Source organism: Amblyomma maculatum, chromosome 6 (assembly GCF_055883805.1).
Source record: "Amblyomma maculatum isolate TAMU_Amacu chromosome 6, ASM5588380v1, whole genome shotgun sequence".
NCBI lineage: Eukaryota > Metazoa > Arthropoda > Arachnida > Ixodida > Ixodidae > Amblyomma > Amblyomma maculatum.
The window spans coordinates 66125039-66197127 of NC_139349.1; the positions used below are offsets into that span (position 1 = coordinate 66125039).

The 72089-nt window shown below is 46.0% G+C and overlaps 1 protein-coding gene and 2 long non-coding RNA genes across 3 annotated transcripts; all 3 read right to left on the bottom strand.

The window, feature by feature from the left end:
* Positions 1-21616: 21616 nt before the first annotated feature.
* Positions 21617-37686, bottom strand: LOC146185906 (uncharacterized). The gene is made up of 4 exons (XM_084605598.1): positions 37544-37686; positions 34982-35135; positions 29292-29396; positions 21617-21749 (listed from the first exon to the last, which is right to left on the bottom strand). Exons 1-3 carry the CDS (start codon positions 37668-37670, stop codon positions 29303-29305), a joined length of 375 nt encoding a protein of 124 aa, XP_084461724.1. The 5' UTR covers positions 37671-37686; the 3' UTR covers positions 21617-21749; positions 29292-29302.
* A 1631-nt stretch (positions 37687-39317) lies between these two features.
* On the bottom strand, positions 39318-48057 carry LOC146185907 (uncharacterized). Its single transcript, XR_014707827.1, has 4 exons — positions 47910-48057; positions 45094-45163; positions 42666-42769; positions 39318-39449 (listed from the first exon to the last, which is right to left on the bottom strand). It is a non-coding gene; the product is annotated as an uncharacterized LOC146185907 (long non-coding RNA).
* A 7273-nt stretch (positions 48058-55330) lies between these two features.
* On the bottom strand, positions 55331-57972 carry LOC146185908 (uncharacterized). The gene is made up of 3 exons (XR_014707828.1): positions 57921-57972; positions 56567-56680; positions 55331-55464 (listed from the first exon to the last, which is right to left on the bottom strand). It is a non-coding gene; the product is annotated as an uncharacterized LOC146185908 (long non-coding RNA).
* Positions 57973-72089: the final 14117 nt, after the last annotated feature.

A 72089-nucleotide genomic window follows, 5' to 3' on the forward strand; every position in this document is an offset into this window, starting at 1 on the left:
GTTGCCAGTTCGGTCCTGTGATAAGGACGAAGTGTTTACGAGGGCGCGCGGGATAGAGAACGAAGAACAAAATACACAGGGTGGCTAGAGGAAAGTCGACTGCTTCTTTTGCAGCGACGCGCAGAAGTTTTCTTTCACTGGGCCACTGGCAACTGTGTCATTACACCTAATGAGAGGGCAAATTTGTTTATCAAAGTCTGCCCTTGGTGGAACTATTGTCCCATTCGTCCCAAAACACTGTATGCTGAACTATAGCATGCTTGAACGCTTCCAACATCTCCTCTACATGAGCCATAAGCCCCTCCTTACTGCAGTGGATTACCAACGCCTGAAAGTTTCTTGAAGTGTGCGGATGTGTAGTTTTAGGAAATATGAGGTGTCTATGAATCTCTTGCGCTGCCGAGTACTGCGACTAAATCTTTATTTATGCAGTTCGGGGCTATCAATGGCCAGCCTTTCTTAGTCTTGTGTGCAAAACTGATTCAATAGAACACTTTTTTCCTCTCCTGATGGCGGTTCCCTTATCTCCATAGAAAGAGATAGAGAGAGAGAAAACAAAACTTTATTTTGCTTTGCTAAATGGGCAGCAGGTCCAGCCTGCTAGCGACCTCATAGGTACCCTTGAGGATCTGGTCTTGTATATCCGGGTCCGAGCTGCGCAGCAAGGTCTTCCAGACTTCTGAAAGCAGGATTTTTCCTAATCATGGAGGCGGGGGGTTCTCGTTGCATCCCCAGAGTATGTGGTTGATGCTAGCTCTCTCATCACACACTGTGCAATTGGGAGAAAATTGGCTTGGGAACGTATGGGAGATACCTACCAGGCTACGGAAGGAGAATTTATTTGGATATCTCCCTCTCCAGTCTAGGGCTTTCATTATCGATTCCGATTCCCCTTTCTTTGGGGACAAGCGCCACGGGACGCGCTCTGAATCCTGTGTCCGACTCCATTCACGGCTATATAATCGTATCAGTTAGGTTCCTCGGCTAAAATTAGAATTGCTTTATCTTCTCCTTTTTTTGTTTAAATTCTAGTTTAAGACAAAATTGTCAAAATTCTCCACTCCTTGTCCGCGAGTCTTGTATCTGCGATGTATCATGGCCAATATCCCCGCCATGGGTATGTGCCATTACGACCAAGGAGATATTATCAGCAGTCGATTACTCCGTTTCTGTCAAGTACTACTTGTTTCAAAACATATTTAGGCGACGAGGCATTAGCTTAAACCAGCACCTCGACATGGACTCCTGTCCGCCCTCCACGAGCTTTTCGGGTCTTCAGCCATCAGCTGTCCATCCTACCGATTCCTGATCGTCCTGCCCTTCCAGCGGGAGCTCTTCTCGCAACTACATGCTGGCGTCTTTTGCCGCCACACTGCCTTCGAACCGGCGAAAGGCCATCGTGCTAACATATTTGGCACTTTAAGGTCAGCGAATTTTCTACACATCATCTCCGTCGTCCCGTCGAGCGCCTATCACAACTGCACCACACTCCGCTGACGAGATTCCTCGCCATAAAGAATTCGACCAGGCGTTGTACGGGCGGCACACTACAAAGCTTCCGCGAATGTGACCGCCGCACGCGACCGTTTTCGCCACAGAGTACAAGCAGCCGGAGAAACAGCTGATGAGTGCGCCACGGCTCCTCGTATCCTTCACGATGACAGTGGTTTTTGGAGCCTCGAAAACGACATGATCAGGGACCAGCTAGTGAAGAATACCACTATAGTCACCATTTGCGCGAACGCCATCTCATGAAAGGCTCTTTTTTCTCTGTTGCGCGCCGTGGTTTTTGCTAGACAGTGAAAGGAAGCTTCTCGAAAAGCCAGGGAGCTATAAGAAGATGTCGCTCCAGGACAGCGAGTTGGATGCGAGCGCATATCAGGACGGCACCTCATACTTCTTGCTGGAAATGCCGTTTGCCATTCGCGATCTATTTCTGTGGAACTACAGAACATCAAAGCTCAAGACATTATTGACCTGGCGCTTCTAGTGGATTTCTCCTATAGTTGTTGCTTTCGAAAAGGGTATTTTATCCGATGTTCGTGAATTTGCGTGAGCCGAATAAGGCTGTTGTGGTTGGCAGTTTCCCCTAGCTCCAAAAAGGAGCGCTTCTGCATAGCTTGGCCGGGTCGCAGCGTCTTGCGAGGTTAGACCTCGCTTCGCAATACCAATAAACACCGCTCATCCCGCCCAGAAAGCCGGCAACTGACAACATTCATTACCCATGATAGCCTCTTCCACTTCAAGCGCGTCTGCTTCTGTCTTGCTTCGGTTCCTTCAGAAGAAAACACACTTAATCTGAAAGAATTAAAGTAGGGCATCTTCTACATCGACATCAATGTTCATGGCACCACGCGTGAACAGAACCTGGTCAACCTTTGTGCCTTTCTTGAGCGCCTATCCCATGCGGGACTCAAGCTTAATGGGAAATGTATCATGTCCAAAAGGTCTCTCGTGGAACACGTTGTCAGATATGGTCTTTTTCCGCCTTCTGCCATCTAGACGTTTACGAAGCCTCCGGCTCCGTCTATGTCACACCTTTCGCTTTCCGCTTTCACTACCACCTTCCCCACTTCTCTTATGGCGCGGTTCAGGTGTCCATAGAAACCGTGAAATACAGCACCTTTCCTTTCTTGGCAAGCAATTATTAAATCAGAAACTTTAACTTTCAGTTCGCATACCATCCCAGTCATTGTAAATCGACATTAGTATGGCTAATGTCAATGTATGTCGTATAGACGTACTTTTTGCAACATCCTCAGATCATGCTTTCTCGATCATTACCATTCGTTTGATCCTAACCCTTCTGAGAACGACACAACGGCTGTGGACATGTTTTGAGGACACGACCTTGCTTGCTTGTGAAAAATTTTATTTCTTGCAATCAAAGAGGACGTGAGCCAGCGAAGATGAACGCCGGCTTCAGTTGGTCAGAAGCCCCAGTCCGGGCCACCGCAAGTGCTAGCCGCCTAGAGAGCACGGCGGGTCAGGGCCTTTTGGGCCCAGACCGAGGAGCACCCGAGGACGAAGGCCTCCCAAGCCTATTGAGTGGGGGGTGAGATGAGGAGAAAAGTGGGGACTATATTGGCATGTCCACACTATGTGGAATAAACCTTAAGAAAGTTGCCATGACAGCTAACGGCACTTGGTAACCCGAATCCTAAATTCAGCGTGTATGCAGATGACATTAATTTGTGGATAGATAAGGGCAGTGATGGAGAGATTGAGCAAACTCTCAAGCCGGCGGTCGACTGTATTGTAGCGTATACGTGGCGGAAAGGGACCTGGAGTGCTCTCCGGAAAAGTCGGAATTACTCGTATACAAAGACAGGGCGCTTGGAAATAAACTGCCTTCAAAAATTCAAATTCTACTAGGTGGGTTGCAGGTTCCGGAGGTTGAGACTACTAGGATCATGGGTTCACACTTACAGGCGAATGGCTAGTTGTTAATGGAATACCATCAAAACGCTGGAGGTTATGCCAGGCAGACTTTGGGTCTCTTTAGGAGAATATCAAGTAAGAAAGTAAAGTGGTAGAGAGAGAAATTTGATTAAATTGGTTCAGGCGTTTATTACGGGTAGAGTAAGATATGCAACGCCTTACTTGCAATTAAAGGCGGCAGAAAGAGGGAACATTGATGCGCATTTGAGAAAGTGTATCAAGAGGGCTTTGGGGCTACCTATGACGGCGTCCACAGAAAGATTGGTGGCAATGGGAATGCATAAATATTTCGCGGAACTAATTGATGCAGTAAATAGGTCTACTCGATTTGGCTGCACTTTCTGCACCAGTTTTGGCAGGATCCAAGGAGGTGCCGAGAGTGTGCAGCGCTTGTTCAGCCAGTTCAGGTTTAGTTCAGGTTCAGCGCGACACTAGCGCCGCTGGCGTTGCACGCTTGCTTCACTCGCTGCCTAGCGGCTAGTTCAGAGATTCGCTGAACTTGTGCTGAACTAGGCCTGCATCTTTGCAAAAGAAATAGAAATGCGCAGGGGCCACGCGCTGCACTGGAAAAATGATTATGAAGGTACTGCACTCAATGAACTAGTGCAGCTAGTTCCGCCAAATCCAGTAAACCTAATGTTTCGCAGCTAGAAAGGCTCAGCCCCACAAGGGTGGCGAGGGTAATTTTTGAAAAAAAGCGGAACTGATTCGGGTTAGTTGAATGGGCTTGCAGGCCACCATAGAATGGAAGGCACGAGAGTGTATTCGATTCCCCCCATTGCAAAGAAACAAGCATCCGACATACAATAGATCCTTCATTTCTTAACAGCGTGGTACATGTGTCCATGGAGAATAGCGACAGATGCTGTGCCTTTTCTATCCTGTAAATCAATTTCAAACGCCGCTGTTCCTGATGTACTAACTCCTCCTAGACATCTGGGTCTGCTTCCGGGAACTCCCCTGATGGGGCTGGGACAGGTAGGTCACCGCCACTTGCAGCGGGGCCTATCCTGCCACCGTATTTTTGTCTGTTGTAGGCTGTCATTGCACTCGGTGGTGGACGACGGCTGTTGTTGAGGGCGCGCGTCTTTTTCTCCCGCTTCCTTTTCTTTCTTCTCAATTTTAACGCGATAGCGTTAAGGGCCCTGTATCGCAGGAAAGTCTGTGTCATCGTCCGCGGCCGCCGTCCCGCTTCGTCTGGCGTTGGCCGTGGGCGAAAAATTCCTGAAGCATTAATAAATCTAACGTGGGCCTTCGGGGTGCGAAACGAGCACGCTAACCACTCCACTACGCCAGCTCGATGGTTTGAAATGGACAAAGGCGCGTCTATTGAATGCGGTGTTGTCTCAGAAATGTCCCTTAGAGAAGTGTATTGTGGCGTATAATAATAATTATGATCATGTGAATTACAGAACACGCAGTCAAGCGAGTGGCAAATTACTTTTCCGCTGTACATCCTCTTCGCTTGGCGTGCACGTAGCACCATCATGCGTGTGGCGCACGGAATAAGATAGGGCATGACCTCCGAGATCATCGCACCGGCTCGGATCGGCAACGATGTTGCCGACGAACTATGACTGCAACTTGAGGCCTGCGCGTTTCGGCAAGGTGGCTGGCAACTCAGGCTATGAGAGACGCCGTAGTGGAAGACTCCAGAAATTTCGACCACCTGGGGTTCTTTAATGTACACTGACATCGCACAGCACACGGGCGCCTTGCTTTTCGCCTCCATCTGAAAGCTGCCGCTGAGGCCGGGATTCTATCCCGCGTGTTTAGGTACAACAGTAGAGCGTCGTAACCACTGCGCCACCCCGGCGGGGCAAAACGTATTAGCAAGGTGCTGAAAAATGAGTATAGAAAGTTGTTCTATGTAGGATTTCGAAACAAAGCCTCCCTTCTATGTACACGCCTCAGCCGCATTGTAAGCGAAGGAACGCTTAGAATCACGTTTCAGAAAAAGTAATTACCAAACAGTCATGCTTTGGACAAGTTAACGAGTGTTGTATCATGTGAACTACGTCTTTGTGTCAGCGCAACAAGCAAATGAGTACACTGTGCGAACCGGGCGCGATAACGCTATCGCGTTCCATTCTTAAAGGCGAAGCTTAAGCGTCCTCCAATTTTCTCTTCAGTGTGCACGAGGCAGCGGAGGTGGCTCAGCTACAGAGCCAGTAGCAGGCCTGTGCATTTTCGTTTCCTTCTTCCTACAGCCACAACAACAACAAGAAGAACTGCTTCTGTTCGCTGTGTGGTGTGGTGTTCGAGGAAGCGGCAAATGAAAGGCGCCGCACGGGCGCCTGGATCGGACGCCCGGCGGGGTCAGCTTGGATGGATGGATGGATAACTTATTGTCCACCTTAAATGGAGGCCCCTTACTCCCCACCCCCGGCAAGTAGGCCTAGGGGATGGGGGTCGGAGCCTCCGCGACTAAAGGCTAAGAAAGATTTTGTCTCTTCGCGGCCTCGGCTCCCAGGCGGACGGCTTGTTGCTGCCGAGCGGGGTCTTCGCTCCGCAGCAGGGCTTCCCAGCTCTCTGCTATTTCCATCTTCCCCGTCTCCAGGGGAGTCGACGCATTCTCATTATGATGTGGTCGAGAGGACCCCTCTCCCCACATGCTTTAAAAAGATCATTTTCTTGTTCCCCTGGTAGTACGTGAAAGGCAAATACTGGGTGAACGAAATTTCCAGCTTGCAGTCGCCGCCATGCGGTGTCGCCTCTCTATTCATCATCAAAATGTTTTATTTCCACCGAAACTAGACTCCTTTTTGGACCCCCCGGCACGCAGGCTTAAAGGAGCCCTACTCAGGATACTCACAAACTAAGGTCTGGTGAAGACATTGTTGTTTCACGGCCTCAGCCGTTAAGCGGATGGCTTGTTTCTGTTGAGCGCGGTTCTCGCTCCACAGCAAGGTCTCCCAGGCTTCTCTATATTTTGCTCGGCGCCCGGGCTGCAAAAACATTCCCAAATTACATGGTCCAGAGATCGGCTGGTGACGTCATGACCTGTCGTGATGGTACATCACACGCACGCCCCTTGTCGAACACAACTAGCATTTTATTGAAGGCATCAAAGTGCACCGGCGTTCTATAATTCGTTTACATGAACGAAAAGGCACAGCATCTGTCACTCGCGGAATCCCGCTATTATCCTCACGGTAAGGAAGGGGAATAGAGCTCTTCACGATCCGGTGCGTAGCGCAGTTGGTAAACATCTGGGCTGGGGCTACAATTGATGGAGGTTGGCTTCGAATTGGTTTACAGGAAAGAAAAAGTGCAGTATCTGTCACAATTCTTCGCGGGCACTTTAACGGAGCTGTAAAGAAAAAGGGGGAAGGTGGGAGAAAAAAAAAAAGCGATCCGCAGTGGAGGGTTTCGGACCACCGCCGCAATTTTTTAAACAGCTACGACAACCAAGGCTACGTCTCCCTCAGTTGCCAGAGCACGGCACCGTCCAGTCCTAGCGCAATGAAGGAATTAGTTTTTCTAGTTTTCATCAGGATGGCGCAGCTTTTCAGGCTTTCGCAAGCATTACCGCAAAAATGGTGTCACTGCTTTCTACTTGGACAATCATTGATCTAGCTAGATCGAATACTATGCTTTATGGCATCTTCGTATCTTTAGTGCAAAGGTATCACACCACAAGATGCCAAGCTTGCCGGTGCAGAAAACCAAGATGACACCAAGTGAGGAGAAAAAAAAATAAGGGCGAATTTAATGTCACATACGGAATGCTAATGAAGGTTGAGTGACGTTGCAGACAACAGGCTGAAAATGTACACAAGACAAAGTCTTCAAGCTTATCAGTTCAGGCCAGTAGACGCATTCCATCGGGCTGCCGGTGACTAGCCGGATTCATATGGGCCGTGGCTGTGTCGAGCGCACTGTTGGCGTGCCGCCATGCTTTCGCAGCCACCGCTGGATATCTTGGCCTCTCCGGCAAAATGATTGCATTGTGTTGTTTGGGATTTTCTGGTGCATAAGCAAATAAGGAGATTGCTGAAACTGAAGTCTCTCTTCGACGGACGGGGCACACCTGCAAATGAAAAGAACACACAACAGAGCATAAAGATTGCGCCTACTACACTTGTAACCGATTGCATAAATCTGGGTAATCACCGCAATATATAGTCATCAGACGTCAATTATTTGCAAGGGTGGGTACAGGTTCGTTCTCTAAATCTGAACAAGAATTAGTGGGCCGAGTAAACAAACTGCAAATTATTTCGATGATCTGACTGTACTGTCGCTGTTTCATGTGCGAGCTGCTTCAGTGGCGTTGTGGTATTTTCCAGTGTAACAGTGCCTTCGCGCTTTCAATGCCTATACAATGAACGCGCTTGGTCATTCTACAAGCGCATTCATTACGGAAGCACGCAGCAATGACCAAGCTGCTGAAACAGCAACGTTAAAAGGATGCTTTGAGGGCTGGGAAGATTTTATTTACGCGACTGGCTTTGTTTCTCGCGTGTAAAGTATCGCTGTCACCCACGTTGAGCCCTGTGCAACATGAAGTCAGACTTTCGTCCGACTAAAGGGCTCCAACGACACCAGAAAGGTGAGAGACCAAAATATATTAAATGGAAAGCGCCGTCGCCCTTCCTGTTTTCATGCGGAAGCCCAGTCGAGTGGCTATTTTTGACCTGCAGAGGTTACGGCCGTAGAAAAGGTTGGCAAAAACGGCAGGACATGCTTTAACTACGCACGATAAAACGTTTGCCAAGTATAAAATTAACTGAAGACGAACTGAAAGTGGCCTTTGTCGAAAAATTACTTCCCGGTGAGCCCCGTGATAGCTGTAATAACCACCGTGTGCAGGTTGCTAGGGTGCAGGTCGGTATGGCAACGGCTAAAGATGACATTCGCAATGATGACATCAAAAAATAGCAGAAAAAAAAACATTGTTAGGCAACATTGGCTCTTAGCAAATCCGGACCTACAACGAGATGGCTAGTTGGTTGGTTTGGTTGGTTTGTGGGGTTTAACATCCCAAAGCAACTCAGGCTATGAGAGACGCCGTAGTGGAGGACTCCGGAAATTTCGACCATCTGGGGTTCTTTAACGTGCACTGACATCGCACAGCACACGGACGCCTTGCTTTTCGCCTCCACCGAAAAGCTGCCGCCGAGGCCGGGATTCGATCCCGCGCCCTTGGGAACAGTAGTCGAGCGTCGTAACCACTGCGCAACCCCGGCGGGGTGTATTAGAATACTGCATGAACGTCCGTAAATCCTGTATGATAAGAATCGTATTTTACTGAGTATATCCTTAGCCCGCAGAAATGACCTCGGAGTTATTTATGTCACTGATCTCTTGACACACGTGTCATTGGTCGCTTGGTGCCAGAAAGACAATGTTGTCTTTCTGGCACCAAGAAACCAGCACATTTCTAAGAGTCAGAAATACTGAGTGTCTCACAGTTCTCGCATGTCTCCCATTAGACAGCAACCTCCTGACCTGAAATTTAACAAAGCAAATCACGCTCGTGTAGCCAACCATTAGCTGAACCTGTATCCCGTGTAACCAAATATTAGTAGAACCCTTATCTTCATGTATGTCTAAAAGGCCTGCATCTGAAAACATTCGCTCTCTCTCAAGGCGCCTCAGCCAAGCTATACGAGACTTGTGTAAAACTTGACAATTGAACGCTGCATGTGTTCCGACACAAAAACACCATTACGCAAGAGCGTACACAGCTCGTTCGGTCCAAGAGCTGTCGGGGCGCCTTACTTTCGGCTCGCGTGTGGTGTCAAAAACATTCGGGGTAGTTGGCGTTGCTTCTATTACGGCGTAGGTCAGGTGTCCAAGAAATGTGACACTGCGACTTCCTCTCCTCGAAAACCTACTCAGACAAAAACGTACGAAAATATTGGAATCAGGGAGCGTTGTTAAAAGCGCTATCACGTCTACTCTTAAGCCGAGGCTTCAGCTTCCTCATAATATTTATTATGGCTATTATTAACATGTTTTTTTATATAAAAGAAGCGTACTTTTTTGTCAGCAGGAGGTGTTTGTACTTCCTTCGCTCGAAAGTTATGGAGACTGAATACTGATCCCGAAGAGGCAGGTGTGATCCAGGCAGGGGTGAACACGTTTCCAAGTACATTAAACAAATCTTTAGTGTAGTGATTTGGTTGTTTATGGGGTTTAACGTCCCAAAGCGATTCAGGCTACCAGTGACGCCGTAGTGAAGGGCTCCGGAAATTTCTACCATCTGGGTGTTCTTTAACATGCACCGAGATCGAACATCAAACGAAGCCTAGCTTTTCGCCTCGATCTAAAAAGCGACCGCAGTGGCTGGGATTCGATCACGCAAGCAGTAGGTCTTACCGGACCGTTTAACCGAAAGGAGTCGTTATGCCGTTCATTGCGTCGACTGCTTCCACGCACTGGCTTCACGGTGCTGGATGTGACTTGGCTTTCCTCGTAGTGATCATGGTCCCGCAGCAGGAGCAAGTGGAAACGCAGATCCCTTTTCGAGATGGTATGAGAGGCTGCAATGAGAGGACGTGTCACACATCAGGCAGGCAACAAATGGCCAAAAGTGTAGCGCCAGCTCTGTCCAGGACGCATGGGAGCTGGAAATGTACCCAACGCGAAGAGGGGCTCGGAATTAAGGACCGAGACGACAAGATAACAAAATTGGAATTCGGTTTTTTTTTTTTTTTCTTTAGTGCCTCGTCGTTCAACTGATGCGAAAAACACCACGTGGAAGATTTTGGAGCCCTGGTTTCCACCGCGTTGCATCGCAATGGCTGCCAGCTGCTATGTTCTGTTTGCTAGTAATTTCAGTTCATAGGGCCGGCGCCGTAGAGCGGCTAGCGGGAGAGACTGTTATAGGTACACTAGAGGGCAATGTATGTTCATAGGTGAAGCTAGCGCTAGCTTGAGCAGCTCAGTTTGGATTTCGATCGAGTGTAGCCTGTACTTTTTTCACCCTGTAGAAGCAATGAGAATGGTACTTTCGCAAATTTAAAAAGTTACATGATTATTATAAAGGTCGAATACATAGGTGTATATTATTTGTTGAACAGTCTGCCAATACTCTGCTACGTCAGTGGTCGCAAAAATGCGATTTTGAGGTGTTCTCTTTTACGTACGCACCACATATATTGTTTTTTTGTTACGGGTAGTGAGGACGGCGATACTAATTTTTACAGCGAATTTTATAGGATTGCTTCAGCCAAATGACCCTGCATTCTCCACGTGACGTACACGGTCATCTGTATTTTGTTGGAACATGGACAACAGTAGGACAGGTGGTAAATTAAACCAGATTTCACTGCTACGGTGGGCTGGCAAGGGAAAGGTTTATTGAGGCTCCTGCAAGACTGCCACGGCAGTATTTATGGGGCAGCCGAAGGAGAGCTTGGCGTCGGCATCGTCCTACCGAGTCAAGGGTACCGAGCGTTACGAGGATGTCGTGCTGGCGACGCCAGATACAACAGGACTTTGCGTTCTTGTTGAGTATCTTCAGTGTTCAAAAGCGCAAGTTGGCGACACTGGGCCATACGAGTGGTAAACTCTTCGCCCAGAGATTCAGACGTAGAGGAAGCAGAGAAGAAAGTAGTGTCGAATACTGTCGATGGTTGACGGCCATAAACTAAAAAGAAAGGGCTATAACCAGTAGTGCGCTGAACAGCGGAATTGTAGGCGTAGGTAACGAAAGGTAAAACGTTGTCCCAGTTCCGGTGATCAGGAGCGATATACATGGATATCATGTCGGACAAAGTGCAATGAAACCGCTCGATGAGTCCGTTGGTCTGAGGGTGGTAGCTAGAAGAATTCTTGTGGACGGTGTTGGCTGCGCGCAGTACTTCCTCAAGGACTTGAGAAAGAAATGTCTTTCCACGGTCGCTAATGAGAATACGAGGAGCACCATGACACAAAACTATCGTACGCAGGAAACAATCGGCGACTTCAGAGGCGGCACCGGATCGAAGAGGCGCGGTTTCAGCGTACCGCGTTAGATGGTCGATGGCAGTGACAACAAAACGGTTGCCGTCTGACGTCAAAGGGAGAGGACCAAACAAGTCGACGGCGACCGTGTCAAAAGGCACAGATGGGCAAGGTAGAGGTTGCAGTAGACCAGCAGGAGGGGATGTTGTACGCTTGCGATGCTGGCAAGACGGACATGATGAAATAATACGTATTTGGCGACGCTGGCAGAAAGCCCAGGCCAGAAGTAGCGGCTCTTGATACGGTCGTAAGTTTTAAAGTGGCCTAAATGTCCAGCAGTGGGGTCGTCGTGGTAAGCCTCCATAATTTTAAAACGAAGGGAGCGAGGGGCAACGGGTACCCAGCGTTGACCCGTAGGGTGATAAACGTCGCGGTAAAGTGTTCCATGGTGAAATCGGAACCGACGAAGCTGGCGGCGCAAGCGATTGTTTGGGACAACTGATTCTCCACGGAGGCGAGCGATGATTGTGCGGCAGTAAGGGTCAGTCAGCTACAGGGACGAGAAATCAGCATTGTTCTCGAGTGGAGCTATAGTGATGGGTGCAACATTCAGGTGGCCAGCAGAAGGCTGACTCGGATGGCAGGAGGGAGAGGAGACCGTATGTGGGGCCGCGTCAGTAGGTAGCAATGGGCAGCGAGAGAGGGCGTCAGCGTCGAGGTGTTTTCGGCCAGATTTATAAGTGATGGTGAAGGTGTATTCTTGAAGACGTAGTACCCAGCGACCCAGTCGACCCGATAAGTTCTTCAGCGATGACAGCCAACAGATTGCGTGATGGTCTGTGACAATGGTGAATTGGCGGCCATACAAATAAGGTCGAAATTTTTGAACCGCCCAAACAACGGCGAGGCACTCTTGCTCGGTAATAGTATAGTTACGCTCAGCTGCAGTAAGCGTACGACTGGCGTATGCGACGACTTGCTCTTCAGACACTGCGTTGCGTTGCAAGAGAACCGCGCCAATACCGTGGCCACTGGCGTCTGTGTGAAGTATGGTGGGCGCATCAGCGTCAAAATGGCGAAGCACAGGGGTGGAAGTGAGTGCCTGCTTGAGAGCTTTGAAGGCGTCTTCACGTTCAGTAGACCAGGTGTTAAAAAACTTGGGAAGACACGAGCTTGTGTAACGGGGCCGCAATTATTGCAAAGTTCCGAATAAAACGGCGGAAGTAGAAGGCTAAGCCAAGGAAGCTGCGAAGATCTTTCTGACGTTGGGGCCGAGGAAAATTACGACAGCCGTAATTTTTTCGGGATCAGGCTGCATTCCTGCCTTACTGACGACATGGCCGAGTACTTTGATGGTCTTACTGGCAACGTGGCATTTCTTGGTATTCAGCTGAAGCCCCGCCTGGGCAAGGGACGTGAGGACTTCAGTGAGACGCTGTAAGTGCTGAGCGAAGTTTGACGAGAAGACAATGATGTCGTCGAGATAACATAGGCATGTTTTCCATTTCATGCCCCGAAGCACGGTATCAATCATGCGCTCAAAGGTGGCCGGCGCATTGCAGAGTCCGAAAGGCATCACGTCAAATTCGTATAGACCATCGGGGTAGAAAAGGCAGTCTTGTCCTTGTCTGCATCGTGCATAGGAATTTGCCAGTATCCCGAGCGGAGGTTGAGACTGGAGAAATACTCAGCGCCTTGGAGACAGTCTAATGCGTCATCAATACGAGGCAAAGGGTAAATATTCTTGCGCATGATCTTGTTAAGTGCCCGGTAATCCACGCAGAAGCGGACTGAGCCATCTTTTTTTCGAACGAGGACCACAGGTGAGGACCAAGGGCTCGTAGATGGCCGGATGACATTTCGAGCATGCATGTCAGCAACTTGCTCCTCAATGACTTTGCGTTCTGCTGCTGAAACGCGATACGGCCTTCGTCGAACAATAGCAGAGCCGTCCGTCTCTATGCGATGAGACGTGACGGAGGTCTTCCCCAACGCTGAGGCGCACACATCAAAAGACTCTCGGTGCCGCAAGAGGACGTCTAGCAGAGCTGTGGACTGCTCGGATGTAAGGTCAGGGCTGATGGCGGCTGCGAGCGCAGATGATGTCGGAAATGGAGGCTTGGCAGCAGGCGGTGGTGCGCTGGAAAGTGTGTTGAGGGGAACGGGATCGCAGTCAAAAATAAACCCAACTACGGCTCCTCTGGGCAGTAAGAACGGCTGGAGAGTTGTATTGAGGGCCGCAACCACCGCGCAACCTCGGGTGAAGGAGGTGAGGCACGAGGCAAGAGCTAGGCCGTCGGAGGTCCACCGAGGAGCGGCATAACGAAGGCCTCGCCATCGAGAGGGTAGTCCAATGCCACGATGATCAGCTGCTCGCGTCCTGGCGGCAAAACGAAATCAACTGCTGCGAACACGTGTGGTGAGGAACAATCAGAAGTCGGTAATATATCGGGGTCCGCAAGATGAATAAGGCGCTCACGGCAAGAGATGAAGGGCGGACGCCGACGATAAGAAATCCCACCCCAAGATCATGAGATGAACACACATGGGGAGCACAATAAATTCAATATGATGCCGCTGGTTATCGATGAGGACATGTGCTGTGCATTGGCCGGTGGGTTTCATAAGAGTTCTATTAGCTCCACGAAGTGGCGGACCGATGTATGGCGTTAGAACTTTGCGCAGATGAGAACACAGAGCGAAATGCATGACTGAATAAGCGGCGCCGGTGTCAATGAGGGCCTCAACGTACAATCCTTCAACAATCACTACTAACATATTCGACGGTCGCCCAGGAGGAATTGTAGATTTCGAACTCGAAGCAGCTTTCCGTCCAAAAACTGCTTCGGTTAGTTTTCCGTTATCGGTTGGAAAGGTTGCGAGGCGGGACGAAGCGGTGACGTGCGGCGAAAAGGCGAAGGGGATCGGCGTCGGGAAGGACGCGAGGGCCGTAAAACATTGGTGGAATTCGGAGGAGAGGAGGAACGCCGGTAAAATATAAGTTGGACAGTGCAGAATCATCAGGCTGGCGCACGCGGGCACGTTCAAAGGGAGCATAATCCCGTAGCTCGTCTTGCTGGCGGCGGCGACAGACACGGGCAATGTGGCCACGTATCCCACAATAGTGGCACACAGGGCGGGAGGGGCGCCAGGCTGTAACAGGACGGTGCACTGTAGGATATGGTGCCATGGCAGCGACGTGACCGCACACGGGTGCCGAACAAGTCGGGGAAGGCGGGTGGGTTGACGTGAAGTGATCTTGGCATAGGTTGGCAAGGGAAGTTGGGAGGCAATGGGAGGTGGGGCAGGTGCCACAGTGCAGTTGAAATTCGTCAGTTCATCTTTGATGATGCTGCGCAAATTCACCGTTGCTGGCGGAAGAGTTGGAGAGACTGCAGAGGGGTTGGTGAGGCCGTAGAGCTCCTCTCGGATCATGGTGCGGACCGCAAATTTCCACCTATGAGGGAGCCACCATCACTGGGGTCTTGCACGAGGCGGCACGACTGTAGCTGGTCCAGACGTTGGCATGTGGATGTCATGTCAGACACGGACGACGAATTTTTAACTGAAAGCAGCAGTGTTGATGCCCTTAATTAAGTGGCGAACGCGCTCAGATTCAGGCATAGCAGCGTCGACACGGCGACAAAGGGCCAGAACGTCCTCGATATATGATGTATAGGACTCGCCGGGTTGCTGGAGACGAGCTTCAATTTTTTTTCTTTGCCTGCTCTGAGCGGCCAGCCGGAGTGCCGAAAATTTTCTTGAGCTGGTCCGTGAATGTAGGCCAGTCAGCGATGTCATCCTCGTGCTCGAGGAACCAGGTTTTGGCGACGTCAGCCAAGTAGAAGACGACGTTGAGCAGTTTATGAGCGTCATCCCAGCGGTTAAATGTACTGACCCTGTTGTAGTTGTCGAGCGTGTCGTCGACATCTTCACCGCGAAGGCCAGCAAGCAAAGATTTGGGGATCGCGCTGGTGGCTGGTGACAGTCCAGGCAGGGCAGCGGCATTAGGAGCAGGAGACGCCAGGGTTGAGCGAGCACCGTTGCCCTCATCCATAGCACAGGGCCGTTGACGCAAGCGAAGGCCTGAACGGAGCTCCAGGGAGAACGGTAGGTGGGTCTAAAGCGAGAGGTGGGGAATACGAATCGCACCTCCGCCACTTGTGGGACAGCACTTGCACAAAACGTCTGTTCTATTCCAGAACCAACTGGCACACAGCGCGCGACGCTCCGAGCAGCAGTCAGCGATGATGATGATGGATCTATACAGATGAAAGAGATTATATATATATATATATATATATATATATATATCCGCCCTTTCAAAGCTCGTAAAAAGAGCCATGTAAAAAAGACGTGAGCAGAGACTCGAGTTTACTTTAATAACCAAGTAAGTTGCCTCCCACATGCAGGCTAGTCTGCCGAGCGTAATTTCGTTTCCTCAGCGGTAGGGAACCGCAACTTTTCTCTTTACTGGTTGCCTCTCAGCGTGTTAAACGGCGATTGTTACCAAAAGGTGTCTCTGGACGCAACCTAAAGGTAACCCACTCATTGAAGGCAGGAAATGATTATGGTTAAAGTAATTGAATAGTGTTACCATTGTCATGCCGTTATCTGGTAGCTCTGCTCACGGCTGGTTTTGCGGCTACTAAGAATTAAAAACATTACAAGTTCTTCAACGTGCACTGACATCGCACAGCACACGAAAAGCAAGGCGCCCGTGCGTTGTGCGATGTCAGTGCACGTAAAGAACCCCAGGTTTTGGAGTCCTCCACTACGGCCTCTCTCATAGCCCGAGTCGCTTTGGGACGTTAAACCCCACAAACCAAACCAATAATGCAGCATAAAGGGGAACAAACACCCCCCCAGGAAAGAAGACCTTCGTAGCTTATTTTAACGTTGCGATCTGAAAGCTAACACTTACAGGATACGAACAGTCGTCTTATCCGCTCTGTGTTCAGGTAAGTATCAATTCATTATGCCACTGAGGCAATGAGTGCGTCCGGCTTTAATTGCGCTCTTATCCATTTTACAATATTTCCGCTATCTGTCGCCAGGTCGCCAGGTGACGCTGATCAGGGGACCCTACCGTTGACAGAATATAATCAAGCCTCTTGCGACATTCTGACCTCTGTGCAGAAAAAGTACAGAAGAGGGTTAATCCGAGATGAAATGCGAGAAAACAACAATGAAAAAGAGCAGAAAGTTTGCTGTTGTGCCATATTAGCATCACATATCCCATAACCTGAGAAGAATTGGCAATCATGCCGGAGTCGGCGTTGTCTTTTCGGCTCCGAAGCGACTGTCCAAACTGATCAGGAAAGTTAATTCGGAAAAAACGATGAACCGCGCGACTTCAAAAACAAAGGCACGCCAAAAAATGTGCAAAGTGCCAGAAAGAGGTGATCTATTCTTGCCGATATCATATTGGAAACACTCCGCTGGCCGATGTCTTAAAAAAAGAAAAAAGGAGCATGATTATAATGTCACGCATTTCCCTATCACCGGTCATGTAGCCAAGAACTGCAGCAGCTGCAAGAAAGGTGAAGATAATAGGAGTGCCTACCAACCTCTGTACAATGAATGTGTAGTTTTGGATTGGGCCCAAATGATAGCCAGGCTCTCGGAATTGTATAGGCGCACCACCTGTAGCCTTGTCTAAATATGAGTATATCTTATCTCGAATACGAGTGTTGACTCGTCCCTGTAAGAGTGTCAAACTCATGTTTACACATGTTATGTGTGCCTTGATTTCCAGCTCCGCCATGAAGTGGGGTAATATACCGGCTGGACGGGCAATAAAAATCAGTTGCCAGTCGGTGCTGTGTGTGTCGTTATGTTTCTTCTCTTGTCCTGTTCATTGCGATGTAGATATGGAAAGAAAGTGCAATACTTCGGCCAGGAGCGACGTAGTAAACTGAGAGGGTACACTGTTCCAAAGAAACGCGCTGGAAGTTTGCGATAGCCGGGCAGGCGCAGATAAGGATGGGCAGGAACAACGCGCGGCACAGAAAAGTATCGTACTGAAACGACTCATTCGCCACGCCAATCGTGGTTTCCTGTGAAAAAAAAAAGATTGCAGGGAAATAAAGCATACGAAATACCTGGAATCACTGCAACCCTTTAGGTGGCATTTCAGATGAGGCAGCACATGCACCGGAAGTCAGTGGTGGTGGTGGTGGTAGTTCCGAGAAAGGCAAGGTAGTTAATTTGTGAGAGAACTATGAATTAAAGTTTTCCTTGGGTCATGGTTAAAATATCGCATGCTCTAGATCTGTGTTCGCGAGATGTGTTCTCCTTGTCTAGCGTTTCTGCCATCTGCAATTCCACACTTGAACGCGCGCCAGGGAACGCCACGCGATTGAAGCGACGGTGTACCGTCCAAACACACTTGCTGGAGAAAAAGTGACAGATACTGCGACTTTACTTTCCTATAAACCAATTATAATTATATATGGCACTGCAACGAACGCGCGCCATTGAAAGTAAATTTCAACTGTGCAGTACGAGCCCCGACCTTGCTATCAAGAGCTCTACAATGGGCGCGCGATATACTGTGTGCAGCAGCAACACCGGTTTTCGCATTTCTCCAGTGCAGATTCTGCAATGCTCCCTTAACTTCTTAGTTCGCAAAGCACTACACAAATTGGCAACGACCGCAGGAATGAGCATCCTCGACGGCAGCTTAAAGAAAAAAAAGCACCGGCGCTCGCAGCCGCGCGCAATGCAAAACTGAAAAAGGGTCACTGACGTAAGAAGTCAAAAGGAACTATGGCCGTTTGGATTAATGTAGAAACACTTGAGCATGAACGCAATGATTTGAGGTAAAGTTGAAGGAATTTCGCTTCAGAGACGAAGGGATAAAGCCGGGCGCTTTCCTCATCGTGTGTATGCACGCAGACAGACAGTTTCTGAATCGTCAGAAAGCTATTGACAAATGGATTGGTGCAAGGACACAACCACAGGAAAAGAAGAGGTATAGAAAGAGTGCAATAAACTCAGTTGGTAGTAGGAGCTCTTTCGATCCCTCTTCTTTTCCAGTCATCGTGTCCTTGTGCCATTCCATTTGTCAGTAGGAACAATATGAACCAACTTGCCTTACAGTAAGTACTTCTGGAAAGCTATTGAACCCACGTTGCGAGATCAAGGACGCGAAACAAGTGAGGCTGCCCAGAACCGCCCAAGATTCACTCTTAAAAATTTGCAGCACTTTAGCCGGCAGCCGAATAAATAAGTTAGCGCAAATTTTTCATTTGGTGTAATGTGTACAAGTCGCTTTAATGGTACTGTATAGCTGTACTTTGCGGACCAGGTTTCTTTGGGCCTGCAGCCAGTATTATTGCACCTTCATGAAAAAAAAAATTAGAGTCCCTTAGATGTCTTTTAAGAGGAGAATGGCGTAAACCTACCCTTTCCTATCATTTGCCTCTCATCGTTTGCCTCTTACAGGTGTTCAATGCGGTCCTACGTATCATTATTGGCTTACAGGAAAGGAAAGGCGTAGTATCTGTCACACTTTCTCCGGGAAGGGTGGTGGTGTTATTGTGATGTCCTGTAGGAAGAAGCAAAAGAAAATAAATGCACGGGCCTGCTACTGGCTCTGTAGCTGAGCCACCTCCGCTGCCTCGTGCCGACAGAAGAGAAAATATAGAAGAAAGAAAAAGAAGAGGGAGAGAAAGACGCGCGCCGCAACGACAGCTGTCGTCCACAACCGAAACAGTGGCGGGTGCAATGACTGCCTAGAACAGAAACTTCAGTGGCAGGCTAGCCCCCGCCGCAAGCGGCGGTGTCTCTGCCTAATCAGGGCCAGGATCAGCCACCCAGGGTGTTTGGACGGTATACCATCCCTCCTGTCGCGTGGCGTTCCTTGGCGCGCATTCAAGTGTGGGATTGCAGATGGTAGGAACGCTAGACATGGGCGCATCTCGCGAAATCTCGCAGAAGGTGACACATCCCGCACACAAACTTCGCGCACAGCTCTCATGCACGGGATTTCGATCCATGAGCCTGGAAAGGTTTTCGTCTTAATAACTCTGATGCTTACCAGACCAAGGAGAGGCAGTGACCACCTGTTTCCGTGCTGCGGCCGACCATTAAAGCCCTTCGTTCTCCTGTAAAAAGGAAAGTGACGGATTACTCAGTTACCCACACATTTTAGATCCGTGTAGCGAGACAAGGTACAACGCCGAAAGCGAGCATTTAACACATGCGCTTGCTCGTTCCGCGACTATAGTTGTCATTTCAACGGCAAAATGCTGTCCATCCTCTGTGATGCGGGCGAGCTTATAGGCTTTAAAGTAACCGTTTTGTTTTAAGCAACAAAAACATTATGCCCATTTATGAGTCGACTGCTGGCACAATTTAAATAAAGGATGGTGTCAGATACTCTTACAGTGCTGCGGGCGTTGCCCTCATTCCGAGTTAGAATTACATGTTCCTGGAATAAGGCACCGGCTTCATTCACAACCCATCTCCTATGTGCGATGCACTGCGTGGTTTAAATTCACGTCTTCATATGCCCGAAACATTTCCAACAGAACACTATCTTTTTAACAGGGTTCTCTAGCCTCGGCCTTCTCCAGCGTACTGGGTCCGTGCTTTTGGTTTACTGAATTTCACGATTCAGCACCTACTTGTTTCCCCATTTCTTATACCTCCTCTGTTTTGGTTACGGGGCTTTGGTAATGCCAATCATTCGAAAAGGGAAGGTGCTAGTGCTGCTTTCGCCTACAACAATTTTCTGTTTTAAATAACATGTTATCTAAAAAGCATGGAAGCGCGCTTGAAGGTGGAGCTTGCAACTATGCCAGTATACTTAAGAAGCGAACGAGCGGATGCGAGGGTCGGCTTCAGCAGTGCCCACCTGCTTCCACGTTAGAGCCCCTAGATCGTAATATTTGCTGGGCCCCGCATATCATTTTCCTGGAGGCGAGAAGAAAACACAAGTCCGGTGAGAGAGGCTGTAAGGAGAGGTTACAAAGTTTGAAAGATAGCTTGCAAGATGAGCTGACCATGCGCAAGGTGGAAACGTCCCCAAGTTTTCTCGCTCAATTTGACAAGATACTGCGAGCGAACCATATGTCCGTTTTATGCGCGCAAGAATGAAAATATTTTTGTACAATAACTCTGCAATTTTAATAAAAATATGCGCTTTAGACAGCAACACAGGAAGTGAATCACTGAGCAACTCTACTATAATTTCAGAACTTTTTTCTTTCTTCGAAAGGCTTGCTTAGAAATGCATCTTGTATTGTAGGATACCCCGTACTGCTTGTTGATACGCACTGCGAAGATACCAGCGACACAAAAGCAAAATTACAAGCAAGGCCAAGGTGCTGCCAGGAAGTGTGTATATACCTTTTTTTTTTTTCTGTTGTCGACTGTCTCCGTGGTTGCTTTTTCTTGTTTTGTGCTGTTTAATGCTGTTTAAGGCTTGTGGCATCTCGCATCACGCAAAGAACGACCAAGCCCCGTGCTTTCACCACCGAGCTTCAGGCAACACAATACTTCGCAACACAATCATGTACTCAATGCATTTCACAAAATTCAGGAGCACTACTAACTTGCTGAAATGCAGCTTTGGCAGTTCCGGGTGTCCTTGCGTATTTCGGACCGCTAATCTTACACAGACCATGCCGGTGATTTCACACCGCGAAGCAGGAGGCAGCTGAACGTTTCACCAGCTACCTCAATCCTTTACTTTTTAGTCGAAAAATTCCGCCTTGCTTTTACTAGACCAAGGAGACATGGCGGCCCCACAGGTGCATTGCCGTACCGATGCCACCTCTTTATGTGCTATGTCACCTCTTTCTGTCCTACCGCCACTGTCTTCGGCACTCCTGGACATCAATGACGAGTACCAGGATGCCTCGAATGCCTACTGTATGATATCGCACCCCACCAAAAGTGAACAGTGAACAGATGTGTTTGCTGACTGTACATATGGTGAAAGCTCCAGCGGCATTGCCGAGTGGCTTCAATAACGTGTTCTCAACGGCTTAAAAAGGGGGATTAAGAACGTGTGTAAACAATGCTTTTCTGTCACATTACAACTAACGCTCAACTAATGCAGCATTCGTGCTCTGAAATACGAAAGGCCAATGGTACCGTCAGCCATTAGTTTGTAATTTTTGATCTGTGTTTCCAGCCAAAGCTTGTGCCCGAGTAAGCCGCTAGATCTAACAAAAAGATTTGGCATACAGTGGATTCCCCCGCAATGCAATAAATTAGACGCATCAGATGCGCAGAACACCGGACTGGGGCCTACTCGGATGAATCCATGTATATAGATGCTGCGTCGTCGTCGGGAGCGCCACCTGCTTTCAAGCTGCGGCGTCGGCGATTCTGGGAATATCTGCGTGGCTTGCCCCAAGCAGCTCGGGGTAGACGCCGTGCCGTGTCCATGAAACAGCCTGGGGAGAAAATGTTGAGGAAATCACGTTTTTCGACAAGTGTGATGCCTTCTCAGGGCAGCTTGGAAACGGCGTAGTGTAGTTGCTATTTAGAGAGTGAGCGGCAGAAGCCGTCCACAGCTTATCGCGTTGACGTGCTTTTGTGAAATGCTGCAGCGTTCATTTTTGCTGCGCTCGAAGCTGTTTACTCATAGCCTAGGCGGAAATTCATTGCAAAGTTGCTGTTACTTTCTTTGAATGTTGCGCACTCTAGGAGCCGACGTAAACGCGCTCGGCGACAACGACAGTGGCCGTTACACTGGCGTTTAGGTAGTTCGTTACATGCAGCTTCATAGCGCATAAGCAACTATAGCTACCATTAGCCAGACACAGGTTTAGATGGTCAGTTAACTACCTAGATCATACGATGCTTATACTTGATCTGAAACTTTGGCGTTCTTCAAAAACATGGAAACAAGAGAAACTCTAGTTGCTTTTCACCTAAAAAGCACTTCTGGATGAAATTGGATGTTTTCATTGTAAAATTGAGTACAACATTTTTTTTTTCCTGAGTCCGAGATGCGGGCATGAAATTAAATGTGATTAACCGAGACCTCTTCACCGCACATTTCACACACAGGTTTGTATTTTTTTGTTAGCAAGAAACTATGGGTGAAATGTGTCTCCTATTCGTAGACATAAAGTAACTTCGAAAAAACTTTCCTGATGGGGGGTCCACTTACTAAAATGGGTTCTACAGAATCGTTTGTTATTTCTTTTTCCAAAGTATCTAAGCCAATGTCAATAAAGATTTTTATCATCATCATCATCATCATCATCAAAAGTAGTCTGCCACTTGCCTCTTAGTTTGCAGTACATTAACTTATTGCAATCTCAGTGTAGCATGACTACAAATTTTGTGTCCATAGTTCTGACAGTGCAGCGCATGCATCTTCCCTTTCAATAACGTTTATACCAACGTGACTGAGGACCCATAACTTTATAGTAGGCCTCTGTGTCGTCACTTTTGTTATATTGTTTATGATGGCTCCTATTAACGGGCTGACAGCATGTTTGAAGCGTAATACGTACAGTACACTCAGGGGTTCTGCATAAATGACTTTCAGCTGCAACACAGATGGTATAACTCTCGAAGATAAAAAATTATAACTCTCGAAGATAAAAAATTGCAGCACGTTGAGGCAGTCATATTGCCTTATCAGTTTGGTCTTGTATTAAACTACTTTCGACATTGGCTTGACTTTTGGGCCGTAAGTATAGAAGGTGTAAAGGGTCAAGCGAATTCTATATTGCAGTGCGAGATATATGTGCTCATGTGGTGTAGATTTTTCAGTAAGTAAGTTAACATGAGGTCATCAACTCTGAGGCGAGAGTACCACTGTGGCAATACTTTCCACTTCATTAAATATACATAACTTTTGGCATTTTATTAGAAGCGTAAGAGCAATGTTTTCTTCTCCAGAGGCGTGTTGCAGAACAGTATTCTGGATGGGCATTTTGTGACGATGGGATAGCAGATGTTTTGGCACAGAACGTACTTTAAGGACATATGTACAACCTTCGTCAAAAGTGTATAGCCCAGGGGGGTCTACTTCTGAGCCGTCTAATGGTACTGACTTAGCATTAGTGGAAGTCCTCATTGAAGAGGGTAGGACAAACGTTTTTTGCCATCAAAAAATTCGAAACACTGCAAATGCATTACAAGCGGCACGAAGTGGCTCAGAAACAGACCCCCTGTACACTGTAAACATGTTAGTGCAGTCCATCCCTTAAAGCTGGCTAATTTGCTTCTACATAAATACTGGCTATGAATTTTTTCTGTAAGCTGCGAATGAAAACCGCAGACCAACATTATGAACGCGATATAGTCGTTTTAAGCAGGATGGTCTTGCTGAGCCACATATAATGCACCCACAGTCTACATTCGAGCATACCTAAGCTCAGTGGAAACGTAGCAGGCAAGCCCTATCCGACCCCAGCGTTTTTGTGATGCACACTTCAAGCCATTTAGGGCTTGGAATGCTTTCTTGTTTAAATTACTCGTGTATGGTATAAATGTCATTTTTTTATCGAAACGAATGCCTAAAAATTTATGTTCATGTTTAACAGGCAATGAAGTTTGGTTCAGAAGCAAGCCTCATTTTAGTGAGAACATCACAGCTGTTGTATTCTAGCGGAAAGAATTTGAATCCATTTGTGTCTACCCCGGTGGACAGCTTGTTTATAGTTAGCTGTATTTGTACATCGAATGCTGATATATTAGGCGAAATGCATGCAATTTGGATGCCATCGACATGGTCAGAATACACTATGGACCTTGGGATAATTTTTGCCATATAATTCATCCTATGAAAAGAGTGGTGCTTAGTTACATCCTTGGGGTACGCCATTTTGCTGAACCAAGGTCTCTGAAAACGTTGCGCCTAAGCCGACTCTGAACGTCGGTTGATCAGGAAGTGACAATCAGTTCAGCATCTTACCGCGGGTACTTTGTTGTGTGCTAGGTCGCGCAGGATCCCAAACCTCCACGTAGTATTATTACAGACCTTATCCCGGTCGGTGACCCCTATACAATGCAGCTTGTGGATGAATGCTTCCCGGAGTTTTTTTTTTTTTTTTCTAGGCGTACAAGTGATCAGTGATTGAACATGCGTTTTTAAATCCACACTGATGAGTGTCTAACAGTTGTCACGATTCGAGTATGAAGGTCAGCTTGATATGTACGACAAGCGGGTTTGACCAACACCATGATCTAGACTAAGAGAAGGCCAGCGCAAGTCCCCCTTTCCACTAGTCCTACGTCACGACAGTGAGATCTGGAGATAGATCGGCGGCGCCGAGCGCAAGCGTATGCAAGCAAGGCGATCTGAAACGATTCGTCCTGAGTGTGCGTGTTTTCAGCCTGTCTTTGCTCTGTTCCTAATCCGTGCTGTTAGGCGCTTGCGAGCAAGGTATGTACAATGTCTGGGTGTTGTTTTGTGCTAAACTGTCGCTCTAACTATGCCAATGCATCCAAAGCGCAAGTGTACAAGTTTCCGTCGTACTCGGCTCAAAATGCAGGTGGACAGAGGTTGTGCCGTGGAAAACTTATTACCGATGAAGTGTGGTAGGAAAGCGTTCTTGTTTGCCTCCTAATACTCGTGCTGCTATTCACCACTATTTAATTTAGCACAGTGTATTAAAGCGTAAGCGTGCCCCATATCGAGCACACAATTTGGACAGCACAGCTACTAATAATCGAGTAGCATTCGCCCTGTTTTGAGTGCGGAACAAAATTGTTTTGGTACCTAAATTATTTTCCTATGGAAACAATTTTATTTGCCCAGTGGCCACGTCATCGTAGTTGCCGCAGTAAATGACTGGTTTAAAGCCGAGTTAGCTGCTCGCTGTGGTAATATACTCAAGGCCATCGCTGCTCCCAGCTTAGGCAGCCTTTTTGTAGCTATACCTTAGCTTTGTGACCGGCACTTGCGTGAAAGCGACCTCGTATTCACGCAAAGCTACACCAAGTGTCGTCAAGGTTACCGTTCTGAGTAATATCTATGCCAACCGCCCTCAGTTTTATCTATCCATCTAACAATAAATGTGCTCAGACGAATTTTGTGCCTGTCGAACTGTGAATGAAGGTGAACATTTTCTCACAACTTCATTTCTGCCGTTGAAACAAATGCGAGTATAACCCTCTTCATCGCTAGCAGTAAAAATTTCAAGAAGTAGCTCCAGAGCAGCGCTAACTAAAAAGAAAGCTACCGCGTAGGATGAGGCCGTCTTTCAGTATGATCTCACTACGATGACGTCACAAGCTTGCACAGGCCTTGTAGTCTAGGTGGTGCTGGTTTGACCCGAGAAGTGAACAAGCAGTGTCTGAAGCACTGATATTTAAAGCACCGTCTTGGATTCGGTATTTACAGCCGAACATTGAAATTAACATATGCTGCATGGATGGATTCCACAAGAGTTGTACTAAAGAATGTTAGGATAATATGTTTAAATCTATGTATTGTTTTTTTCCGATGATAGTTCGGCAGGTTGCGATTATCCCATGACTATAGAGAGTTCATTTTTTCCATCAGTACTTTAAAGCGGCTCCTGCTCCTAGATGACACCCTTTGTGTGATGTGTCCGACGAGGGGTTACCTGCATACTCAACTTGCTACGACGATTTTGGAAAACAGCAGTTTGTCCCCGATTTTCTTTTTGTGGATTTTTACAAGGAGGTCTCTGGTTCTATTTTGGTTTAGCTTTATATGTTTGGACAACACATTTATAGTTTTTGAGGTGGCAAAGTAGACCTGTCGACGACAGGCTCACTGGTCATGCAGTATATTAGATATTTAGAGAGTGCTTCCGTTTGCTCTGTCTTGACAGCTTCGGTATAAGGGTGTTAAAGGTCCGTGGTGGTGCCAAGCACCAACAACTCTTTCCACAAGGTGCCACAGGAGGGCACTTGACCTAGTGTTAAGCTTACGGCGCCTTCGATCCATGAGGTAGCCACTACTCACCGAGTGTATCTCCATCATTCAGCCAACGGTTGTCAGAGTGCGCGACACAGCGGGTGTCGAAAACCTTCTGTCTTGCAAGTAATGTGCGCGTCGGTGCCTACACGCCACTTGTGCTCCCGCTTCTTGGCTGGCTTAATTCCTACTTTGCTACTGTGCCAGTGCATTGCTCCCGCGCTTCACATAGGTAATTATTGACTAGGTATCGTTCGACAGCCTTCGTACATTGTATCGATGAGATTTACGTGACCTGTCTGAGTTTAACGATGCCTTAAAATGTATTATTAAAGCGCGGGAGGAACTTTAGGTGCCTGCGAAAAGATGTAAAGTAGCCGTGCGCGTTTTGCCCTAAGCATCCAAGTTTGCTATAGAGCTTAATCTATCTATGAGGCATTTAGCGAACTATTTTCTTCTGAGATGTGCTTGGCTCAAGTATCTCTTCATATATTTTGGGGTTGGTCACGCACTCTGACGTTTTCGCTATCGCTTTTTGTCTTAATCGTGGACACAAACCGCTAAGGCAGAAATGTCGTTTAGTTGTCAAATTAGTTTATGGGCTTTGTTTTCCGTTCTCGTCAGAAGTAATCAGGCGAAAGTCGTGCATTTCCTCGTGCATCGAAAAGTGCTCGCGTGCTGTGCGATGTCAGTACTGTAAAGAACAACAGGTGGACGAAATTTTCGAAGCCCTCCACTACGGCATCCCTCGAAGCTTGATTCGTTTTTAGGACATTAAACGCCCCAAAACTCAAACCAAATCAAACGCTCAAAGACCCCCGGAATTGTCGCAGGCTTATACGTTTGTTTTCGCTATGCCATGTGAGGAACTAGAATTTGTTACCAGGTGTTTAATGTATTCACTTTAGTTCGCTGAAGAATTCATCCTCGTGCTTGCCATACCAAATGGCAACCACGCAGGGGCGATGCGCGCCGGTGGCCTCTGTTTTAGGGCTATAACCGGCCGCCACAGACTTCGGTACTCCAGAAGGACTAGGACTAGTGATTGTGCTCAGGCACCAACACAACTCTCAGGTACGTACCGCCGTTGGTTCACGGGTGATCATACGCTGCAGAGCGGTCGCTCATTGATATAATATAATATAATATAATATAATATAATATAATATAATATAATATAATATAATATAATATAATATAATATAATATAATATAATATAATATAATATAATATAATATAATATAATATAATATAATATAATTGATATAATAACCTGTCGTTTGTCAGATATTAAAATAGTTGGTGGGGTTTTTTTTCACCCTCCGCGGGTTGCAGTTATAGTACTGCTCTGATTATTCGCAGCTTATTAGGACTTCGCTTTCGTTCGTATATGCCCTTATCTTGCTGTGTTTATAGCGTCCATACCTTGCAATAATACGTTCTTTGCACTAAACCAGCATTGTAAAACTACAACTTACAGGTGCTTTGAATTTCACGGAAGCATTTGGTTATACTGAAGAAAAAATTTCGGGGCCTTCATTCATAGGCTTTTATTTTCTAAGCTGTGCTGCTATGCATTAGTATTTCCAGCCAGAAATTCATTAATCAAAGTGAATAGAACTCGCATGAATAGCTGAGGCTGTGCGCGTTCAATGTAAAACACGCCATCGAAACAATCTGAGGCAAAGACATATCTACTGCAGGACATTCGTACTCGCAAGCATCAGGAAGGCGAGTAGAAATACTATGGTTTACAAAGGCTGCACATCAAACATTGTATGAGGATGTGAAACATGATCTGATGCAGAGCCAAAATTGACGTGTAACTCAGGTGCTAGCTACACTAGTATCTGTACTGCAAATGTATAACGCTGAAGAAAACTGCACGTTGGCTTGAGTACATGTTGGTATAGTCTGTTTAGGGGTTCATGTCCCAAAGCGATTTATGCTATGAAAGACGCTGTATTTAAAGACACCAGAAATATCAACCATTTGGAGTTCCTTAACGTGCACTGACATCGCACAAAACATGGGCACTTTGCTTTTCGCCTCCATCAAAAAGCCACCGCCGCGGCTTGGATGGATCCCGCATCCTTAGGAAAAGAAATACAGTGTCCTAATCCCTGCACCACCGTGGCTCACCACAGGACATGTTCTTTGGCGGTAACCACAAAGAAGAGAAACGAAATAGTAAGAAGAGGCCCCTATCGAGCAAAGAAATCTCCAGATATGTTCAAGAAATCTCCAGATATGTTCAAAAGAAAGGACATACCATCGACTGGAAAGGAGGAAAGTCATCAAGGGGTTCAATTTCGTTGCATGTCTAAAAAAGGTTTGAGCAGGAGTACCGCAATGGGTGTAAATAAAGATCTATTTGCAGCATTATGAGATTTATGGGTACCTGGCATCACCGAAAACTCATGTAACTTCAATGGCACGATAACTACAAGGAATCTACCAAAACAAAGAGAGGCTCATGAATCGAGGAGAGGGGACGCTGGAATTGAGCTTTTATGAGGTGTGCAATGATTGGGATTCATGACGAACAGATCCAAAAAGGACGGACATGGCTAAGAAAATGCAGGATTGGAAGCCGCAATCCCGCTATACTCAACGACCTAGCAGAAACTCGCTTGCCTAACATATGCTACGATGCGAAATCTAAGGAACAGTTCGAAACGGGTGGACACCTACTTTGTTATATCGGAAGAGAACGCACTAATACTGACATCACCCGCCATGCGTAATTCCTTCAAAAAGAATAAATTCTTTGCGCAGAGAAACGACACGCGTAAAATCAGTAGTGGGTATCAGGCGCAGTGTAGCAGAGCGATCCGCAATACAATTATCTCGCTGTTCTGTAGTCGCCGGGTCTACGGTTTCCAGCCTCCAGTATCAGAGGGAGGTGTGTTTTTTTCGATCTCGAATGGGATCGAAAACCTTTCAGGCGTATGAAGTTCGCACAACACGCGGTGATGTGACGAGTTAATAACAATATATCTAATTACTGGAGGTTCCTGCTTAGTGGTGCACCAGCAACTGAACCCAAGACCAAAACACCGAGACCAGGCATACACCAGTCCTTACCTGCTTCCATGCTACAGCTTCTGGCGGTGTAACATGGCGGGATGTTCCTCAGGCATTCTCAGATGCTCCAGTAGGAAACGCAAGTCCGTCCTAGGAGAAGTGGCACTGTAATGAGAAAGCATGAAACATTGAAAGAGATCGTGCATCATGGAAGGACCACATGCGAGGTGGAAAATGTACTTCAGCTTGACCGCTCAGATAGAGGTCTTGGTGAGAAAGCAAACCTTTCGCCTTTTCTAGCGAAAACGTCACGCCTATTTGATGTGGCATTCATGTAGGAACTTCCCTGTATCTTGCAATTTTCATTTCCTTGGCCACTACCTTACCCACTACCCAGAAACAAAAGCACTACCCAAAGGTACCACGGCAGCAGTCGGCAAACTGAACAAATTCTCTAGTGACACGGCGCCCCAGAAGTGCTCATTACGGACAGGGGAACGGCGTTTACGGCAGAGCTGACGCAAGTCATTGTGGAATGCAGTCATACAAGTCATCGACGAACTGCGTACCATCCCCAAACCCTTGGACTTACGGAGCGCCTGAACAAACGATCGCGAACATGATCGCCTTGTACCTCGACGCTGAACACAAGACCTGGGACGCCATCTTGCCGTACGTGATTTCCGCATATAACACGGCCATCCAGGAGACAACCAGAGACGCCGTTCAAGCTTTTGTACGGCAGGGAGCTCATGACGACGCTCGAAGCGATGCTGCCGCGGGTAGTAGAAGAAAACCCCGATGTCGCCGCTGACCGGCAGCGTGCAGAGGAAGTCCGACAACTCGCCTGGCTGCGCATCAAAGAACAGCAACATACCGACGCCCGGTGGTACAACTTGGGACGACACCACGCAGAGTGCAGGCAGGGAGACCAAGTGTGGGTTTGGATGCCAATACTGGTGCTGGCGTTGGTGTGGGTGTGGGTGTGTTGGGGTTTTTGGCACATAAGCGACTAAGGCTATCATGCGCCAAGAACAAGGTTGTTTGTCTTTACTTTTTGGATGTGATTAGTCCAATTTAAAATTTTTATAGCTTGTTAAGGGTCATTGCTTCTTTTAGGAACCCGAAAATGTGAGAGATTTCAACAATTGCATCTTCTCCCAAAACCAGTCTAGAATGAAAAGGGGTCTTTTCAGCGTAAAACGGGGCAAAATATTTCTGTCTTAATTTCTCTAGTTTAGTGCATGAGAGTAGAATGTGATTTCTTGTTAGTTCACCTCCACACCCTTCTCATAAACGTTTGTCTTCCTTTTTAAGAATGAAGCCATGTGTTAGGTGCGTGTGGCCGATGCGAAGCCGACATAAAATGACTTCAACAAAACGTTTTTGGTGACTGCACGATGCCCATTCTTCAATGACTGGTTTAACAAAATAATTTATTGTTTATTTCACTGTTCCGTGAAAATTGCCATTTTGATCTGTTTTCCCTCTATCAGCTTCATAACATCTCTATGTGGCATGCTGACTAGTTGTACATCATTACAGGCTGCTTCGGCACATGTGTAAGCCCTCTCGTTGCCGCGGATTCCAGTATGGCTTGGTAACCAGCAAAACTTAATTGACTGCCCCTGTGTTTCTGCAGCTATTACGTTATGTATTATGTCTCCAATTATTGGTTCTGTAGCATTTCTGCGATGCAGCTCTTGCGGCTGTACTTTGGACCATACAGAATCCTTCGATGCATCGGAAAGCTCGACTACGAGGTCATCCCCGACGGCCTGACCACGTTCCAAGGCGCCGGACGTGCCCAGAAATCGTCCATGTTGTGCGCCTCAAACCTTATTACACGCGCTGTTAATTTAATATTTAGTGTTTTGTTTACCTTTCCTTGTTTTGTACACATCGGGAGAGTAATGCCGCAAGCCATTCAAATCTGTATTTGTTCTTTTTTCGACAGCCGCCAGCATGCGGCTTTATCACTGATTCTGGCAAGCGTATCAATTCTGTGTTTTATTTGATCATGCTCGTTGTCGTGAGACGCCGCTTTATAGGTTTCTTTGTCGCGCGAAAGATGCTCCAAGATGTTTCTAGAAGATTCCGGCCACTAGTGTATATTCCATATTGTTAGCGTTCTTATCGACAGCTTCTAATTTATTGTTAATTATTTGTACCGGCATTTTCATTTATTTGTTTTTCTTGTGTTTGCCAATTGCAGTGTGCATTAATTGTTCCATGCTCTTTGCTACTTGTCTAGCTTTGTAAATTTGATGTATGACTGGCCGTCATCTTGCTGTTTGCCGACTTGTAAGGGGTCGGGACCTTGTAACGCTCTCTGAGCTTTTAGTCCCGTACACCTCCTTTTCAAAGGAAATAAAGACGTGATTCATTGATTGATTGATTGATTGATTGATTGATTGATTGATTGATTGGTTGATTCATTGATTCATTGATTGATTGATTCATTGATTCATTGATTGATTGATTGATTGATTGATTGATTGATTGATTGATTGATTGATTGATTGATTGATTTCTGTAATATTCGAGGTTGTGCTAGTCACCGCTTGCGGCTTTATCTCGATCTTTCTTTGTAGCCTTTAAATCAAGCGCTGACGCGTGAAACCGGCATTCGTAAATCCACGACCGCTGAGCACGATTATTGTTGTCGCCGCCGCCGATTGCTTAGTTCTTTTGTGGGCACAAGTCAGCCCTGTGCCACCACAACCCGCGGTTTCTACGATCAAGCGGGGCGTTGGACCGCAGCTTATTGCGAAGGCCACGGTTGTGCATCCAGCACTTAGTTAGGGCTGTTCAATGAGAGTTTATAGCAGTGTCACCAATTTGTGGTTTAAATACAATTTGAGAGAAGAAAACTTCTACATGTGGTCAGTGGGATCCTTAATGACCTCCGTACAATGGTGCTCCATGCACCAGGTTTGCCTACGCCCCAGCTGTCCAACCATATATCTTCATGTCTATACTTGAATTGATACGGATCCATAAAACATGCCTTGCGCTCACGCAGTGCCCCTTTTAACGTTATAATACCGGCATGGCGGTAGCCGTGCGAGAACTCCTTTGTGCGATAAGTAACACCAAGACTGCGAGAAAAAAAAACTAGCTAAGCTGTTGAGCATTGTTTGATTGGTTTTGATTTATATGGCTTAACTTTCCCAAAACGACTCCGGCGTTAATGGCAATGACTAAAGGGCACGTAGTGTATGGTTCAGGAAATTTAGACCACCCAGAGTTCCTTAATGCTCACTGACATCGCACAGTACAGAAGTGCCGCGTGAAAGTAAGCAGATTAATTGTTATAGCAAACATATTGTGACATATATGCCCTGCATCGCTGGAAGTTGAAGATGACAACGATTAGCAACAGTGACACAGAAGAAGACAAAGTGGTAGCAACGATTGATGCTAGAATAAGGTCGACGCTGCTGTGTTTCTGTGTTCTGTGTGCGGTGCCAGCCTGGACTAACCTTCGTGGACTAACCTTGCCACGTATCATCTTGGTGGAGGTGAATCAAGATCCCCGTACGCGCCGATTAGCCCATTTACGCTGCCAAAAGCTGGATTTACGAAGCGGCCGCCACCTACCTGAGATCACAACCACGTTTCAAACAGCCACGATAGCAGCCCCTACCACCGCGGGAACATCGGCTCAGCCAGTTGTTCTAACGAAAATTCGCCACCCTCCCATCTTCAACTTCCAGCGATGCAAGGCATATATGTCACATTACTAGATGAGGGGGCGCTGGTCAACACTGCCGAAGTAGACTGGCAGTTCAAATGTCAAGGCGTTCGAAGCACAGTGTCGAACATTTTCCAGGAAGGGGATTTGTGTATAATTTTTGAAGTATTGTATAACTTCGCGATAGCCATCAATCGGTTTCCGCAGGTCTTTCCTTCGCAAGCTTGAAATTTCTTTTTGCTGTTGTATAAAGAAACAACCACGCCCTTGTTTCTTTTTGTTTTACAATTGAACCAATTAATCAATGATAGCGTAGGCAGGAGTAAATTGTTTCATAAATAGGAAGCTTAGACCATTTTTAACTTTACGTTTACAGATATATCTGACAGTACATAGTTGCTTCATAATTATTTTCAACGGCACAGACTGGTGGTTTTCTATGGTAGTTTTACATTTTGGTGCGAGCGCTGGAGAGAGTTAGACTGGAAATTTTTGGACACGTATCTGAAGTTTCCATCATCCCAATCAGCATGTGAATAACTATATCTTACGATATCCCAAAGATGTTCATAAGTAAAAGGTGTCGCCATTCCTAAGCGTGTTTTACCTATCTGCCTATATATCCATAGTTTCATCTGTCCAGCACTAAACCCGAAATACGACTAAGTATGGAAGCAACTACGAAACGAACACTTTGTGTATGTTTGCAGCCAATCATCACGCGACAAGAAGCTGTTGTACTTCAAAAAGGTACAGTGAGAGGAGAACGAACTGAAGCATTATGATAGCCTATAGCAGTGCAAGTGAGATGGCGAGAGATAGCGCTAGCAGCCTTTCAAACGATAGTGCTGCGGCTGGAAAAACACAGCATCCCATGAATGTTTTCTTCATCTCGTCATGACTGCCGTGACCTGGTCTTGTGACAAAATTCAGAGGTAGATTAGAGGGGTACTCGAGATGCCGCAAGCTGTACCAATAAATGATGAAGGGCACATTCTGACGAAGCGGCTTCACCTGATTTCACACGGCGGTTGCTGCAGTCTAGTAAGCAGGAACACAAGATGAAATATTCCTAATGAAATTATTGATTAAGTGGTTTGTCTCTCTACAGAAATGAACATAATTGGCTTGAAAGATGTCACTGAGCGTGCTCGTTGGCCGTCAAACAAACACCGCCGCAGTCCGCTGCGCTACACACCAAAACACAAGAACAATGAATAATCAACATAAGAGACGAAATTACGATTACATCGAAGAAAGCAGAAGTTGCGGGGGGGAATGCTATAGTTGCGTTATAGTCTCGTGGTAATCATTGGGAGCAGACAAAGCGAGACTACCAACCTTCCCGGGATTAATCTGCCTTTTCCGCAACTTAAATGACCATTCGAAAAATGTACCTTAGCGGTAACTGAATCACTCTGCACGACCACGCTATATGCAGATGGTAGCGCCGCTCCCATAGGAAAAGCACGGAAAGCAGTCAAAACGGAATCGCTGATGACAGGTCATCGCTTCATGTTTACCCAACCTGCGAGCATCGATGAATGTTTCGCTATGAGCCGAGCGACAGGAAAAGAGTTGAAGCGCACCCGTTGCACGGCAAAGCAATAATTAAGAGCGGCAGTGTAGCAGGTGAGACTAGTCGCCCCTGCCCCGAATTTGTCTTAGTTATACTATCATTTACTTTCAAAAACGTTGCCGAGCATTTATCACCCACTGCATATTTCCTTCGCACCAGCAGTACGACCCCCTTAGCGATGTACGCCCCTAGCGTCGTCTCCTAGGCCACCGGCCAGTCTGTTTCTTAGCGCAATAAGCGTCAGACGCTATCATCGCTGACAAGCGCATTGGGGGGGAATTTTACTGGGTGCTAAATCAGTTTTAAAGCTATAAACACAAATACTGCGTAGAGATATTCGCGTTCTAAAACAAGCGAGACGGAAACGAGCGCTTGTTTGTTCTTGTTTTGCAATATATAGATAAGTGGATTAGTGGCTGATCTCGCCCTTGGATTCACTTCAGCAAAGAAACAAAATGTCCCCACCATGCTTACCAGACCAAGCGGAGGCGGTGATCGCAGGTGAATGGATCCATATATTTGCCACCTGCTTCGATGCTACGGCGGAGGCGGTGATCGCAGGTGAATGGAGCCATATATTTGCCTCCTGCTTCCATGCTACGGCTGGCTGACGCAGTACTTTCTGCAGCTAGAGAACAAGGACAAGTTATTACTCTCACTTACCTACCAACCTCAAACTTAAGGCCATTCACTTCACCGAAAGAGATCACTGAACACGTGTGCCTGAAGAGTGAATGCCTGGTGACTATTTCAGCGTCATCGTGCGTTGAGCAACAACAAATTCTATTTATTTTCCCCGCGCATGAAAGAAATAAGGTATGGTGGCGACCAACCAATCTTACGGTGTAAGCGGCAATGGCGGCACTCGTACGAAACACTTATTACCTCAGAGCGCACGTGTGTAGTCAATAATGACTCGATCAGACTATTCCATTTGGCCGAATGAACCGTTTACACGCTCTTTGGGGATCTTTTATAACATGGTGGCTATAAATGCTCGCGATGAACCTGCCGTCCACGCACCAAAGTGCCAAAGCATGGTGAAATTCCTTGCGCCCACAATTTGCACCACAGGGTTTCAGGCCTAAAGGTACACTTCCAGGCCATAAGCAGCCATATTAGGCGGAACTGCAAACTGTACAGGACCCTTCAAGGCTTCCGAGGCGATACGCAGAAGATACGGGCGAATTTGTTTTTAGTATTCACGCTTCCGACTTCCAAGTCGTAAAAAACACTACATGAAGGAGAAGATATCAAAACTGTGGGAAGGTATATAGAAAATGAAAGAAATTATTAAAGTTCCTGAGTGATAATGTCCACTACAGCGAGGTACATAAATGTGCAGTGATGGTACGCGCGTAGCGGCAACGTAAATAAATGAGAAGCTTTAAGTCTACAAGCCCGACTCATTTGCTTATCTAAAACGCATCAATGCTCTCAAAGAGAAGAAGTGCAGATTGTGATCGCGATTGCTGCAACCTAGACGATGCAGCTGCTCTTTTATATTGTTACGCCCTTAGCGTCGCGACCGAGACGTTCTAGTCGGGTCAGTACGCCAGGTACACACGGCCAGCGGGGAGCAACACAGGTGCCACAAGAGAAAGGTCGAACGGGCGCGCACACATCTTCCTTGCCAAGGGCGTAACAATATAATAAATCCTTCTCCTCAATGGACAAACTGTCGCGCGGACGATCTGGAAATCAAGAAACTTTAATCTGAAGCTGCTTTGTTCTAAAATACACAAACACTAATGTTGAGTAAAACATAGCAGACAGTTCCGTACCAAAAGGGAGAGCGCGTAACGACGAGCAGGCCGCAGTGTCATTCTGCTGAGCAGTTATAAACAAAGCAGACTTAGCAATCAACCGCAGCCACTTCTCGTCTCTTTTAGGTGCAATACTTATTTGCACACATGTAGAGAGAAGATGACGATGCCCAAACTGCCCATATGGAGAAACAAGTCAGAAATTGGTTAGACAATAACTTCTAAGTGTCTACTTCTTGGTCATCAGACACGCTGAACAAATGATAGTTATCAATGTAACATAGAAAGTGAAACCTATCAAAGAATTTCTCTAGGCATGCTGTCATCGCGGCATGTAGATGGGACCGGCATTTGGCCTAACCAGCGCTTGGTAACGAAGGCGAGGTTATCGTGGAACGGCACGTTGCGGCCGCAGGAGAGTGCACGTGGATTGCCCTAAGCGTGTATGGTAGAGGAAGAGGACTACAGTGGATGGCGAAGATACGGGGAGAAACGCGCATGCACAACTGTAGAGAGGAAACCGTGGAAGGAAGAAAGGACTCGGCGTAATGCCGCAAGCTCACTCGACGGCAGCTGGTGCCAACAAGCGCTGAGCTTGTACTTCATGTTTAAGTGATCGACAGGTACACACATGTGCATGCCACTCAGCAGCTGTAGCTGATCCTCATCTTGACCACAGAAACTAGTACCGGGAGTTTTTATTCATACACGGCACCTGTCCCCCAACATGGCCAGTAAGCGGAAAAGCCAGCTGCGACCTTCCACACGGCACGGTCGAACAGCGCAAAGAGAGGAGAGGTTTTTTTCTCCTACGTATCAAAGGAAGAGAGGAAAACCGGAAAGAGGCAACGAGAGGAAACGAGTGTTTGGTTTGTCTTGCTTTGCTTTATGTGGTTCAAGTTACCAAACTAACTCAGGATGTGAGGAATGCTTAGTAGAGTGGTTCAGAATTATAACAATGTGGGCTTCATTAATACTAATTATTATTGCGAAGAACACCGGCGCATTGCTTTTCCCTCTCCATAAAAAAGCGGCCGCCACCATCGTTGCAATAAAATTAAGAATTTTCGGGATCAAGAGCCGAGTGTAGCAATGGCTGGTGTGTATCGTGGGCATGGACATGCACGGAATTTCACAAGGAAATTATCGCGCATCCACACTGGCACACTTCGAACTAGGCGAATCCGAAGACATAGGATTCCACTCTACTCTTAGCATCAGAATCTTAAGAGGCGAAACGTGCCGCGCACAAAATACAACCCATACCTACCAGTCGTTTTCAGCAATATCGTCGCTAGACAGCGGGCCTCGGCCGCAGAAGAGCCTCCTGCTTTGTCGTTGCCCACGCTGGAGCTGCGGCCTCTGTCCTCCAAGTTGTGAAGAATTTTCAGCAGCATGGAGTGGAAGCGCAAATCTCTCACCACGCACACACTGAAATACATCCGCAGAGACTGTGCACTGTGCAAGGAACTTTCAACTCGGAGGTTTCTTTTAACAACCCGGTGTTGTTGGCCAAATGATCTCCCTAGACAGGTACTGATAATTTGAAGTCGGCCCAACGGTTGTTTGACATTCTTCGTGTTAAACGCAACTCTGCTCTTTAAAGACGACGTAATGGCTGAGCAGCGTCGAAACTTGGTCTGGTTCCCTATATTGTCGCAAACGATTGCCATGGCGCCTTCTCATACCTGCAAAAGTGGCCTTTCGGCAAATTGTACTGTCTGTATTAAGCTTGGCAAAAGATTTATTCGAAACGTTCATAATATGGTAGAATTTGCTTAGAGTTCATGTTTTAAAAGGTCACAATATTGCAGCATATGCTCAAGCAGTTAATAGTTAAATAGCTCACAATATTTCAGCACTGGCTTCAACATTCCATAACTTACTTCATAATCTTGCAGTACTTGCTTTGGCAGTTCATAAATCGAATTGTCACAAACTATCGCAGTAGTTGCTAATCGAGCATGGCACAACCCACAGACAGATCCCTAGGCGCAAGCTACAATTTTAAGGCTTTTATTTGCTTAGTTAAAATTAAGTGATAAGGTGAAATTTCGTTAGATTTTGCCAAGGTTCAGCTCGAACTTTGGCTCTTTTCATAATCTGCTCAACGCCAACCTTGTTGATAAACCCTATCAAAACTTATGTAGTGTGAAGACTAGCAAAAGCGAAAGAATACTTTGGCTCAAGAACTTTCATGCTCTGGAATAAAGGTTGGAGGCCAGTAATTTGGCAATTGCTCTTTTACGGTAGTTTGACAAAATAGCTATTCCGTGACATTAGCGTGCATTCTATCTAATAATGGAAATCGTAGCATAACTTGGAGGTATTTAGTGCTGGCTTGACTAATGGTGTTTACATCTCATATGAGTCGGGCTTTCAGAGAGGCCGTAGTGGAGGGCTCCGCAACTTCGACCACCTGGAGGTTGTGTATCATGCACAGACATCGCACAGCTCACGGGCGCATGGATTTTCACTTTTATCGGAAAGCGGCGGCCGCGGCCTGGGTTTGCTTCCGCATCCTTGGGCACAGCAGCCGAGTGCCCTTTACCACTGCGCCACCTCGGCTAGAGATATAACTGGCGATGCGAGGTTTTGAAAATCACAAAAAAAAATCCAGGCATCTTTTCTTTTCTTTAAACCATAAACTGTGATATAGGCTAGATTTATGCCCACTGGATCCCTGTTTTAGACTATATTTAAGACTATCGAGATTACTGTTACCAAACGCTCAAAAAATATTTAAGTAGACAGGATTAGGCTGAATGAAGTTTGATACATATTTTACTGTCGGTTATTTGGAGATGAAGCCGCAGGAACACAAAATCTCTTCTTGAAGGAAATCAACTTACCTTTAGAAATAGTTATCAGCTTTAACCAATAAGGTTTTATATTAATATCGGGTCGCTATGATATTGCAATAAATTGTTATCATTGTTGGACAATATGCGACGATAAATTACGTGGTCACCAAACAAGGGCTCTTTTCAACGCCCCAGAAAGGTTAGTTAAGTCGATATAAGCGACTTCGTTTCTCACCTTCGGTATGAGATCACTTGCTCCTTCACCGACGGTAGAGCCCACGTACGTCACATCATTTCTTCAGGCTTCTGCAGAGGAGATCGGGGAACCCACTTTCCGGTGCAAGGTTCTTCCTCCCGAGACGAGTCGTGACGCTAGAAAGGTCGAGGTGCAGACGGAAACCAAAACACTTCGTCTATTCCTCATTCTACTAACCGGTGCAAATGAAACCAAACTAAGGGCAGCAACTAAAAGAATAAAAGCAATACCCCAGGGACCGCCGGTCGCGACATACATCATACGCCAAACACTAGGTTGCTGAGCGTCTTTGAGTGAAAATGAAAACTGTTTAGAAAATTACAACTGATTTAGAATCCCGAACTATTTAGGAAAACTAAGAACAGATGAAATTTTAACAAGTGGGTTGTCTCCTAATAGTAAACGGGGGTGGAATGGGATGCGTTCATTATAGAATGAACTAAAATATTTTTTCTTAACTGTTCAAGTTCTGTGCACGAGATCAAAATGTGGTTCACGGTGAGCTCACCTCCACATTTTTCGCATAATGGTTTTTTCTCTTTTCTCAGTAAGAAACTGTGTGTCAAGTATGTATGTCCAATTCGAAGATGGCACAAAACCACCTTACTGAAGCGTTCCTTCTGTGTACATGATTTCTATTCTTCTACTATGGGTTTTACTGTGTGTAGCTTATTTTGTTCTTGATTATTCCATTTTTTCTGCCATTCATCTATCAGGCTTCTTTGTACTAACCTGATACAATCCTTGTAGGGGATTGGTATTTCCTTATTTCGAGCTTGTGCAGCACATGAGTCGGCTGTTTCATTACCATCTATCCCGACATGGCTAGGAACACAGCAAATTATTAAGGTTTGGCCTTGCGTTGTGATTTTTTCTATGCCGTGAATGATGTTTCCTACTATAGGCTCTTTTGCTCTTTTCACAGTTCTGTTGCATAATTTTATTTACAGCTACATAGACAGCGTAACATTCTGCAGTAAATATTGAGGCACTGTTAGGCAGCCTTACTACTTTTTCTCTGTTGTCTTGCACAACAGCACATCCAACATAATTTCCTGTTTTTGATCCATCTGTAAAAACTTCGGTGAAGTTCATATACTTCTCTCGTAGTGCTAGGTATTCTTGTGATGTGTGTTCGTGTTCTGCTTCATTTTTTCGCAAGGCTGTCAGTGTGAGGTCACATGTAGAGGGAAGGCTGTACCAGGGCGGAAATGAATGCTGTCCTTGGGCTATAATTGGAAGTGCATCCAGTATTCCTAAATCTTGGCATATTTCTTCGAAGCGGAGTAGTAAAGGCCTGATAGAATGGGGTTTGTTTATGAACAGTATTCTGGAAGAGCACTTTGTAACTAAGGGGAAACAGATGTTTTGGTAAAGATCTTATGCACATGTAAGCATGCTCCTCCTGTCGGCAAGGGGTGGTTCATTTGTTTCTACATAGATGATTTTAATGGGGGATGTTCTGTATGCACCACTAGAAAGACTTAAGCCGAGGCTATGTATTGGGTCTAATCGCTTTAGATATGATGACCTCGCAGAGCCATACATAATACAACCGTAATCTAAACTGGAGCGTAGAACTGAGCGGTAAATGTGTAAAAGGCATGTTCGATCGGATCCCCAGTGCTTCTTTGAGAGACCTTTGAGTATGCTGAAGGACTTAGAAGCTTTCTTTTTAAGGTTATTTATGTGAGATACTTGTGGTTAAATCAGCTTATCACACCGAACCGCGAATTACCTGCTGAAATGCAGTTTCCAAACGCATATCAGGCGTTGGTTGGTTCGTTGGGTTTAACGTCTGAAAGAGGCTCAGCCTATGAGAGACGCCGTAGTGGAGGACTCCGGAAATTTCGACTACCCGGGGTTCTTTAACGTGCGCCGAACCTTACTGCCTTTGCGAAAAACAAGATCGCTGCTTCTGAGTGAGCCGGATGATTGTCTGGAGCGCATGATGAGTTTTAATAATGCCCGTGAACTGGCACTGCGAACGAAACAGCGCCGCCGCCAAACACGCATCATCGGCAAGAAGCGACAGGGCGAGATCAGCGGCAAGATCATGCGCATGTCACGCTCTTAACAAAGCAGCCGCAATAAAAACTATGCATGCGGGGTAGGCATTAGACGACCCCTTAACAAAGATTCGACTGAGAGAGCCCCGATAAGCATAATGTTCCAGACATTCTGCAGTGTAAGATATATTGTTTATGCAAATAGAAATACCGAACGCCTAAAATTTATGGCGGAGATACTGGGAATGTTGAAAGTATGCTATTTTAAAGTGCACAGTGTTTGGATATGCGGCGCAATATGTCAACAAAGGGCGGAATCGCTGAGGTGCTATAACACTAGGTACAGTCTTTGTCAAACGTGTAGAGCCCAGGGGATCCGCTTCTGAGCAGCTTCGTGCGGCCTGTAATGCATGTCCAGTATTCCGAATCTTTTGATGGTAAGCTCTCCAAAGAGAAGGACCTCCACTAATGCTAAATCAGCGCCGCTACACGGCTCAGAAGCAGACGCCCCGGGCTCTACACGTTTGACAAAGGTTGTACTATCCCACAATCTGCCCCGCTCTGGTAATGCAGTGGTCAGGGCGCTGCACTGTGCCCAAGGACGCACGATCGAATCTCGGCCCCGGCGGCCGCCTTTAAATGGGTTGGTTTGGTTTGGTTTGGTTTGTGGGATTCAACATCCCAAAGCGACTCAGTCTATGAGAGACGCCGTAGTGGAGGACTCCGGAAATTTTTACTGCCGCGTTTGACAACCCCAGGTGGTCGAAATTTCCGGAGCCCTCCACTATGGCTTCTCTCATAGACTGAGTCGCTTTGAGACGTTAAACATCATAAACCAAACTAAACTATCAAACAATACCCAGACAGAGCGTAATGAGGCTTCTCTGATATATTTTGGAACGAAAAATCGAATAGAACGGCTAATAATCACTAGTCATCGATTTCGTTACAGCCAAGCATGTGGAACCGGCCACGACACCACTCGGTCTTAAAACTTTTGACAGAAAAACTTTTTTCTAAAAACAAGAAATATTAAGAGTCAAACTTATATAGATATTTCAAGCGCACTGTAGGAAAGAGGTAAAAAATACGACCGCATATATTCAAGGCGCAGCCATCGGAGATGCGTGTTTTCGCTCGATATCAAAGCTGAATAGACGTCTATCCTTCGAATTCGAAGGGTATTGCAAAATGTATCTAAACAGTACGCAGTTCGAACACATGAAGTTGTGAAGCGTTCAAAATCAGATTTTTTACTACTACAGGTGAATACTTAGCAGCATAAGCTCTCAGCACCGAAGGCAGACCTGGAATAACACTTACCACCTGCTTCCCCGTCACAGCGTCTTCAGATGGAAGTGGGCTGGGGGTCCTGCAGGCATATTAAAATGGTCGAGGAGGCAACTCCAGCCCATCTTCCTGTGAGGCTGCAATGAGAGGGGATAAAAAAAATTGAATTAAATTCATAACTTAGTGCTCATTTGCAACTGAACGTTTCGGCCGAAGATAGACTTTCGTATTGCATTATAATGAAAGGAGTGCTAATACAAACGTCATAATCAAATTTCGCAATATTAAATGCCGTTTTGAACTCACGGATGATTTCTGCATTACCTTTTGAACAGAAAGGACCACTGGGAAGGGATTAGACCTTTTCAGACCCGTCCGATTGTAGCCACAGTTCTCTGTAGCTTTATATTTAGCTATATAGTTTCATACTTTAATGACTGAGTTAATTTAATGCCCCAAAACAGCTAAGGCTAGGATTTGAGACACAGCAGAGAACACCAGAAAATTTTTATTATCAGCGGTTATCTGGAATTAAAAAGATGCAGCTGTGAACTTAAGCAAAGTATATGCGTTTTGCGATGATCATAAGTAATCACGTGGCAGCTATCGCACACGAGAAGAACGACGCATAAAGGAGATACTGTCGGGCGCAGTTTGATGTACACTGCTCGAGAGCGTTAACAATGCATTCCCTGCTTGTACAGTGGCGACGATCGTATCGTGGACAGGGTGGAACGCCTGCGGGCGTACATTGACCCATTCATCTTCGCCCTCGTTTATATTTGGAGTTCATTTTTACTATCTTTTGTTTTCCTTAATCCACGCGTATACGTAATTTTTTGCGACGTCCTTTCTGCACTTCGCATTAAATATAGTGATGCAGCATGAAATGGCAAGGCCAGATATTGCACCGATTGTAAGACAAAGTATGGGCTTCCGACCACGGTTGCTGTTATTTTCAATACTGACGTCATCATCGGAAAAAAATAGACGCTGTTTACCCTAGGCTCAACTTGTGAATCATCGTGAAAGCGTTCTCGGTGTGCCTCCGCGTAAACTGACAAACCACGGCAAGCGCAGCTGCTCTGTAATGCCACACCATGCAACTGCAAGACGTCAATCGGCAGTTTGGCTATAGTTTGGATAAGCAACAGACGTCGACATTCTCAGATCAAAGAGTTACACCATGTTCTAATGTAGTGTTCATAATTGGGGGAAGTATCCTCCAAGGCGACCATGGGCGGATATATTTTGGATAGCCTGGTCGCAGGTTTGGCCGCGGTAATTTGTTGGCACTAAACGCGAGCGTGATGGTGGAGATGTGCGCTCCTAGTAAAACCCCACGCTCTAACCAGTATTTCGCGAAAACGCCATGGTCGGAGACACTGCAGAACAGAGGGGTGCGTTAGGGCACGAGCCGGCACAGTTGGTACAATCTAACGCGATTTGAAGGTGATCCCTTCAGGTCTAACTTACTGAGATAAAACTATTCGGACAGGGTTGATTTTGCCGGAAATGAACAGCGAATGCGTGAGTTTAGCTATCCGAATGATTCCTCTATCACCGTCATGTTTGGTGTGGATTAAGAGACGTGACGGGGAGAAAAATTTCTTGGTCCGTTTCGCCGGACAAAACGTGATAACCTTCAAATCGTGCTATACTGTCCTATACTGAGCCTATCAGTACATTGCGAAGACGACGCATTAAATATGTGGCCGCCGAGCGCTCTAGCCCTCATATGATCGCACTGCTTCAGGCTCAGCCTTCATAGCCCTCATATGGTCGCACTGCTTCAGTCTCAGCCTTCATGCCTTCAAGTTCAACGCGGCCGGCTGACACGACAAAATTCTGAGGTATATTTTAAGAGGCGGTGGAGATGCCTGCAATCCGTGCCAGTAAATGCCTAAGTGTTCCTTTCGACAAGCAGGACTTTCACCTGATGCCACGTGGTCCTAAGTGTTCCTTTCGACAAGCAGGACTTTCACCCGATGCCACGTGGTAGCGATGACACGCTTTTCAGCAGAAACTCGGCGGAAACATTCCCAATAAAGACATTTTCAAATAACTGAACATAATCGTCGAAATTTTCTTGGAAACAAACGCTCCGGGCTACGCTAAATTAAAAAAAAAAAAAGTGAGAAACAATCTCCGGCCTAGGACTGGAAATAAATTTACCAAAAACAAAATTTACCACAAACAATATATAAAGTGCGTGCTCCAGGCTATTGAAGCTTGGACAACAAACATTTGCGGCAATACGAATTAAGCTTTCTTTGCTGCACAGCGGTTACAGGACTATCATCAAGCGCTGTGTTGTAAGGCTCGCTACTGAAAACAGCGACACTACAATGAACCTCCACCGTTTCGTGCTTATGCTTTGGTTAACAAGGCGAACCAATTATGATTACTTGCTATTCAACCCTTGTAATCATTGAAAATATGAAATCACTCTCATGCTTACCAGACCAAGAAGAGACACTGATGCCTACAGGAAAGTTTCTCCCAGCCAGCTGCTTCCGTGCTACAGTCTCCTTGTATTTGGTGAACAAGGGCAACAAATGATTACTCTTATCAGTTACAAACATCAAATTCATTACGCAAGGTCAGTTACAGACGCATACAACTAAATACACTGCTTACTCCTGCCCGATATTTTCTATACAGAATCATACATTCCCCTGCATGCCCAAATTGCCCAGAACACTATGCAAACTTGGAGCATTGCATCTTTTCATACCCTGTCGCCCTACAATCTCCTCACTTTCCACACCCTCCTCCCCCAACGTGGCGGGCTTGGTTAGCCTCTGACCAGCTGCAAGATCAGTTGGCCTTGGTGACCCTGGCCCAGGACATTCTTAACGCTTAATGCAATGCGTTAAATAAAGTTGTTTCCTCCTCCTCCTCGCCGAAAGATATCAATGAACACTTGCGTTTGAGGACTGCAGGCCCAGGAGTGCCAGGAATCTGTCCACCCCGTAAACTCGATTGAGTGCTAAAGGTTTCCAGAAATGGCGCAGCTCGCACGAAAGGTATTCATCACCTGACTGCATACATACGCAGATAAGTCGTAGTGATCTGGTCGAGCATATTTATTACATGATTCTACAAAGTGGACTGCGCCCTTCATACATCACATTAAAGAACTTAACACAGCATGGCACCTTGAAAGAAAGGCACTAACGCCTGCTCGGCTTGATTTCCCTGGCCAATCACAAAATTCTCGAGGGGTGGTACCTGCGCCCCGTGATCCCTACCCGCCAGGTTTTCAGAAGCCAAATTGGACTTTCAGGCCGCGAACTACCATTTTAGGGAGAACTGTGCCGTGCAGTAATCAACTCCTTGGCGCTGAGGCCGCATTACGCAACACTCATAGCCTCATTTTAGTACTAACACCTTTGGCATCCGAAATCTCAAACCGAAAACCACTGCATGATCAGAGAGCATGAGAACTGTGGAAAGGCCGGAAAGAAATGAAACCTTTTCTGGGTAAACCAGATTATGGTCAATATTTCCTTCGATCTTAGTGCTTGGCAGAAAACTCGGCAGTCAGGGTGGCTACGTAACAGATTTGAGCACCCAGCATCGATCACTTTTTAGCGAACAAGTGGCAGTGTTCTAAAACAGAACCTCTGCGGGGACTTATCACAAGTTCTCAATAAATTCTCAAACACTCAATCGCACTGCAACATCCCAACTAAGCACACCCCCGATTCGCCTCACGTATTTCATGTCATGTATGAAGTCATGTATTCTGTGTACATTAAACAACTGTATCGAAACCCGTGGTAAAAACTCCATGGAAAGGACTGACGCTCAAATATGTCCGGGTATTCAGAGCATAACAATCCCCCCCCCCCCCCCCATATCGCACAAATTCACACCAAAAAGAAAACTCTGCAGCTATAGACACAGGAATTTCACATTATAGCGAGCAGGTGGACAACACGCAAGACATATGTTCTGTCTACGTCAGCCAAATTAATACATACGTAGGCCAAATTAATATGACGCAGATATGCTTTCTCTCCGGAAATCCGCTTGTCGTTTCTGTTGTTGTGTGTTGTGTTTTATGGCGCATCATGCGCCAAGCTCGAGGTGTACTGTGTTGTGGGGGATTAAGACATTGTTAGAGCTTGCCTAACAGCATTGATTCTTCTAAAAAGCTGAAAACAGATCACATACTGACCAGTGCGTTCTCCTCTAGGATCAAATGTGGCTTATTGTGAGTTCATGTCCGCAGTCTTCGCAAATTAGCTTATCTACTTTCTTGAGAATCAAATTGTCCGGTGCGTGTTTCCGATGCGAATGCAACATAATACTACTTCAATGATGAGTTTTTAGCGACTGTACGATTTCCATTCTTCGATGAATGGCTTCACAACCTGGATTCTGTTGTTTATTTTGTAGCATGCCATAGTGGTCCAGCCGCAGAAGTAGACAGCCTCACCCCGGCTGCCAAGCACGCGCAGATTGTTTTTCGTGGCTGCAGGACTGAATGCTGGCGGCTCGCTGTCCCGTTTCAGTCTGGCTCAGCGGTTTCTGACAAATATATTTGTGGAGACACGACAACGAGTGTGATTTATCTGCACAATTTCATTGTCCCAGAAACCCTGCCATTATGCTTTGTTTTCTTGTAACTATCTTATTACATATCTTTATCCAGTATGTTTAGTTTTTTCTATTTTTGCTTTGCGGGCTCCTGAAGTTCATGCATCAGCTATCTCGTTACCGCTGATACCGACATGTTTAGCTACCCAGCACAATTTAACTTTATGACCTTGTGTTTCGGCTCTCCTGACGAGATGAATTCTATTTCCTGCTAGCGGTTCTGTTGCATTATTAGAGTGTAGTGCTGTGATTACGCTGAGGGAGTCTGTGTAGATCACATTTTTTTTCAAAGTTGCTCTTTACTATTTTTTTCTACAGCTAAGAGGAGGTAAAGAGAGATGCAGGTTGAGGTAACCTGTTTTCTTTCTTTTTCCCCTTTCTGTTCTACTACACCGCTACCTACATACGACGCTCTCCTGGAACTATCTGTATAAAATGTTTTGTGATCTTTATATTTTTCTTCTAAGGCCAGGAACGTTTGTAGTATGCGTTCGTATGGAATTTGCCTTTTTTGAAACTGAGTTAGTGTAAGGTCGTATATGGAGGGAAAGCTGTACCAAGGTGGTAGTGGGTCCGGTCTCGAGGCGATTATTGGCAAGGTGTCTGTTATGTCTAATTCTTGGCATGTTTCCTCGAAGCGGAGGAGGAGTGGTCTGAACGCATACCTACCCGTCGTTGTGTCCTCGCTGCCAGGGCCAGTGGGGGCCTCGTCCACAGGCACCTGCTTTCGCGTCACAGACTCTTGAGACGCGTAAGGTTGCGGCCGATTTTTCTGTTGGAGGTAATGGGAACGCAAGCCTCCCTTCCAGCAAGGCAGCCAGGCTGGAATGAAAGGGCTCAAGATATTAAAATTTAAACAGCGCGAACAAGAAGACAAAGGACAAGATAAAAGGAAGCCACAGTACAAGCGCTGACTCAAAACTGTGCCTAAGCCTTTACTCCAAGGCCCAGATAAAAACAAACACGACGAAAACGAAACAATCACGTGAGTAAAGACTTAGGCATAGTTGTGAGCCGGCGCTTATACTGTGGCTTCCTTTTATCTTGTCCTTTGTCTTCTTGTTCGCGCTGTTTAAATTAATAATGAATGTGTACCAACTCGCCCAACAAAGTATCTTGGTAGGCTCAAGATAACACCGATGGACAAACAAAGCTGCAAAATATGTGCGATCGGTTGAAGCCACGCGTAGACTGAAAGACGTTCCTAGAGACTGCTCGATCAGCATGGAATGGCCACATCGGATATCACAGAGGACAAGCAGCGATTTTCAAAAAGGCATCTAAACAGGTTTTAAGAAAAAAAAACTATATTGTATGCATTAAACTTGTTTCTATTTCCAGCAGTCTTGAGAATGCGGGATGTAGGAGTCCTTGGTTCTTCCGAAGGAAGTGCAAGTGTCTCTCCAAAGCAAGAGAGCACAGCATACATAATTTAACAGGCAGAAGAAATAAAAACACTGCAACCATAACAACGAGCCAAGTTCGCCGAGCGGCTAGCAGTGTCTAGCCAGGATATTCCGTGACAGCAGCTTGCTTTCGTGCCTTTTCGTAACCTTTTTATTATTATATTCACAACCCATCCAGACTGCGTGCTCCATCACCATGCTCTCGTTTTTAAGATGATATTTATTGTTATTTTCAGGATCTATTTTATTAATGCAATTTCAAATCTGCAGTCAAGTGGAGCATACGGCAAAGGACCGACTATGTCCCATGCAGATTCAGGAAAAGGAACCGGTTGGAGCGGAGCAAAAAATCTCTTTAGCCGACTTGTCGGCGGCCTGACAAATGAAAGAATTTCGGACTGCATTTTCCACCCGTTTGTCTAAACAAAGCCACCAATACCGTTCTCTAAATTGCTCTTTGGTTCGAACTATTCCTAGATGATTTTCATGAGCAAGCTGTACGTGACTGTTGCTTAAATGGTAACACGTTCATCGCGAAAAACCAGACCTGTTCATCATTAACTGCAAATAAGGTAATTCCGAAAGCGATGTCCGCTGTATGGGCCATCCATCAGCAATGAACTTGATGGCCTGCTGCAAAGGAGGTTTCTGTTAGGTAGCTCCTTGTAAGTCAGCTTTGCTGATGCATGGAGTGAGTATAAAGGTGATTTCCTCCTTCAGCTGTTCAGCAGCAGGAAGCTGGAGAAGTTAACCTGGACGTGGCATCGGCTGAGGCATTGTTTGACCCTTCGCAACATTGCACAGTGAAATTGTAATTGTATCAGGCACACCATCTTGAAATGCGTAGCGGGCGTCGCCTTGCTGAACCAGATGACAGCAACGTATAGTTAAAACAGGCTCATCATCGAAAGACATGATAAACGTATTTCACTGAGGGCAGTCTGCGCCATCCATTGGCGCAGCCTTGCAAGGCATGGTAAACATTTCACTACAGATAGTATGAGCATGCCTTAAACTCCGCCTTGAAAGACATAGTAAACACATTTGACTGCGGATAATTTGCGCATTTCTTATAAACGTCCCGCATCGTCGCCTGCACATGCACATTACTGTGTATGTTCTGAAGCTTGCCTGTAGGACATAAATGCCGAAGACCAAAGTATTACAATGACTGTCCTTCGGTGTCCTTCCTTGGGTCAATGTAGCAGTCGTAGACGGTGCGACCGGATAGTGGTTGCCAAAAAGAACTCGCGGTCTGGTAACGGTGCATGGAAAACCATATCAGATGAGAGGGATGATTGTTGTTGTGTTGGGTTTTTCGGCGCTTAAAGGCTGTCATGCGCCACGAGCAATTTGAAAATTTTGTTTTGTGAAAAAAGGGGAACACGAGCGTGTTAAAAACTAATTTGTGTAAAACGTCTCCTTCTCTGCTCCTTCTCTGCTAACGCCATGATGTGCCAAGCGCAAGGTTTATGTTTCTTTTAATGAAGTATGTTTCATTTTTTCTATGTTTGCGTAAAACATTCGCTTTCTTAATGAAACTGAAAACACAAGTCCATCATCTTCTAAAACCAGTTTGGGGTGAAAAGGAATGTGTTCTTTGTAAAATTTGGCAAAATATTTGTCTCCTTATCCGTTCAAGACCTGTGCATGAGAATAAAACGTGGTTAATAGTTTGTTCCTCTCCGCATTTTTCGCATCGGGGTTTCCCTTCTTTTGTCAACAGAAAATTATGTGTCAGGTGCGTGTGTCCAATGCGGAGACGGCGTAAGATTACTTCTATAAAACGCTCCTGATGCCGGCACGACATTCATTCTCCCAAAATGGGCTTTACTAAGTGTAGTTTGTTTCCCACTTCACTGTCCCATTTTTCTTTTAATTTGCGATGTACAAGTTTCGTACAGACTGTGTGAGGTATGCTTATACTCTTTATTTGCTTGTCACGGGCTTTAGCAGCACATTTGTCTGCTCTCTCATTGTCTTTAATGCCCATGTGGCTCGGGACCCAGCAGAATTTTATGTTATATCTTCGAGCTATGGCTGTGGTTATGTATCATGTCGCCGAGTAAAGGAGCGGCTGCATATCTGGAATTTATAGTTGTGAGAACACTTAATGAGTGTAAATATAATGCTGTTTATGACGTACTCTTAATATTTTAGCTACGGCTACAGAATTGGCATGGGATTCAGCGGTACAAATAGACGCACAGTGTGGAAGTCTTATGATTTCCTCAGAATCTCCTAGCACAACTGCACAGTGTACACAGCGGTTTTAGATCCATCGGTATAAAAGTCGGCGACATTTGTGTATTCTTCCTGCAACTTGAGAAATTCCTCAATAATGTGTTCCTGTGGGGTTTTAGTTTTTGAAAACTGTGTGAGAGTCAGGTCACAGAATGCAGAAAGACTGTACCATGGAGGTAGAGGGCTGTTTTGCGCGACATTAGGCAATGTGTCGAGGATATGCAACTCACCGCACATGCCTTCGAATCGCATGATAAGTGGCTTTGTTGCTTTGGGTTTATTTGTGAAAATTAATCGAGAGGGGCCAAGTTGTGACGATTGGATAACAGAGGTGTTTTTTCTGTGACCTTATTCTGTGAATGTAAGCAGATGAGAAGGATGAGTAACCGGTAAGTTCTTACCACAGGAAAGTGGTCACCAAGGATGAAGGGGGCGCGGAGAAGGCTGAGGAATCACCAAACTGAAGAAGGTTATGAAACAAATTAAATACCTCTCCTGAGTTCCTTCCTGGGGGTCACCAAGGATGAAGGGGGTGCGGAGAAAGCTGAGCAATAACTAAATTGAAGAAGGTTACTAAAAAATTAAAATCCTCTCCCGAGTTCCTTCCTTAGTTGCCGAAACCTAAGGCATCCATATACCAGGAAAGCCATCCGTATACCGGGATTGTTTTCACTCCTCCCACCGTCGCTAATGCCAGGGTTAAGGCACTAAAGATCTGTCCTACCAATTTTTTTTAATGACAAGAATACTAGCCTTACCACGCGCAGGAACGAGCTTAACCGCACAGCACTCCCGCAGGTGTGAGAAAAAGTTCGGGCCCGCAAATTTTGCCCCTGAGACGGCCAAAATGAGAGTAGTACTAGGCCTACCACCCGCAGGCCGATTGGTGGTTAGGGAACAAGCTTAGTAGCAGCCCAGCACTCCCACACTTCTGTGAAAAGTTCGGTGCCCGCCAATTTTCAAGTGAAACGGCCCCGTGCCCCACCACGGTGGTGCAGTGGTAAGGACGCACACCTACTGTGCAGGAATACCCGGGTTCGATCCCGACCGCCGGCGGCTGCGTTTCGATTGAGGCGAAACGATGGAGACACGTTAAAGATCTCCAAGTGGTCGAAATTACTACGAGTCCTCCGCTACGGCGCCCCATTCGCCTTCCGCTTTCACTGCTTCCTTCTCTTACAGCGCGGTTCAGGTGTCCACAGAAGAAGGGTGACAGATACTGCGTATTTCCTTTCGTGTAAACCAGTTATTATTATTAGTAGTAGTAGTAGTATTAAACGGCCCCCTCGTCCGCTGTGATTATCCCTGGCATGCTCGACGGCATTCATATGCCCCGCATCAAATGCAAAGTGACCAAGCCGCGAGTTTCCCATGTTGAAAATGAGGTGCACGGTAAACGCCTTTCCGACAATTTGAAACGCTGTCATTGCATTGCATGCAGTTTTCATAACTAAAGCAAACATTGCAAAAAGTCGCGTTGCGAGATTCCATGGCCTCACACAGACGAGACCGATCAGGTCGGCATCAAAAGCTTTCTTGTGGTGTATTCCTACGCCACAGGAGGCAGTACCATGAATTACGAGCCACCCCATGCCTTAATCATGTTTTTCCGAATAAAATCATCCTCAGGCTTACCCTGTCGATTGGGAGACGATGGGCACGCGGGAGCGATGCTACGCGCGCACACCTGGTTCAGTGCTACGGCTGGCCGACGCGCCTTTCGATGATTATGCGGAAGAGAGACAAGTAATTACTATCAGTTGCCAAAATACTTCCAACTCAGATGTGAAGAGCATGCGTCTCGCCGAAAAGGGAGCGAACACACTGAATTGCCGACTATGCGGCGATGAAACGTTTAAGCCACCCAGCAGACTGATGATAACGATATTAATCGTGTTGTCAATGAACATGAAAAAGGATGGTTGGGGCAGCAAACGCGCATCATTAGCAATTGCGCTTAAAGATGTCTAACTCGTAACAAATAAATAGGTCAGAATCCCTTGAATTTATACCTGATTATGTTACTAATGATTTCATCAAATAAGTTCACACTCTTACAAGTGAGGCACTGAATCCTTTACACATTACCTTAAAACATCTTAGTTGATACATACTCGTGCCAATCTCGTGACGCCTGGACAAAGATCAAAGTAGGTACCTCCAAGCCGCTTGAATTTTTGCCGACAAGTTTTCAAAAAATACGGCTGCAGTTTTAGACTAGTTTTTCATTTCAAATTATTCCTGCATGCACTAGCCTGCTGTGCCGCACAGGCGCCTAACTACTGAATACTTACATGCGCATTTTAATGCTAACCTAGCCTTCACAGGCCTTAAATAGATAAGCACTATATAAGTGTGAGCGGAAAAAAATTGGAGCTGGTAAAAATTATGAAAACATCGTTTACTATATGTACATATCTAAATTTTTTGCTAAATAATATTGCGATGCACCACCAGACATTTGCCGATTAGAGAAGTATTCCCAAAGAATTGCTGCCCATAAAATCTACTCCTCAAGTTTCAAATACGTCGCAGAGGAGCGTTCCTGTTTGGATCGCGCATCGTTCTTCGCTTTCAAAGAACAGTGACAGAGATATATACGACGTGTTCAGATTTATGGTTGATATAAATATGACTACTTTCTCATGAGTGCAACGCTCGTTTGTAAGCGCCTAGGGTTTGCTAAAGCCCAAAAAGTTCTCAAATACTAAATCGCGCTTCGTCATAGTAGTACTGTGGTCGTAGTATAGTGTGGTCCGTGAGCGGTGACCACGGAGAAGGACATTAGCGGCTAACGAGGAAAGAAAAAAGTATGCATTACTGAGAGGGTAAGAATGCGCGCCCAGAGTCTGGTTGACACGGTAAGAGCACGGCGGGGCGTTTGACGTGGATTGAGGCAGGAATGAGAGATACAATGGAACTAGTAATTATGCGGAACAACGCTGCAAAAGAGGACAGTTGCGTGAAAAAATGCCCCACATACGCATATCAGGGACAGTGCTACCCTTATATGCTTCAATTATATCATGTCTAAAAGCGTTCTAGGCACTTCGAGGCCGAACATTGCGCAGCAGTTTGGTTTTTGGGATGAGGAGAGGGTCGGGTAAAGAAGACGGCGACACATTCTATCAGTTGCCAATTCTGCTAAACTAATGGCCTCAGGGGATTTTCAGTGGTGTGGGCGCCCCGCACCACTAAAGGCAGACGGGAATGCAGCGTTAGACAAATAACGTGCGTTTGCGTGGAACCAGATGCGTGCTGCAGCGCACCTGTCACTCATTCTCGCCTCACGCTATAATGCTACCTGTCCTAGAAGTTGCTCCTTCTACCTTTTTTCATTACACTGGAGTGTATTGCCAGCATTTCCGGACAACACCAAAGGTTCAGTGCGAATGAACTGGAACATTGAAATCAGCTCGTTCGGGAGAATCTGCCTAACGAATGTTATGGCTGCGGTGTAGTGGCGTGGATAGAAATCGAGCCACTTTCCACGTTCACGGAATCCATACTTACCCGCTGTTCCTGTGGCGGGTGGCCGTACGCAGTCGCTCCTGGCCATCCTAGTTGGTTCGCCTCTGCAGCGCTACCTGCTTTCTCGCTGCGGTGCATGGTCGAGGTATCCTCGCATCCTTCAAGGTGAGTAATTTTTCAGCCGGAGCCTGTGGAAACGCAAGGCTCTTCTCGGCAGCCCCTCAACCTGGAATGTAAGGACTTCTCGTGTAACAGAAAGATAAGGAATGTTGGAGCACCTAAAATTCTTCCTCAGAATACCGACTCTGCAAGATCAGGGCGTAAGTTTGTGTTTTGCGAAGAATTTGGTATATGCTAGAAGCTCTGCCCCGCAAGATAAGATCATATGAAATCAAAAATTAAAAGATGCGCTACTTGGTCACTGCAAGGTTTAGCCACGCTGTGCCACTGGGAACTCCTTGATGCTATAAAAACCCTATCATGCCCAAACCAAATAGACACACAGGGTAGAGGAAGACTGCGTTGTTATTTTGGAAATCTTTTGGGTAATCAGAAACTGATGACTGCCTTCTAGCTCAGGCAACGCAGCTTATCGGTCCAATCATGAAACTCATTTTGCGCTCGTGTTATACAAATAAAGAATGACTAGAAGTGTGAAGCTGAAATCAGACAGCCACCGACACACAGTTTGCCGACGATCCCAATACTCGGTAATGCAAAATTTGAGCGCTTCTTTTAAGGTGCTAAGTCCTCCAACAGCCTCCCACTGGAGGCTAGCAACATATATTGAATAATTAATAATAAAAATCATATTCCGTTCAAATTATATGGGTTTCGAATATCTGCAGTTCTGATGAAAACCGATGATCTGTATGGATAACACTCGGGACCGGTATCATTTGAGCTGTAGTAACGTAGCGGTGGCTTAGTGGCATGTCGAAATAAGACTCCATACCCTTAGCACCGATTTCACACCTGCTGTAAGACTCATCCACAAACACGAGCCCCTTCATGAGGTGGCGTTGGCATCTGCACCTGCTTTCTCGCTGCGGCCTCAGTGTGTCGTCCGCCAGGCGCTGCTCTCATTTTCCGCTGGAAGTCCCCTGTTAAAAAAAAATAGGAAAAAATAGGAAAACAGGAAAGCAAACTGGCGTTCCCAGAAAGATTATTTGTAATTTCCCCCCCCCCTGCAATAATGCCTTCGGGCGCTGCAGGAACCTGTAATAAACAAATAAACACTAATTCGGCATTAGTTCCATTGACTAGACAGCACTATTTCAGTACTAGTTAACAATAATAAGTCCTAACTAGGCATTAATTACCACCATATTGATTGGGGACTAATTAACACTAATTTGTTATCAATAATTTTATACTAATTCCCACTAATTTAATTAGCGTCAATATTGTACAGTAGCAACTAGTATAAAATTAGTGCCAGCTAATTACTGTTAACTGGTTCCCAACTAAGACACGTGTGGTCGTTTCTAGAGCTTCACAGACAAGCAGCAGAACGACATCGAAGCAATTAACACCACAAAAGCCATCAAAGAGTAGGCGCCTCCAGCGCCTCACCGACACATGCGTATCAATAAAGCATTGGCACACTCAGAAACAGGTGTTGCGCGTAATTGATTCGCAGCCCAGCACTCGCAAACAGTAAGCAATCACACGCAATCATTCGCAATGCCTAGCAGCATGCCAAGTAAAGGCTTTCGCATCTCAACACCTAAGTCGGCAGTATCGTTAATATCTTAAAAATGTTTGAACTCAAATTTAGAAAGAATGTTCTGTTTATCTACGTTTACGAAGGTGTCGCCTTCTGTTTATCCTGGTTTTTCTTTGCAGTAATGCTCTCAAATTGCGAAGTTTTGTAATTCATGCACAATGCATTCAGTCATAGCAGAAGCCCTTGCCTTGTGTTCTGCAGGTTTTCACTTATCTCGGCAGAAGAGAGATGTAGATGGCATCGCGGCTATCTCCTTTCCCGCTGTTCAGGGCGCCTACAACTGCCTCGCTGTACGTGTCACGTTTAGAATGCGCAAACAGAAATGCAAGGAACATTAGGAGCGATGACGTCGCAGCAACCATTGACACACGTCACCTGGCATGGGAACGCTTAACCGTTAGACTGACAGTGATGCATTGAGCCTTAGTTACCATGAGCGACATCACAAGAATCAATGCTGCCTTCGACACTGTCACCTGCTTTCCAGTTGCGACCTGCTGATCCTGCTGTTGCTCCTCCTGTAGAGCCTTTCAGCACCTCCGCGCTGATGCAAATGGAAACACAAGTCCCTCGTCGGCACAACAGGGCACCTAGAGTAAAATTATCTGATTTAGAAGCTTGTAAGTGCGTGTCGAGATACATAGAGTTAGGGTGCGAACTCGGCCTGCCACCTCAATGGCGGCTGCCCTTTAATAAAAATCGTGTGACGTTCGTGCCCCGCCGAACACTACCTCGCACACAACGAACGGTCAAATAAGTATCTAGAGGGGCGCATAGTGCTTTGTCCACATCCCCTATGCATACTTTGCGAGATACTAGACCGGTTTAAAGGGACAGTACTCGAGAAAAGCGGCGCCCGCTGCGCGGTTGCATGGCAGAATTACGGCAGCATGATTGTCAACGTTTAATGATTAAATTTAGCCATACCTACGTCCCTATCTCAAAAGGGAAAAACACGAGCTTCAAATATATTTCGTAAGAGAAGTTACTTTTACTGTCTTTTTTTTTTTTTTTTTGTCGGTTTCTGGGTGAAAGAAATAATGTATTTATTGCCTCCCCTCAGAGTTCGTATTTTGGGCTCGCGGCAGTAAATCGCTCTCGTGCTGAATTCTGATTGCACACAGTGTGTCCCGTTTAACTTGTCCTGGTTAAGGTGGGCAAGCTTGGCCATTAAGGTCCACGGGACGTATAAAGCTTCGAAGAATGCCGCACCATCTGCAAGGAATCTCCCAGGGCAAGATGCACTGTCGAAACACACGAAAACTGTCTAGTCCAGAAGTACGAGAAACGGACGCGCCCACCTCTTCGGGTGGCCTGTGATGACCGTGGTTAAGCTAAAGCCATCAACGTCAGCATGACATGATACTGCCTAATTTTTCTGGGACTATGAGCCTCTATCTGTGCTCCCTAAGAATTGATCCTCTAATTAACGAGATATCACCGTTGGGCCGCCCTGTGCAGCACATCAAGCGTTATCACTGCGCTGTACAGAGATCACTCGCCCAGCTAAGGCTTAGACAGCTTTATAATTCTGTCTGGAGTGAACGAGGACGCCGCACATATATGCGGAAAGGGCTGCTTTGTTAAAACGGCACACAAATATTCGATGCCTGAAACTAGCAAGAGTGCCCTTAACCCCACAAGCTTATACTACTCGTATCGAGGAAAAGGAATATTAAACAGGAAACAAACGAAAGAGTGACCGACTCTCCTGCACTTCTTTTTTTTTTTTTTTGCTCCGGTGGTTTGTAGCATTCTATAAAAGGCACATTACACATGACGGCCACAATATTTCGCGCCACTTGATCACAAAACCGCTCAGAGACCTACCAGTCACCAGACCAAGGAGAGACGGCCCATGCTTCGTCTCGGTCGGCCGCATCTGCCGTTGGCTGTGATGGTGAATGAGAAAAAATGATTTTCAGTTACCAACATATCTTGCACTCTGGTAGAAAACCACTTGACAATTCGCAAAAACAAATCTCACAGCCTTGTGTATTTTGCACCTTGTGAATGTTACACAGCGACTATTTGCAGGTGTTAGTGATAAAGCCGCTCGGTCGTCATTATACCGACAGCGAAGGAATAAGAGGGATGTGAGCCGCGGCACAGCTTTCTTCACAGCGCCTGCAATACGCTTGGAATGGCTCATTAAGAAATGTTTTTGTACTCACTTGACCAGGCAACATGACCTGGCACCTGATCCTCTACGTCAGCAAGGTACTGATGACAAAGTATATTAAATCCATATACCTGCACCTTGCACCTGAGCTTCTAACCCTATCATGAATGCTCTGATAACAGAAACAAAGTTAAAACTTCACGGTCCCAACTAAGGTGCTATGCCCGAGGAAGGATATTTGTCCCAAAAAACCCGAATCCGTGTGCAATTATGCGCTGCCTTCGCTGCATCTCGAACACAGGTTTATACCAAGAGTTTTTCCTTCAATGTACCCCTCCTCCTCCTCAAAGAAAAAAAGTTAATATATTGCTAAGAGGATGAAAAGTTGAGGAAAAGGCCGGAAACAAAACGCCCTCTACGGAGAGCCTCGTGTATTTATTGCACTTCTACCCATTTGGTTCCTATAGTTGGGCAGACAAGCTAACAATCGCAGTTCCTGTTTACCGATAGTGTAATCACAAGGAGCGCGGAGCACTTGAACACTGCCCGTTATACTGCATGAAGCAACAGCAAGAGAGGCAGTGAAAACATGCAGTGCTGATGGCCCACTCCTGCTGTTCACACAGACACCCACACGCACACGCACGCACGCACGCACGCACAAGCGCACAAGCGCAATGACATCATATGTAGGACAAAATACCACTTGGTGAGCATATGGCTCAAAAACCATCAAACATGCCGGACGAAAAACCATACTAAGCTAATTTGCGCAATACAGCTAATTAATGCAAGGCCTTAAGAAACCAAAGCCCGACCATGTCATTGAGATTAGACAAAAGCCATGTGCATCTCCAGCCTTCCTCAATACCCACGTCTTTAAAAAGTTGGTGGCCGCGCACCACTCCCCTAAATTAGTTGGAGAGCAAGTATTGTTACGCCTAAAATCTGCAGCCACAATGTCGGCGCAAAAAACATGCATAGGTGAGTAATAGAAGTTATTTCGACATTGTAGAAACTCGGTTGGGCACATTTAATATTGGAGCGAACGACGCGCACTTCCGTCTCATCGAAAAGTGGCCCCCTGTGATGCGCGATATATGCGCACTTTAACCCCAGATGGTCAAAACGTTTGGGGCCTTCCTTTACGGCGACACTCACAGCTTCAGTCGCTTTCAGGACATCAAGCCCTAAAAACTGCTGTGCTGCAAATTCAGAGAGTTGAAGAGAACTGCACATTGACTCCGGGACATGTTGGTTTAGTTGGTTTGTGGGGTTGACGTCCAAAAGTAACCCAGGCTATGAGAGATGCCGTAGTTAAGGGCTCCAGAATGCTCGACCATTTAGAGTTCCTTAACGTGAACTGGCATTGCATAGCACATAAGCGCATTGCTTTTAGCCTCCACCGAAAAGCGTCCGCCGCGGCCGGAATTGGATCCCGCCGTCGAGCGCCCTAACCATCTCACCACCGTGGCGGCGCGGACCCCAGGCACGTTCTCTGGCGAAATAAAAATGAAATACTCAGATGAAGCCCCAATCGATCAAAGAAATCGCCAGACGTATTCACCGCAAAAAACATACCACATCAATAAAGGTCTCCCTCTAGTATGATGCAGCGCAAGAGATTCATTGACACGTCGCATCACCGCAAACTGCAGAAGAGGAAACTTCAAAGCACTGATAAATACAGAACACCTGCCGCAGCAAAGAAAGGTTTATGACTCAAGGTGTGGAAATGATAGACACAAAGAAAGCATGCTGTTATGAAATGTACAGCGATTGGGATACATGGCTCAACAGGTTCACAGAGGGCGGACTTTGCTAAGAAAATACGTGATCCTGTTGGAAGCGATCCCACAATACTCAGGGACCTTGCGGAAGCTCACTTGCCTAAAATCTGCTAGAATTCAAAACCTAAAAGAACAGTTTAGAACGGCTGGTGCTGTTCACCTACTTAAAACTGAGGAAAACGCACCGATACTGACACCACCGGCCCCGCGAAATTCTTTCAACAGGAACAAATAATTCTTTCAGCAGAACAACGGCACACGTAAAATCTGTATTAGTGGTCTTTCAGAAGCGCTGTAGCGGAGGGATCGGCAAAACAATTATCTCGCTCTTCTGCAGTCTCCGTGTCTCCTGAGGGTTCCAGCCTCCAGGATCGAAAACGCGGTTCAGGCGTGCTGAGTTCGAACCTATGTAGACTTCGCCATTTAATAACGATTTTTAATAACTACAGGTTCCTGCTTAGTGGTGTACCAGCAACTGCAACCAGGCACTAAAAACCAGGACTAGGCATACACCAGCACTTACCGCCTGCTTGAGTGCTACGGCGTCTGGCGGCGGGCCATGGTGGGGCGATCCTGGGACATCTTTAAATGCTCCAGCAGGAAACGCAAATCCGTCCTAGAAGATGTGGCGCTGTATACGGAAGCATAAAAACGGCATCGTGCCTCATGGAAGGACCACAGGCTGTCTGGAAAACGTAACTGAGCATCCACGCTCAGATAAAAAAGCCTTGATGAGAAAGCCTCTCAACAAAAAGAAACAAGATGAAAGAACATTTACTCAAAAATTCTAGACTATATTATGTGGCGCTAACGTAGGTGCAGCGGTGGCGTAGCGGTAAAACATCCGCCTCGCATGCAATAGGACCGGGGCTCAAATCCCGGTGCCGCGCAATTCTCCACCGGATAAAATAAAAAAAAAAAATCCGCGTGTGATGGAATTGCATAAACAAGGTTCGGGGTGCGACCTGATACCGGTGAACACTTCCGGCAGCGCACTCGCTCACCAGAACAGGAGTTGGCTACCCTGGTGCAGTAATTGGCCGCAGCCTCTCATGATAAACCCCGGCCCTCAGTCACCAGCGGCTACGGAACAACTGACCACGGCGGCGGTCAGACCAGTGACGCAGCAGGGGGTGCTAAGAATTCCTGGCTCCGCTGGACAGGCCGCCATTGGAAACTGACCCTGGCAACGTTTAACGCTAGAGCCCTAGCTGGTGAAGCTAGTTTAGCAGTGCTGTTAGAGGAACTAGAGGGCATGACGTGGGATGTCATAGGGCTTAGTGAGGTTAGTGGCCAAATGAGGCATATACTGAACTGAAAGATGGGCATGTACCGTGTTATCGAGGTTTACCGGAGAGGCGAGAACTAGGAGTAGGTTTCCTTGTCGATAAGTATATAGCGGGTAATATAGATGAATTTTATAGTATTAATGAGAGGGTGGCAGGCCTCGTAATTAAGCTTAATACGCGGAATAAGCTGAAGGTTATGCAGACCTATGCACCTACATGTAGTTATAAAGACCAGGAAGTTGAAAGTTTCCACGAAGATGTAGAATCGGCAAGCAGAAAAGTAAAGACGCAGTATATTGTACTAATGGGCGACTTCAATGCCAAGGCAGGGAAAAAGGTTTGGTTTGGTTTGGTTTAGGGGTTTAACATCCCAAAGCGACTCAGGCTATGAGAGACGCCGTAGGGGAGGACTCCGGAAATTTCGACCACCTGGGGTTCTTTAACGTGCACTGGCATCGCAAGGGAAAAAGTAGGCAGGAGACCAAGCAGTAGGTGACTATGGCATTGGCTCTAGGAATAGCAGGGGGGAGTTACTAGTTGAGTTTGCAGAGCGCAATAACTTAAGAATCATGAATACCATTTTCAGCAAACGGAAGAACCGGAAATAGACATGGAAAAGTCATAACGGGGAGTCTAAAAATGAAATTGACTTCATACTGTGTTCAACTCCCGTTATTATGCAAGATGTAGAGATAATCGGGAAAGTGCGATGCAATGACTACAGCATGGTGCGGTCCCGAATTAGCCTAAATCTGAGGAAGGAATGCAACAGATTATCAAGAAAGAAGCCCATCAACGAATTAGCGGTGAGGTGGAGGGCAAAAGAGTTCAGGATCTCGCTACAGAATAGATATTCAGCTCAAACTGAGGATGGCGACATTACCCCAGAAGCAATGAACAATAATTTCAGAGATCATTACTGATTGCGCTGTAGAAGTAGGCGGTAGGATAGTTAGAGAGGATACCGATAAGCTGTCTAAGAGACGAAAGATTTCATTAAGAAACGCCAGAATATGAAAGCTTCCAATCCAAAAGACCAAATGGAGAAAATTGAGCATGCTGTAAAGAACGGTGGAAGCCTCAAAGCGGTAAAGAAATTGGGCATAGGCAAAAACCACGTGTATGCGATAAGGGACAAAGCGGGCAACGTCATCACTAATATCGAAAAGATAGTCAAAGTAGCCGAGGAGTTCTATACAGATCTCTACAGTAGCCAAAGTAGTCAGGGCCGCAATGAGATTGACGGTAGGGAAAAACGGGGAGGATGTCGTGCTAGAAAAACTGGCCACCCTGTATACACAGTGCCTGGTGTCATCGACGGTACCGGAACCATGCAAGAATGCAAACATTATACTCATTCACAAGAAAGGGCACACTAAGGACCTTAACATTTACAGGCCAATCAGCTTACTGTCTGTTACGTATAAGGTATTCACTAAGGTAATCGCTAACAGAATCAGGACCACCTTAGAATGCAATTAAGCAAAGGATCAAGCAGGTTTTCGGAAACGGTACTCTACTATCGATCATATCCATACCATGAACGAGGTGATAGAAAAATGCTCGAAAAATAGCCAGCCCTTATACATAGCATTCATTGATTACGAAAATGCATTTGATTCAGTTGAAACCTCGGCGGTGATGCAGGCATTCCGAAATCAGGGGGTAGACGAGCCGTACGTGAAAGTGCTGGAAGATCATATATATATATATATATATATATATATATATATATATATATATATATATATATATATATATATATATATATATATATGAAGGAAAGAATCCAACAGTCGGCGAGACCAAGGAAAGTATTGCGGATTGTACTTTGTCCTATTTTTTTTTTTTAAGTAAAAATTAAAAAAAAAAATAGGAGAAAGTACAATCCCCAATACTTTCCTTGGCCTCGCCGACTGTTGCCTTCTTTCCTTCATGTATTATAACGAGCATCCTCATTTCCCCTTCATTTATCTGCCTATATATATATGAAGGAAAGAAGCCAACAGTCGGCGAGGCCAAGGAAAGCGTTGGCGATGGTACTTTGTGTCTTTTTTTTATGTTTACTTGGATAAACACAGAAATTAGTAATGTAATCTGTTTAGGGGAAAGATAATTAAACACAAAGTAGAAGAAAAAACAACGTGCCGATGGTGGGAACCGAACCCACGAACTCCGAATATCGCGTCCGGTGCTCTTCCAACTGAGCTACATCGGCCGCTGTCCCCCTGCTACTTGCTTGGGTATTTATGTTGTCTGTATACAAACCTTGAGAGTGTTCACCAGCGCCACCCTCAGCCATAGCGGCGAACGTGGAACGTCCTTTATATATATATATATATATATATATATATATATATATATATATATATATATATATATATATATATATATATATATAGTGGCTGCACAGCAACCATAGTTCTGCATAAAGAAAGTAACAAAATTCCCATAAAGAAGGGTGTTAGGCAAGGAGACACGATCTCCCCAGTACTATTCACAACTTGCTTAGAAGAAGTATTCAGAGACTTGGAATGGGAGCAGTTAGGGATAAGGGTAGACGGAGAATACCTCAGTAATCTGCGATTTGCTGATGACATTGCCTTGCTAAGTAACTCGAGGGATGAACTGCAAATAATGATTGATGACCTAGACAGGAAAAGCAGAAAGTTAGGCTTAAAAATCAATATCAAGGAACAGCAGTTTACGTTAGGTAGCGAAGCACTGGAAGTAGTAGGCGTCTACTTAGGACACGTAATAACCGCAGATCCGGACCATGTAAAGGAAATAATTAGAGTAAGATTACGATGGAGCGCATTTGGCAAGCACTCGCAGATTATGACTGGCAGCTTACCGATATCGCTAAAGAGGAAAGTATATAACAGTTGCATCTTACCTGTACTCACCTATGGGGCTGAAACGTGGAGGCTAACCAAGAGAGTTCTACTTAAGTTGAGGACAACTCAGAGGGCTATGGAACGAAAAATGGTAGGGGTAACATTAAGAGATAGGAAGCGTGCAGAGTGGGTCAGAGAAATAACTCAAGTTACTGACATTCTAGTGGAAATTAAGAAGAAATGGGCATGGGCAGGACATGTAGTGCGAAGAGAGGATAACCGATGGTCGCTTAGGGTAACAAACTGTATTCCAAGGGAAGGAAAGCGTAGCAGGGGGCGGCAGAAAGTTGGGCGGTTGAGGTTAAGAGGTTCGCAGGGGTCAAGTGGATGCAGCTAGCACATAACCGGGTTAATTGGAGAAATATGGGAGAGGCCTTCGCCCTGCGGTGGGTATAGTCAGGATGATGATGATGATGATGATGATGACCGTATGAAAAAAAGGAATTAACGTTCTCACTATCTTAGCCTTTCTATCTTTCCTGTCACGCTCGTACTCTTCATTACTCCGAATAGCTGACGTTAGACCATACGCGTTACGGGGTATTAGGGGTCAACGAAGAAGGTATAGTTGCTGACATTGGTGAGAATTGGTACCCGGAGTCTGGCTGGCACAGGAAGAGCTCGGCTTGGTGTGGATCAACGCTAAGGGATGAGGGCTACATTGGAATGTACAAGGTAATATATGGGTAACAACGCCCCAAGACAGCGGTTTTATGTGGCACAGTGTCCCACATACGCATTCTGGACACTATTGCCCCTATTTCAAATACCTTGTGTGGAAGCGTGTTCTAGGTACTACCAGGGCGAAGAATCCACAGACGTTGGGTGGGTTTGGGGAAGGAAGAGAGGCTCGAGTAAGGAAGAGGAATCCTACACATTCTGTACGCTGCAAATTCTTCGAAACTAATGGTCACGGGAGATTTATAGCGGCGAGGGCGCGCCCCACGCCACTAAATACAGACTTAAATGCGTTGTTACTCGAATAACGGGCATTTGTGGGGAAACCAAAGTGTGCTTTACGCCTATAGCTTTAATTATACGTGCAAGCCGCTGCGCACGTGTCACTCATTCTCACCTTAAACTATAATGTAGCCTGTCCTAGAAGTTGTTTCTTTTACCATTTATCACGTTCGAGTGTTGACTTAATTTCAAGGGAACACCAAAGGATTAGTGCGGATGAATTGGAACTTCGAAATAAGCTAGTTCAGGAGAATTTGCCGAAGGTTATGGCTGTGGTTCAGTGGCGTGGATGGAAATCGAGCTACTTTCCAAGTCTATAGAATCCATGCCTACCCGCTGTTCCCGTGGCGGGTTGACTTGAACTATCTAAGGTATCCAAGTCGACCCGCCTATGCCGAACTACATGCTTTCTCGCTGCGGTTATTGAGCTGTCCTTGCGCCCCTCAACATGGGTCATTTTTCAGCAGGAATGTGTGGAAACGCAAGGCTCTTCTCGGCAGAAGCTCAACCTAGAATATAAGGACTCCTCGTGTAACATATAGACAAACAAGGTTGGCACACCTAAACTTCAAGTTACTGACACGGAGAGATTAGTGCATTGTCAGGCATAAACTAGAAGCTCTGCCCAGTAGAGAAAATTATATGAACTCAAATAGTAAAATATAGACTACTTGCTTCCAGCAAATGATTTCTACCATGCGCCACTGAGAACTCGATGATATATATGAACGTCATACCATGCCCAAGCAAACAGACAAAGGGCACAGGGAGACTGCGATGTAAATTTCGAAAATCTACGAAATCAGAAATTGATCACACTGCCTTCTAGCTCAAGCCTACGAGGCTTATCGGGCCAACTCATTTTGCCCTTTTGTTGGTATACAAAAAAGATTCACAACCACTAGAAGTGTGAGCCTGAAAACAGTCAGCGTAACTGCAACGACGATTTCATTTTTTTTTTCTGAACAGCCAAAACAAAAGAGGTCGCCGACAAACACTGTACTCAGCAATTCAAATCTAGACCGCAGCTATTCAGGTGCTTCATATCTATGATATGCTATATATTTTTAATGGTAAATCCTCCAACAGCCTCGCACTTGGCACTAGCCACATATACTGAATTATAAATATTTTTAAAGATCAGATTAAGCTCAAATCAAATCGGTTTCGAATATCAGCGCTTCCGAGGGAACCGCTGATCCATTCGGATGAATGCTCGAGATCGATATCTTAGTTTGAGATAGCGAGAATCCGTAGGAGCTGTAGTAACGTAGCGGTGGCTTTAGTGGCATGTCGAAATAGGACGCCATGCACTGAGCACAAATTTCACACCTACTGTAAGACTCATCCATGACCACGAGAATTGGCACCGGAAACCCTTTTCTCGCTGCACCCTCGGTGTTTCGTCCGCCAAGCGCTGTTCTCTTTTTCCGGCGCACGTTCACTGTTAACAAATAGGCATAACTATTAACTGGATTGTCTCAGTCTATCTGTAACGGTGGGTACCTGTATCACGTCGGCGGAAAGACGAGGGGAAGTGCGGACGTAAAGAATTCGGAGGACACTTAGAGCTCAAGGATTGACGGAACAGTGTCAGTGGCAGCCCTCTGCTGCGCCCATTGAGGATTCCCGTTCAGATCAATCCACCGCGCTATTCCACTGATGAGTAATGTCTGAATTTGTGCCTCTATCTCACACAAGCTACCAGTATTAAGCTGCTAAATATGTGAAAGACCACACGACGTAAACTCATCTTTGGCAAAGCCATTATGTGTAAATTTGAGAGCACGTCTGACTCTTGATGTACTGAACCTCAATTATGAGAAAAGCTAACCAAATTTGAATTTAAACTAGACCCTGTCATCCTGACGTCAAACGACCCGTGGATCAATCGCGGCCCAGCCATGCAATCTAGCAACTGCCACCTGCGAGGAGCGGGCCGGGTAGGCTTAAATTGTATTCGAAACTTCAAGAAATCTTTATATGACCACCACCTACAATTTGCATGACAGACTAGAAACACTGAAAGACATGCTCTGTGAGTGTAAAAGGAAACGCTAACCGCTGTTAATCTCGAAACACCTCATTGAGGTGAACCCCCGCTCAGCGCAGCTTCGGTCTAAACGACCAATGCTGGGCAGCCTAGCGAGCCCTCGCGGGGCGACTAGGAAAGGTCTCGACGTCTAAACGTGGGAGCTCTAAGCTCGATAATGCTAAACACAGCAGGACACTGAATAAACTACATGCTCACTGACTCATACATAAATAAGGCATGCTCAAGCCGCTTAATTGGTTAGCGGGGCTTTATATCCGACGTCTAGTAGTAGTGCAGATGCTGTGCTGGCTTGCGAGCGTACGCTAATAAAAAGAGTAGGGATAAAGCGAATACAAAAGCACATGTTCATTAACTAAGATTGATTGCGAGGGCATTAATAAAGTGGAGTGATTAATATTGTCTTGTATTAACCTCAAAGGCATACCTACATCGAAATTCGGCTGCGTCGGCTGCAATCGGACCAGCGTTCTCAGGCATAACATAGCAAAGCAGTTTTACCAGAGACCGGCTAAGGATGACGGGGCTGAACTTCGGTTCTTATTCGTAGGTACCGCACTAGAATGCTAATTAACCGATTAGGGTGGGAGCAGGAGACGCTGATTTCAATTTTCAGATCGTAATTTGAGCACGAATAAATTTGACACTAACCGAATGCTTGCCGGGAAGCTTCTCTGAGCAGGCAGACGGAACTTGAGGAAATTCTTAACGGCATCTATCAGCCCCATCCGTGATAAAGAACCGTATTTACTGCCTCTAAAACCTAGAATTGCCCTTTCCCCTTCAGTGCAAGCTGCAACAATAGATTTCTAGGGATTTGTTTTCAAGCAAAGTCAACGTCGTCCATTCAAAATATGAAGAGGTCAGATATTTAATAATATTCGCTCGAAATTCGAGTACGGTTGATACTGAAGCGACCGCATTGATATTGACTGGCCCTTAAATAAACGCAATGTACAAATTAGCACCCTGCAGCTTATAAAACTATTCATTATAACCAGTTACAACTAGACATTGTCCCGGCAAAACCCTTCAAAGGTCGGTCACCGACCTATGGCAACAAAGTGAGGAGACCCAAAGTACCTCGAGGCACAAACGCATTTCATCCTCTCATGGCAGTAGACAACAAAAGACCAATCGGCGTCCTGTGTTCCAAGAGACGTCGACAATGGCTTTAGGGGGACCAGCATTGAAAACTGATAAAATTGCCTGGAACGCCTCCTCTTAGGGGTATACCCCCACTGCTTCCTTAATTTTAACTGATTGCAGCTGTAACGGCTGCGAATGGGCAACAGAGAGGTGACGCGACATAGGTCACCTGTTGGATGTTGCATCTTGCGTACCTGAGGCGCGCAACCGGAAACGCTGGTGGCATAGCAACGCCACCTGCTTTCTCACTGATGCCGCTTGCATGTGCAGTCTACATTTTTCCAGGCTGTGCGAGCTTTTTCAGTGGCAACAGGTGGTTGAAACACAGGTCTCTCCTCCAGTCCTCCAGCAAAACTTCCGATCTGGAATGCAACAAATTGTACAGTATTTTAAAGTAAAATTTCGATAGAATTCTCTGTTTAGATATGTTTAACATGGTTTCGCTTTCCGATTAACCTGATTTGTCTTGTTAGTAATGCATTCATGTGTGTTTTCAATACATGCACAAAATACTCCGTCACGGAAGGAGCCATTGCCTTATTATTTACATTCCAATGGTGGTAGGCCACTTCGTGTTTCAGATTTTGCCTAGCTGATACTCTTCAGGTAGCTTACCTGGGCAGATGACAGATGTACATGACATCGCTGCTATCTTGCCCGTTTTTTCAGGGCGCCTACAACTGCCTCACTGTACGTATCACATTTAAAGTAAGCAAACAGAAACGCAAGTAACATTAAGAACTGTGACGTCGCAGAAACCGTCGATCCATGTCGCCCGGCAGGGTCACGCTTAAGGCCGACAGTGATGCATGCTGCCCTAGTTACCATGAGCGACATACAGTTCATTCCTCCCTTGAATAGAGCCGTACAAGCGGGGCTGCAGGCGTGGGGATAAGGACTACTAAATTGTAACGCAAGGGTTCTTGAACTAACCTTCCGCCTCATTGGCGAAGCCCGAGTTAACAGCGGCTGCGATTTAAGGGGAGGGATGCCGCTTTGTGGCATCAAAGAAAGTGTCTGCCACTAACGAACCGGTCGTCTCCCTTGCCACTAACAGCTGCCAGAGATATCCGCAAAATTCAAGTGTCGAAGTTTTAGACAAACCTCCTTTTAGTGCGAGAGCACTCTTACGCTCACCCCCACGGAACAAGAAATTTGTCCGGTCTTGCTTGCGTCTTCGCTCCGATTGGCTAAGCCGTTGCTTGAGGTAAACACCACGTACCATCGCACGGGTAGTGCAAACTCATTTTGGTGGAACGGACAACGCGTACCAACGGAGGCAACGATGGCGCAATTTGACTGGCGGGAAGACTACGGGTAGTCACGTAATGCGATAAGATACTGCTCTTGCATTAATTCACAGAAAATTTCATCTCGGCGGATTGTAACGCAGAGCGTTCGAACCCGTGTACCCGGGTTGAGTAGCCGACCATCTTAAGCACTGACTTGTGGAAGTAGAAAGAGGGATATTTGTCACATGGTAAGTAAAATACGTATTTGTCTCATGCGTCTGTCTCCTACTTTTGCCCTTTGCTTTAATGCTGAAACGAAAATCACCTTTCGTTCGCTATAACCGGGCTTGAGCAAGGGTTAAATATATGCAAATATGCAAATAGGCGGCGCAGCTCCCACGTGGTGCGACAAGATAGGATTAAATCCGTGGCCTCCGAGAACACGCACATCATTGCACTCGAGCTGATCGCGCGGTCCACGATACACCACCATCTCATAACGCGGTGGCTCCCAGATGACGCCACATGTAGTTGAATCTGCAACGCACTAGGCCCACAGCCACAAATTGTATAACAGGCAAGTATTACGCTAGAAGCAACAATTGCGCAGCGCTGAAACCATTACGGTGAAAAAATATTCCGTGGTTTCTCATGGCAGAATATTTTTCACATGGTAAGTAAAATACGTATTTGTCTCATGCGTCTGTCTTCTACTTTTGCCCTTTGCTTTAATGCTGAAAAGTATATCACTTGGTATATCCATGAAGTAACGCTTTCAGACCGTAAAATCCATAATACAGCACTCCAAGAAGTAAGCATAGCGTAATGTCAGCCAAACAGCGTAGTCCTGTCTCCAGGCTCCAAAGCTGCGAATACTATTCGAAACAGTCAATGCGTTTTTAACTGCCGTCCGGGCTCGATACATTGAGCCTGAGTTTTGAAGCTACTACCCTGCAAAAGCAGGCTTCACGTAACGGCTCCACTCATCATCACAATCATCCTAGTCTGCCCTGCACATATGATCATCCGCAGCACCCTGCTGAAGTTGTCGTTTATCCTCTCCGCTGCCTCCTTGCGGATTGTGCTCCACCTGTGTTGCCTGTCGAAAGCAGCACGAACGCGCACCTGCGCTGGCGGATCGGTGCTTAACTTTCCTTGTTTCCACAAGACACGGGACTCAACTAAGTAGCGGGGAGGCAACCACCTGAAGCACAGCTGGTAGAATCCATGGTGAAACCAGGTCTGCGAAAAAGCGTCGGGGTACACAGGCAGAGTAAATAATGAAAAAGCAAAATTTCAGCCACGCTCATCCATAAATTGAAGAATAGTGGGGAGTGAAGCACTAAATCCGCTATTTCACGATGAACTTGAAGCCAAAAGCTCTATTTCGGGTATTTTTGGTGGTTTTGTAGCTAACTGTCTTGCGATTTACAGTTTCCTGACCAACAAAAGAAAATATATACTAAAAATGCACTTGATCAACGTCTACCCTTCCCTCTTCCTCCCGCTCACATCACACAAGTGGGAAAACCGTTTGATTTAGTAATTCAAGAAACGCCTCCTAAGGCTACCGTATTAAATAAAATTCCTTGTGTCTACTCCCTCTCCCGCACTGCACATACTACGCCACGGTCATGCAAGGAGGATGCAATTATTACCCGTTAGGCAGGTGACCTTGAAATAAGGATATAAACAAAAAAAAAAAGTAAAGAGGGTTAAATAATCAAAACAGAAGGAAGGCTGCGTAGAACGCAATGACACTTCATATAGAACGTACCGTTAAGTGAGATTCTAAAAAAGCGACCCCTCAAATGGCCAATATGCACCGCCCTACGCCAGTAAGCCAGTGGGGGCTTTTAGACGTGCCATTTGTTCAACCGCAAACTCCCCCTACATATAACCGATGTCCTCTTTCCTCGGAGTTCTGCTTACCGTCGATCCGATCCAAGCTTCGTTGTCCACGAATCCATATTTTGGATATTCCTCCCTGCGCATTAGAAGTGCACAAAATATTTCGAATGCGCTTTAGTGACATCAAAAGAAATGGGGAAGATCGCAGTGACGAGTGATGGAACTCAATGATGCTTGTTGTGTTGTGTTGGGTTTTATGGCACATAGACAACTAAGGCCATTATGCGCCAAACTCAGGGTAAAGCAGTTCTTGTTAAAAATAGCTCAGAGTTTGTTTATTAGCTTTACTTCTTTTAAAAAATCAAAAATAGTAGAAATTTCTACAATGGCATTCTGTCCTAGCAAAGGACTTGTATGAAATGGAATGTGTATTATAGAAACCCTTAAAATGTTTCCTCCTGATTTCCTCATATTTCGTGCATGATATTAAAATGTGGTTTACTGTCAGTTTTTCATTGCATGTCTCACATGTAGGTTTATCATGTCCGAGGAGTATGAAGTTGTGTGTGAGATGTGTATATCCAATACGGAGGCGACACAGGATCACTTCAAATTTTTTATTATCCCATGAAGCCTGCCATTTAGCTCTTAGTTTC

What these genes read in the sequence shown, in the direction of transcription:
- LOC146185906 (XM_084605598.1), bottom strand. Translation starts at nt 37,670, where the DNA reads ATGCTGCTGAAAATTCTTCACAACTTGGAGGACAGAGGCCGCAGCTCC. An exon ending in GATATTGCTGAAAACGACTG is followed by an intron (nt 35,136 to 37,543) that starts GTAGGTATGGGT and finishes CTTGTTCTCTAG; the next exon opens with CTGCAGAAAGTACTGCGTCA. An exon ending in CACCGCCTCCGCTTGGTCTG is followed by an intron (nt 29,397 to 34,981) that starts GTAAGCATGGTG and finishes TTCTCATTACAG; the next exon opens with TGCCACTTCTCCTAGGACGG.